This window comes from Aquarana catesbeiana, linkage group LG06, assembly GCF_042186555.1.
Source record: "Aquarana catesbeiana isolate 2022-GZ linkage group LG06, ASM4218655v1, whole genome shotgun sequence".
Taxonomy (NCBI): domain Eukaryota; kingdom Metazoa; phylum Chordata; class Amphibia; order Anura; family Ranidae; genus Aquarana; species Aquarana catesbeiana.
The window spans coordinates 94,063,698-94,121,886 of NC_133329.1; the positions used below are offsets into that span (position 1 = coordinate 94,063,698).

General features: G+C 42.3%; 2 protein-coding genes across 2 annotated transcripts; one reads left to right on the forward strand and one right to left on the reverse strand.

The window, feature by feature from the left end:
* Positions 1–499: 499 nt before the first annotated feature.
* On the reverse strand, positions 500–33,140 carry RPL3L (ribosomal protein L3 like). Its single transcript, XM_073636452.1, has 10 exons — positions 33,005–33,140; positions 23,542–23,734; positions 18,454–18,622; positions 15,261–15,396; positions 13,025–13,211; positions 12,335–12,495; positions 8,931–9,032; positions 6,226–6,321; positions 4,751–4,870; positions 500–622 (listed from the first exon to the last, which is right to left on the reverse strand). The coding sequence occupies exons 1-10, from the start codon at positions 33,005–33,007 to the stop codon at positions 566–568; spliced, it is 1,224 nt and encodes a 407-aa protein (XP_073492553.1). The 5' UTR covers positions 33,008–33,140; the 3' UTR covers positions 500–565.
* Positions 33,141–45,055: 11,915 nt separating this feature from the next.
* Positions 45,056–57,698, forward strand: NDUFB10 (NADH:ubiquinone oxidoreductase subunit B10). Its single transcript, XM_073636453.1, has 4 exons — positions 45,056–45,280; positions 47,528–47,666; positions 53,084–53,223; positions 57,496–57,698. Exons 1-4 carry the CDS (start codon positions 45,139–45,141, stop codon positions 57,594–57,596), a joined length of 522 nt encoding a protein of 173 aa, XP_073492554.1. The 5' UTR covers positions 45,056–45,138; the 3' UTR covers positions 57,597–57,698.
* The last annotated feature ends 491 nt before the right edge of the window (positions 57,699–58,189 follow it).

Below are 58,189 nucleotides of genomic sequence, written 5' to 3' on the forward strand. Positions count from 1 at the left end.
GGGGGGCATGCCTTTGAGGACAACTTGTACAGAAAGGTACTTTAGGGACAGCTAGATTGGCCTGGAGAGACATGTACATGGGCTGTGCAAAGCCAGGCAAGAGCTGGACAAATTCAAGCCATGGAGAATCTCCTGTATGATGTAGCAATAATAACTTGACACATTATAACCCTTACCTTTTATATCCAAAACTAAAAAAAATGGCTATACCGTTACTTTAAGTGGATAGCAGTTAGAGACCATTATCTTGTGTTATAGATGAAAATACACATGTGACAGTGATGGGTGACCCATGGCTATAGTGAGTATGGACACTAAGGCACCAAGCCTGCCACTCTTATAACTATCCACCAGTAAAGCCATTTACAGAAAATGATTCTGCTAATGAACAATCTCTCATATAAAAGAGCATAGTTCAGTCATTGCACTTCACAATGGTAAAACATTTGTCATATAGGTTAATAAAATCAGGCAAAATAATATTACAATAAAGACATAATTCTAATGAGCATTTTTCATTTTATTGTCATATTTTAAATCATAAACCCATGACTAGCCATAATATTTAAAGATCTTCAGTAACCTCCGATGTGCCTTTTATGAGATGTTTCTTCTGAGGTCCCTGTAAGAAAGGAGGAATATATTATATGTTTCTTCAAAAACCTTATGGAACAGTAACCCCAGAACAATCCAGATTCACTATATCAGGGGATGTCCTTGTTATCCACTAGTCCCATATTAGAGGGAGGTGTCTGCATTGGGCGCTGTGTGTCATACATTAGGGCTGAAGTCCAAAAGCGTTGTATAAAATCAAGGACATGAACACACCTAAATATGTTATAGGAGTAGACAAATTGTGAGAAAGTGTAGATAAAAACAGTTTAGGGCATTTTAAAGAAAACCCCCTTTTGGCAAATAAAGCAAATTCAACACTTGAATCCTTGATGAATAAGGTTTTTATTAAGTGACGGGTGTGCCTTAAAGGAGGACAGTCAGGAATAGGCATTTTTAAAAAACCAAATCCTCTAAAATTTATGTAGCAATACACGTTATCCTCAAAGTGTATAAATATCCTTAAAATGAGGTTCAGCCCCCCCATGAAAAATTAAAAGTCAGCAGCTACAATTACTGCAGCTGCTGACTTTTAATATACGGACACTTAACTGTCCAGGGAGCCCGCAATGTCAGCACCCCAGCCGATCCTCGGATTGGCTGTCGGGTGCAGCTGCTGCCATTCCTGGCAAGGAAACCTGGCAGTGTAGCCTTTAGTCTTAACAGTCAGTTCCCTAATGCGCATGCGCGCTGCACTTTCTAATTGGTCCATCGGCGGAGGATGGAGGAGGGGGCCGAACTTCCGGGAGACTGGGCCGTCAAAAAATTTTTAGCTTTGGATAGAGTATGAGCAGGTTATTTTTTGCTGTGTACCATTTCCCTTCACTTTGTTGCTTTGCAGCCTGAAATAGACAGACACATTTTTTTGTTTTATCCAACTGTATTTACTCAGTGCAACTTATAAGATCCAAGTGAAAGATATAACACCAACATGTAAAAAAAAAAAAAAACATTCACAGAATCACTGAGTTGGAAACAAAACCCCCCCCTTGTGTCAATATTTTGTTGAACCACCTTTTCCTTTAATTCCTGCCTTTAGTGTGTTGGGATATGTCTCTACTAACTTTGCACATTTAGATTTTGCAATGTTTGCCCACTCTTTCAGTTACATTTGATGGTGACCATTTGCGAACTGCAGTCTTCAAGTCATTCCACAGATTTTCAATGGGGTTTAAGTCTGGGCTCTGACTAGGCCATGCAAGGACATTCTCCCTTTTCTCCTTCAACCACTGTGTGGTCATTGTTGCTGTGTGCTTTGGGTCATTGTCATGTTGGAAGGAAAACCTTCTTCCCATTGACAACTTCCTGGCAGAGGGCAGCAGATTTTTCTCAAGAATTTGATGGTATTTTGCCCCATCCATTTTTCCTTCTATCCTGACAAGTGTTCCAGTCCCTGCTGCAGAGAAACACCCCCCATAACAGTATATTACTACCTCCATACTTTACTGTAGGAATGGTGTTATTTTTATGGAGAGCTGTATTGAATTTCCACCAGACATATAGTTTGGTGTTGAGGCCAAATAATCCAAATTTTAGACTCATCTGACCATAACACCTTTTTCTATGTGGCCTCAGAATTTTCATAGTGCATCTTGGCAAAGCTCAGTCATAACTGCATGTGGCCTTTCTTGGAGTGGCTTTTTTCTTGCAATCCTCCCATACAAGCCACATTTGTGGAGAATTTGTGATATTGTTGTCACGTGTGCACAATGGCCACTCTGTCATAAATTCCCAACTGCTTCAGGGTTGCTGCAGTTCTCTTGGTAGCCTCTCTGACCAGTTTCCTCCTGGCTCTTTCATTCAGTTTGGAGCGATGTCCTGACCCAGGGAGGGTCTGTGTTGTATCAAGTACCTTCCACTTCTTAATAATAGACTTCTCTGTGCTTCTAGACATTGATAAAGCCTTTGAATTTTTTTTATATCCATCTCCTGACTTGTGCCTGTCCACAACTTTATCCCGGAGATCCTGGTGACAGTGCCTTGCCACCCATAGTTGATTGTTTGCTTCAGTTGCCCTACCAGGTAATGAAATGCTCCAGGAAAGCTCTTTTCATGCTGAGCTAATCAAAATGACCACAGCTGGTCAGTTGAAAGTCAAATGGCTTTGTGTGCCTTTGAGAAGGCGATTAGCTACACCTGATTGAGTTTACAAGCCATTTAGGAGAGGGGTGATCCTTTTTCCAATAACGCCAACAAATTCTGACATGTTGGTGTTATATCTTTCATTTGGAGGTTATAAGTTGAGTTGCCGTACTTAACTGAGTAAATACAGCTGGATAGAACAAAAACTGTGTCTGTCTTCATTTCAGGCTGCAAAGCAACAAAATTGGATTCTTTTCTATACCCACTGTATATACTGTAAGTTTGGCAACTCTAAATTTTAAAAAAATCTTACGTTGATTGGAAAAAGATTGCGTGGCTAGGTTGTAATGTGTAAATATGAGCTTTAGATTGTGGTATTGTGCAGAAGTGCCTCCCAGGGATAGCTGTGTGTTCTACTTTATACTTGTATTTTCTCCCTATGAGTGCAGAAATATCAACTCATAGGCAGGCTGTTTCTATAGGATAACCTGACCCCTAAGTGAATTTATGACTGATACCAGACACTGACTGGCTGCTGAAGGGGGCAAACTGTCAAATAACAAACCCTCTATCTATCTTGAAATCCTAAAAGCCCTTAGCTCAGGCAGAAGATAGGATGGCTTTAAAATCTGATAGTCTAACATTGGCTCTAACAGGGAGAGAATACAAGTTAAAAATAAAAACTCATATTATTTATAAAGAGTTATGGTTGGACAATTTTAGGAAAAAATTCAAATGTGGAAATTAAGGTTATTACAGAAGCCCAATGATGACTGTTTCTTTTTAACATTCTGAGGACAAAGAAAAAAAAAAAAACACAGAAAATTCCCAATCAGCACCAATGTGGCTGCCCTGGCATCTTCCTCTGCATAGTATAAATTAGATATTACAAACAGTTCCCTGAGGATAAGCAATATGGCAACTGTTTTCTGCTTTTCAATGGAATAGTAAAGTTTTTATCAGCTTATTTACCTTTGGTTTAAAGTGGATCTTCATCCATAAATTGAAAGTGCCTCCTTCCCACCCCTCCTCCGCTCGGCTACCTGTATAGCAGCTTTTTTTAAACATTTTTTTTTTTTAGTAAAGGGTTTGGTCCCACCTCCAATACATGTCATTCACCTATGTACTGTGCCCACTGTGCCTCCTGGGATTTGTATGTGACATATCCCAGGAGGCCTTACGGTTTCATTTACGGGAGGGTGGATCTAGTGGCACATCATCAGGAGGCCCGCCCAAAACTGTAAGAGCCGGCAGGCCTTTCGATGACATCAGAAACAACATGGCAGGACAGAGCAGTGACCAGGCATGAGAGGATCTCAACAGGACAATGCTGGATCCACTGGATGGGTGAGAATCTGAAAGTGCAGGTCCCACCTCCTGGTAAACAGTGGTAAAAGAAATGGGATGGGGGGGAGGGGTGTGGTCAGGTGGAGAAATGCTTTACGTTTGCATATACAGTAAATAAACTGTTAGGCCTAGTTCAGACCTATGTGTGCTAGTTTGCATGTACACATAGCCTGTAGGGTAGCTAATTAATTTCAATGGGCTGCCCTACCAGAAATGCATGGAAGTCACTGATCCTTTTTTTTTTATTATTGCGCCACATGGATCCACATGGTGCTGAGGCGCCATGCAGTTTGGTGCACTCGAAAACTTGCACCAATGCATGGGGGCGCCAAGAATTATTGGCACCCCTGTGCGTCTGCTAAAGATTAGTGTGTTTCTGTGTGGGTCGGGAAAGCGTGTGATTTTGCGTTAATTCCCAACCCGCACTAGTGTGAACCTGGCCTTATAGTTAGATGTTTATCATCAATATTTTACAAATAAACATTTATGACAGGGGGCCTTTAAAGCACTTTTAAGAGCAAGCTAGGCTTTCTAAAAGGAAGCCCAGCACTACACATAGACCTGCTAACTGCGTCTGTAGCATGAAAATGAAGGCACCACATCTGTGCTCAGGGATCTAAAATAGATCTTAGTATTTGGAAAAATTCATAGATCCCAGGGACATTTAGGACTGGTGTTTGTATATCTGCTACAACAGCACTAAACATACCATGAAAGCTCTCTTCTCCTGGTCTGTCTGGAAGCATCCATGGCCAAACTTCGATGTAGTATCAATGAATTTCAGCTCAATAGGCTCCAGGTCACGACGGCTGGTATGAACCAATAGAGACTATCGCAGAGAAAGAGAGAGAGTTATAGACATGAGAAGGCTTCTATGGATTCCTAATTGTTGAACAAAAAGTTATTTCCTTTAGCTTTCCCTAAATTCATTCAAATTCCAATGATAAGGACACATGCCAACATTACCAAACCAAATTATTATTTTAGGCAAAAAGTACCTCTTTATTTCCAAAAATAAATATTCAATGCTCCTTAGCTAGCCCAAGTAAGCCAAGGCAACTAAATTACATGGTCTCTGGTTACCAGGAGCATTGTGGATTCCTTACATCAGAGACTGCAGAGCAGCTATTATTTTCAGTCTGATACCCATTCACATAGAATTGCAGTACAATAATAAAATCAGCCAGGCACCATCGGGAGGCAGAGCTAGCAATTGCAATGGGAAACTATGACTACCTCCATGAATAGTACCTGCAACTAAGCTGAAATACGTTTTGGGAGACATCAATACACATGCTCATGAGTAGGTATTTACCATATGGTTAAAAATGTATGGGTACCTGTCCATCCCAACTATTTGAGTATGTTGGACTTCCCATTCCAAAACCAAGACCATTTGGCTTCCTCTCTTCATCTAGATCAGTTTCCACTCTTCTGGGAAGGCTTTATACTGGATTTTGGAGTGTGTTTGTGGGAATTTGTGCCCATTCAGCCAAAAAAGCATTTGTGAGGTCAGGTAATGATGTTGGATGGGAAGACTTGGCTCGCAATTGACGTTCCAATTCATCCCAAGGGTTCAGTAGGGTTGAAGTCAGGGTTTTGTGCAGGCCACTCAAGTTCCTTCAACTCTATTTCATTAAACCATGTATTTTTAGAGCTGGCTTTAGACATAGGGGCACAGTCATGTTGGAACAGAAATGGGCCTTCCCCAAACTGTTGCCAGAAGGCTGAAGATGTACAATTGTCTAACGTTTCCTTACATACTGTAGAATTAACAATGTCCTTCACTAGAAACACCTGAACGTAATAATATGAGGAGGAGGCTACATGCCTTCGTCCATGTATCGGCTATCTTTTTCATACATACATCATTTCTTTTATATATACAGTATATATATATATATATATATATATATATATATATAGTGAGAGAGAGAGAGAAGAGAGAGAGAGAGATCTATATCTATAGATCTATATATATAGATCTATATATATAGATATATATACCATATATATCTATATATGTATATATATATATATATATATATATATATATATATATATATATATATATATATATATATATATATATATGTGTGTGTGTGTGTGTGTGTGGTATATATGTGTGTGGTATGTATTTAGTATACAATGCACAATCACAGAGGCATATTGAGATCAACTCACCTTTCTAAGAGTGAGCACTCTCTTCTTGCTCCCCACCACACATCCTTTAAGCATTAAAAAGTCATTATTGACTTGGCCGTAATGTGGGAAACCTCCCTGGGGAAAAAAGTGAGACATGTTAGAAGTGCCTATATTACCCACATAAAGTGTAGTCAACCATTTTATCCTATCGGTTGACTCTGAAAGTGTGATAATGCAACTTAAAAACCACAAAGCACTTTTTGGACAACTTTTACTGAGCAAATACCATTTTAAAGGCCATTAAATGGACAAGCCAATTGCTAAATTCACTCAAGTGGATTGTTCATATGTTTTTTTAAACCGGTTTTAAAAGGAACTTGTTGGGCAGGAATATGAGAGCTGCCATTACTGATATATTTACAAAGGTGTGAATTTCAGGGCCACCATCCTCACTCTGGTTTTATCATTTAGTGAGTCACTGGCCCTGTTCTTGTTATAGCACGAACCAAGAAAAGAAATAAATGCCCAAAATCTTTGCAAAATATCTTTTTTTTTTTCCTCAGTTTAGGCCGATATGTATTCTTTTACATATTTTTGGTAAACAAAATCGCAATATGCATTTATTGATTGGTTTGTGCAAAAGTTATACGTCTACAAAATAGGGGATAGTTTTATGGTATTTTTATTATAAATTTTTTTATACTAGTAATGGCGGCGATCTGAGATTTTTATCGGGACTTCGACATTATGGCGGACAAATCTGACAATTTTGACACATATTTGGGACCATTGGCATTTATACAGCGATCAATACTATAAAAATGCATTGATTACTGTAAAAATGTCACTGGCAGTGAAGGGATTAACTGTGTTCCCTGCTACGTGTTCTAACTGAAGGGGGGGTGGGACTTGTTAGGGGAGATGACAGATCGCTGTTCATACTTTGTATGAACGCACGATCAGTCTCTTCTCCCCTCAGAGACCAGGATCTCTATATTTACACACACAGATCCCGGTTCTCAGTGTGTCACGAGTGATCGCGGGAGCCCAGCGGTCATCGCGACTGCCAGGCACTCGCATCGGTTCCGGGGGCGAGCAGCGGTCGCGCGTGTGCCCCTAGTGGTCACAGGGAGAAGCGACGTAAGGTAACGTCATTTCGCCCAGCCGTGCCATTCTGCCACAGTACAATTGCGGCGGCTGGTCGGCAAGTGATTAATGTAATTTCTGTGAAAAAAAAAAAGAAGAAAAAAAAAGCACCGGGAATGCATTTGGAAATGCATCAAAAATGCACCGGAACGCATCAAAAACGCACTAAACGCGCACGGATCTGGAGTGCGTTTTTGTGGTGTGAACTGGCTCTTAGGGGGTGGAATAGTGCCCTATCACTGGTATCATTAGAAGGAATAGTGCCCCATTGTTGGTTTCAGTTGGCACAATATTGTCTTGTTTCAGTGTGAGGAATAGTGCCCTAAGGGACAAATAAAGACCAGCAAAGGGCCGCATCCGGCCCCCGGCCGAAGTTTGGAGACAACTGCTTTAGGTCAACAAATCCTTTCCAAAAAGGATCATTTTTTAGAGGGTGAAACTTCCCAGCCAAAAAGCTCCTCTCCCAATCATCAAACCCCTTCTCCAAATGTGATTCTCAAACCATACCCATGTTTCTATGAAACCACACCCACTTGGGCTAGACCACACCCCTATGGAGAATTGTGATTCTCCTGGATAAACTGACACAGGTGAACATTCTACATATTTAACCACTTACCGACTGCATAACTTAGATATACGGTGGCAAAGTGGCAAAGCCACGCCCGATCACATACCAAGTACGTGATCTGAAACTTTTGGGCCTGGGGTGCATGCGCGCGATGTCCACCGGCACTCGCCGATTGTTCAGTACACATGTAAACAAGGCAGATCGCCGTTCTGTCAGTAGGGAAGGCATGGATCCTGTGTGCCTGCAAAGCAGGTACACGGATCTATGCCTTCCCTTAGTAAAAGCATCTCCCACACAGTACATAAGCACTCCCTAGGAACACATTTAACCCTTTGATTGCCCCTGAGGTTAACTCCTTCCCAGCCAGTGTCATTCGTACAGTGACAGTGCATATTTTTTAGCACTGATCACTGTATTAGTGTCACTGCTCCCCAAAAAGCCTCATAAGTGTCTGAATTGTCCGCTGCAATATCGCAGTCCCGCCATAAGTCGCTGATTGATCGCTGCCATTACTAGTAAAAAAATTAAAATAAAATAAAATTATACCCATAGTTTGTAAACGCTATAACTTTTGCACAAACCAATCGGTATTTACACTTATTGGGATTTTATTTATCAAAACTATGTAGCAGAATACATATTGGCCTAAACTAATGAAGAAATTCGTTTTTTTGCAGTTTTTTATTGGATATGTATTATAGCAGAAAGTTAAAAAAATATTGTTTTTTTGTTTTTCAGAATTGTTTATAGAGCAAAAAATAAAAACTGCACAGGTGATCAAATACCACCAAAAGAAAGCTCTATTTGTGGGAAGAAATAGACATAAATTGTATTTGGGTACAACGTCGCACGGCTGTGCAATTGTCAGTTAAAATAATGTAGCGCCGTATCGCAAAAAATGGTCATGAAGGGGGGTAAATTGGTTAAAGCAACATTTAAATAAATAAGTGCAAATAAAGCTAAAAAGAACAGATGAATCCAGGCTTGTCATGTGACCGACCACTTGGCTGGGGTGTACAGTTCATACCAATGGTGTAATGGACTTGTCTGTGATGTCATACTGCGTTGCTGCATTGTTCTTCACGAGTTTTCCATCCTGCAGATGTATTCCCTGGCCAATGCGATAAATCTATGGGGGGGAACAGCAAGTATTGTTACAATGGATGGGGCACAACTTGTTGTTGTCTGCGCTGGTCTCCAGAGAGCTGAGACTGACCTCTAGTGACTGCGTGAGGTACTTGGCATGCATTATTGCAATGTGATACTGAATATCGGTGTTTCTTAAATATTTTTAGTCAAGGCGCCCTTTAAATTTATGGACAATCTCGAGGCACCCTCCAAAATGATGGACAGTCTTGAGGTGCCCCATTCTAAATTGTAAAAAGTATTCTAATAGTTTTACATAATGCAGGAACATCAATACACATATGACATCCAATGTTAGAGGTGATTTATTCTAGACATGTGCACTGACAAAAAATTTGTTTGCTTTCGTTTCATTCGTTTTTTTGCTTTTTTCGGAAATTCGAAAATTTGAATTTTAAAATTTCCGAATTTCCGAATTTCCGAATTTCCGAATTTCCGAATTTCTGAATTTCCGAATTTTCAAATTTCCGAATATTCAAATTTCCAAATTTTCGATTTCCAAATTTCCGAATTTTCACATTTCCGAATTTCTGAATCTTCAAATTTCTGAATTTCCAAATTCCGAATTTTCAGGTTTTCAGAATTAGAAAATTCGGAAATTCAGAAATTCGAAAATCCGAAATTTCGAAAATCTGAAAAAAAGAAAATCAGTAAAATTCGAAATAATAACTAACTAAATAATAACAAACTATTAAATTATAGGTATTGGAATTTCCTTTCAAATTTGGCTGTTTGTGAACGTAACGAATACAAATTTAGCTGAAGTTACGAATTATCGAAAATAACGAATGCTGCATATAAACAAATGGAATGGAACAAATTAATAATAAATAATAATAATAAAAAGGTTTTATTATTATTATTGTTATTTATTATTATTAGACCGTTACGTTCCATTCGTTTAGATACGGCATTCGTTATTTCAGATAATTCGTTCAAATACGTTTACTAACAGCCAAATTTGAAAGGAAATTCCAATACCTATAATTTAATATTTATTATCAGTTAGTTATTATTTCAGATTTTTGTGTTTTTGAATTTTCAGATTTTCATTCTTTTGAATGTTCAGATTTTCATTCTTATTTTTGGATTTTCAAATTTTTGAATTTTCGAATTTTTGAATTTCCGAATTTCCAATTTTCGAATTTCCGAATTTCCAAAATTCGGAAATTTAAAATTTTCAAAAATTCGGAAATTTGAAAATTCCGAAATTCGAAATTCGGAAATTTGGAAATTCGAAATTTCGGAAATTGAAAAATTTGGAAATTCGAAAATTAACGAATTTGTCAAAATTTGTTAATAAACGAATTTGTAACTAAACAAATTGCGCGTCTAATTTATTCTTCTAAAGCAAATACACTTTTGCACACAAGTGCCGACTAGTATTCCAATGTTTCTGTTCTCCTTCAGTTTTTCTCCATCACTTAGCTAATGAGACCCCAAAGCCCCTTTCAACCGTTTTCATCCGCTTCCATCAACATCCGTTTTTTTTGCATGGATGAAATCCCTATTTTTTTTGCAGAGACCCTAGAAAATAATTGTTTCAATATTTTATGACACACGGTATTTGCGCAGTGGCCTTTCAAAAACATTTTTTGGGGGAAAAAATACACTTCCATTAATTAAAAAAAAATGAAACAGTAAAGTTAGCCTAATTTTTTGTATAATGTGAAAGATGAAAAAAAAAATTGTGATTGTCATTTTATCCAGAATCGTGCAGCTCTAATGTAAACCAAAAATGTGGTTAAATGGATGTAAAGAACTGATGTAAAAACTGATAAAAAACTGATGAAAAACAAACTGAAAGCATGTGTGAAAGGGGCCCAAAGCTGATGGAGAGAGGCGAGGGAGGGTCAAACAAGGATGATATGCAGGCATCTGACATCCTCCTTATCAACTGATGATGCCATTATAATGCCTACATAAGGATGTCGCCCTATGTAATGTCATTTTATATAAAAAGATCATTTGGAAATGATGCTAGGTAATCTTTTCTACTTGCCATTATACTGATACATTAAATAATGTTGATTCTAGCCATTCTACTTATCAGTGAGATGATTTAGCTGATTTATGACCTTTTTTTTACAAATACTTTATTTAGTGATATGCAACTAAACCCAGTAACATGACGTCATGGTCGAGAACAAATGCATCGGCAGCAACAGACAGTATAGGTGCAAGCAATTTATGAAAAAAAAAGGATAAAAAAGGAAAGTGGAGAATTGTGGCGAGGAGAGATGAGAGAAGAAAAAGAGGAGAGGAGATGAGAGGACATGTGAGAAGAACAGAGTAATGGGAAGGAGAATAGAAAGTAGTGGAAGTGAGAAAAGAAAGGGGATGGGGGAGAAGAAAGAAGAGGATACAGGAGAAAGAATAAAACAGAGAAGATGAGATAAGTGGAGAGGAAGAGAGAAAAGGGAGAAAGGAAGATGGGGGGCATGGAGAAAAGAGAAGGAGAGGGGAGAAGAAAATAGAGGTGAGAAATAAGAGAAGCAGACAGCAAAAGAAAGGAGAAGAAAGAACAAAAGTGTGTAAAGTTAACAGGATAGGTGAGAAGAAAAGTGTGAAGAGAAGAGGATAAAGGAGGAGAGCATAAGAGAGGTGAACAGAGGAGAGAAAAGAGAAGAGAAAAAGAGAAACAAGAGGAGAGGATAGGAGATGAGGGAAATGGAAGTGGAAGGAAATGAGAAAAGAGGTGAGAGAAGAAAAGTATAGTGTAGAGAGGAGAATGGGGAAAGTAAAAAAAAGTGTGGAGAGAAGAGGAGAAGGAAGAAGAAAAGAAAAAATGCTAAGAGGGGAGAGATGAGAGAAGAAAAAAAGGAGGGGAGAGGAGATGAGAGAAGAACAGAGTAAAGGCAAAGGGAGTAAAAAGTACTGGAAAGGAGAACGGAATGAGAATGACAGAAGAGAATACAAGAGGGGAGAGGAGAGAATAAAACAGGGAAGATGAGATACTCAAGGAAGGGAGAAAAGAAAAGATGAGGAGAGAAGAGCTGAGAAGAAAAGAGCGAGAGAGAGGAAATGAGAAATGAGAGAAGAAGAGAAAAGATGGTAAGTAAAGCAGAGAAAAGGCAAAAGAATAAAAATTAAAGAAAGCACAGGGAAGAAAAAAAGGAGAAGGGAGTAAGACAGGGATAGCAGAGGGAGAGCAATGGAATAAAAAAATAGAATGATAGAGATAGATAGATAGATAGATAGATAGATAGATAGATAGATAGATAGATGACAAAGAGAGTAGATAGAGGGGAAGGAATAGAGAGGGAAGAAGCAGAGATCTGTTACCTTCTTGTTGATCTCTGTACGGTGGTTATAGCCCTTTTGCCCAGCCCGGGCTATAGTATATGCCACTCTAGCCGGGTGCCAGGCTCCAATACAAGCCACCTTGCGAAGCCCCTTGTGAGTTTTACGGGGTAACTTCTTAGTGCGCCAGCGTGATGTAACACCTGTCACAAGATGAGTATAGAAACACTTTACTGCCTGTTCTCTGAAAGAATGTTACCAATTAGGCCCAAATTAGACTCCTCAAATCCTATAATCCCCCAATCACACCGGCGTGACTTGTCATGCAATCTGACAGGTCTAAATCGCATGACAAGTCGCACCCTATTGTAGGCAATAGAACTGTTCAAGTTGGTCCAACTTTGCAGTGCCGCACCAAAAAAGGTTCCCGCACTATTTATGGCGATTTCAGGTGCGACTTGCATAGACATCTATGCATGAAGTCGCACAGATGTCAGTCAAGTCGCACCGGCCTTCATGTGAAGTCGCACAATTTCAAAGTCAGATTCAGTGTGAACAGGGGCTAAATCAGATTCCTTCTGCCCATCACCTCCCCTCTATCAGGTTTCACTCAAAACCATTTATTTCCAAACAAAGCAATCATTATAAAGCTACAGTATAGTAAGTACCCCTTAACAAAGCAGCTTAAGGCGGATGCTAACTCTGGCATTGCACTGTTTACAACACTATCACCTTTCATTCCTTTTCCCTTGGTGACTCCAATAACATCAATCATTTCATCCTGAGCGAAGACGGTGTTCACTGGGACCTGCTTCTCCAGCTTCTCATGTGCCCAGTCCACCTTCTCCGCCACAGTGCCTCCATTAAGCTGGATCTCCATCAAATGGGCCTTTTTTTGTCGCATTGGGAGGAGCTTCATCTGCATGGAAGGAACAGAGACATCACAGAATTGGCAGAATTACAGAGCATTTTCTGGCAACACTTCAAACCAATCAGTGAACAGCTTCTACTAGTCAGAACACTCTGCAGCTGTGCTGAAGTCATAAAATCCAGACAGTTTATCATCCAAGTTTACAGAACCCATTGCAGCCAGATCCAGCAAACTCTCACATGGGCTTCTAGGAGGCTCTTTTATGATTCTGTACTATGCTACAACAATCAGCCTACAATGAGCTGAGTCTGGGATGCCTGGGCTAAACAGTAACAGGTTTCGGTACTGGTGTTCACAGAATGCCAGGTTACAAGCCACAAAGTGAACATAACAAGATGACCATGGCTGGACCACTAGGTTGTGTCCCCTGTGTGTATTCTAAAGGGACGCTTTAATAGCTGGGCAGCCAGGTTAGAGGCTCTCTACTTTCAGAACTAGGGTGCAGGCATCCAGGTGAGAGGCTCTCTACTTTCAGAACCAGGGTGCAGGCAGCCAGGTGAGAGGCTCTCTACTTTCAGAACCAGGGTGAAGGCAGCCAGGTGAGAGGCTCTCTACTTTCAGAACCAGGGTGAAGACAGCCAGGTGAGAGGCTCTATACTTTCAGAACCAGGCTGCAGGCAGACAGGTGAGAAGCTCTCTACTTTCAGAACCAGGGTGCAGGCAGCCAGGTTAGAAGCTCTCTACTTTCAGAACTAGGGTGAAGACAGCCAGGTGAGAGGCTCTCTACTTTCAGAACCAGGGTGAAGACAGCCAGGTGAAAGGCTCTCTACTTTCAGAACCAGGGTGCAGGCATCCAGGTGAGAGGCTCTCTACTTTCAGAACCATGGTGCAGGCAGCCAGGTGAGAGGCTCTCTACTTTCAGAACCAGGGTGCAGGCATCCAGGTGAGAGGCTCTCTACTTTCAGAACCATGGTGCAGGCAGCCAGGTGAGAGGCTCTCTACTTTCAGAACCAGGGTGAAGACAGCCAGGTGAGAGGCTCTATACTTTCAGAACCAGGCTGCAGGCAGCCAGGTGAGAAACTCTCTACTTTCAGAACCAGGGTGAAGGCAGCCAGGTGAGAGGCTCTCTACTTTCAGAACCAGGGTGAAGACAGCCAGGTGAGAGGCTCTATACTTTCAGAACCAGGCTGCAGGCAGCCAGGTGAGAAGCTCTCTACTTTCAGAACCAGGGTGCAGGCAGCCAGGTGAGAAGCTGTCTACTTTCAGAACTAGGGTGCAGGCATCCAGGTGAGAGGCTCTCTACTTTCAGAACCAGGGTGAAGACAGCCAGGTGAAAGGCTCTCTACTTTCAGAACCAGGGTGCAGGCATCCAGGTGAGAGGCTCTCTACTTTCAGAACCATGGTGCAGGCAGCCAGGTGAAAGGCTCTCTACTTTCAGAACCAGGGTGCAGGCAGCCAGGTGAGAGGCTCTCTACTTTCAGAACCAGGGTGAAGACAGCCAGGTGAGAGGCTCTATACTTTCAGAACCAGGCTGTAGGCAGCCAGGTGAGAAGCTCTCTACTTTCAGAACCAGGGTGAAGGCAGCCAGGTGAGAGGCTCTCTACTTTCAGAACCAGGGTGAAGACAGCCAGGTGAGAGGCTCTATACTTTCAGAACCAGGCTGCAGGCAGCCAGGTGAGAAGCTCTCTACTTTCAGAACCAGGGTGCAGGCAGTCTGGTGAGAAGCTCTCTACTTTCAGAACTAGGGTGCAGGCATCCAGGTGAGAGGCTCTCTACTTTCAGAACCAGGGTGCAGGCAGCCAGGTGAGAGGCTCTCTACTTTCAGAACCAGGGTGCAGGCAGCCAGGCCAAAGCTAATAGCATGCAGCTTCTAAAAAAGAAACAGCTAATGTGTGTACGATTGCTTTCCAAGTATTAAAGTTCCAGTGAGGTCCCCCCCCCCTCCTGTGTCCTAGGGTCTGGGATCCCTCCAGCTGCGTTACCAAAGCTACCCTGGACTTTAGTAAAAGAGATGCTGTTTATGAGGATAAGTACACATGGCTGTGTTCTGTACTGTTTTACGGACACTCCAATCTTGTGTCTTTAGTGTCCTCTCACCTGGGTGTGAACGATGACTCGGATAACCTTGCAATATTTCTTCATGGCTGCAAAGTCTTTATCCAGCTGCTTTTTGCCCTCCGCGTCCTGCCATTTCTTGCAGTACTTGGTAAAGGCCTTCTTTTTACTTTTATACCTGCAGGAGAAAGACAGTTGAATGTAGACATTTGCACTACAAACCAGGAGATTTTTTAGCTTAATGACTTCTTGGAGCATATCTACATCAGAAAAAGAGGCATCTATATCTCTGACTTTCACTGTTCAGTAACAGGCTGACGGCAGGTCCAGGACAAGTGGGTTGAATGATGCTGGTCATCAGTCTGAGAACATCTAACATCACAAAAAAGTACTGCGTGGAAAATCTCCAGAACAAAAGTGAATACTGCAGCAAAAGCTGGTTCTGTTATTTTATCATTTAATCGGCTATTCATTTGTCTCTTATTATTGGTTTGCACAAAAGTTATAGCGTCTACAAAATAGGGGATAGATTTATGGGATTTTTATTCCAAATTTTTTTTTTCGCTAGTAATGGCGGCGATCTGCGTTTTTTAGCGGGACTGCTAAAATCGGACAGATCGGACACTTTTAAAACTTTCTTGGTACCAGTGACATTTATACAGTGATCAGAGCTAAAAAATAGCCACTGATTACTGTATAAATGTCACCGGCAGGGAAGAGGTTAACACTAGGGGGCGATCAAGGGGTTAAGTGTTCCCTAGGGAGGTGTTTCTAACTGTGGGGGGGAGTGTACTGACTAGAGGAGGAGAGAGATCGCTGTTCCTGGTCACTAGGAACAGCAGATCTCTCTCTACTCCCCTGTCAGAGCGGGGATCTGTCTGTTTACATTGACAGATCCCCGTTCTGGCTCTCTGAAGAGAGACATCTCTCGGACATCGCGGCTGCCAGCCACGCCTGGTATGGACTGGGGGGAAACCACGCCATTTTTTTAACTGATTTTTAATCTATATTGCCACGAGCCGGCAATACATTACAGCCGCGAGCAGGTTTAACCACTTGCCGACCGCCGCACAAACATTTACGTTGGCAGAATGGCATGGACAGGCAAATGGGCGTACAGGTATGTCCCTTTAAATTTGCCGTCGTGTGGTCGCCTGTGTCCGCTGAGCTCCATGAGTGTTATTGCGGGTCCCGGGGGATACCTGCGATCGTCTCACGGAGAGGAAGAACGGGGGAATGCTGATGTAAACAAGCATTTCCCCGTTCTGCCTAGTGACACTGACACCGATCACAGCTCCCTGTGAGCGAGAGCGGTGATCAGTGTCGTGTCACACGTAGCCCCTCCCCCCACAGTTAGAATCACTCCCTAGGACATACTTAACCCCTGCAGCGCTTGCTGGTTAACCCCTTCACCGCCAGTCACATTTACACAGTAATCAATACATTTTTAATCGCATTGATCGCTGTATAAATGTGAATGGTCCCAAAATAGTGCCAAAAGCGTCCGATCTGTCCGCCATAATGTTGCAGTCATGATAAAAATCGCTGATCGCTGCCATTACTAGTAAAAAAAAATTATTAATAAAAATGCCATAAAACTATCCCCTATTTTGTAGACACTATAACTTTTGTGCAAACCAATCAATAAACGCTTATTGCGATTTTTTTTACCAAAAATATATAGAAGAATACATATCGGCCTAAACTGAGGAAAAAAAATGTTTTTTTATATATTTTTTGGGGATATTTATTATAGCAAAAAGTAAAAAATATTGCTTTTTTTTCAAAATTGTCACTCTTTTTTTGTTTATAGCGCAGAAAATAAAAACCGCAGAGGTGATCAAATACCACCAAAAGAAACCTCTATTTGTGGGGAAAAAAGGGTGTCAATTTTGTTTTGGAGCCACGTCGCGCGGCCGCGCAATTGTCAAGTAAAGCGACGCAGTGCCGAAACTCCCCCGCTAGCGGCCGAGAAAGGGTTAAAGACCACCACCACACGCCTCTGCAGAGGCGCTTTGCCAGCGGTATAGCCGCGCTGTCCCATTGATTTCAATGGGCAGGAGAGGGGAAGGAGCGGTGTATACACCGCTCCTTCCCCGCTCCGAAGATACTGCTAGCAGGACTTTTTTTCCCGTCCTGCTAGCGCACCGCTCCAGTGTGAAAGCCCTCGGGGCTTTCACACTGGAGACACAGCAGCGGCACTTTCGGATCGGTTTGCAGGCGCTATTGCTAGCGCAATAGCGCCTGCAAACCGCCCCAGTGTAAAAGGGGCCTTAGAAATGTCATTATTGCTGTGGCACTGTTCTACACATGGCACAGATGCACCACTTTACATGCAGACTAAGGGGATCCCTCAGGCACAATATTTAAAAGAATATTTTATTTTTATTGTTTCGCTTTAAGCATTATTAAAATCACTGTTCCTGAAAAAAACTATAGTTTTTTTTTTTCCATTGATACATGTCTGCTAGGGCAGTACCTGGGTCCCCATACACCTTTTTTTGCAATAACTTGCATATAAGCCTTTAAAATGAGGACTTTTGATTTTTTCATGTTTGTGTCCCATAGACTTTAATAGGGTTTACATGTTCGCTATAACTTTTTGCCTGTTCGAGGTGTTCTGGTGCGAACCGGAGGTGTTCGGCGCATCCCTACTCCTGATATCCATCCAATGGGGATACTGGGATTAAGTGCAGCCAGACCTCCATCTTGGGGTCAGAGTAGTTGGTAAGCGGCTTGAAGGTTGGGTGTGCACTTTTGGGTGTGAAGATTTTGCTATCCAAACTGAAATATTGATTTTTGTTGATACACAAGTATAAATTAACTTTTTGCACAAGAGCACTTCTCTTCTGATGGACTTTACTGAATTATTTAGGAATGTGTTTTAACACATTCTTATTTACAGTTTTTGATACATATGAATTTCTTACTTGATTGAATTTATGCACTTTATATTGATAGTGAAAGCTGCGCAACATGTTTTTCATTAATATTTTCCTGAAACACCTCAATCAGGAAATGATCGCTTTTTGTTCACTAGATGAAGCTAACATCATATATTACGAGGATTTTTTTGTGACAGCTGTTCTTTTATAAATACACCATAAGGTGGTACTCCATTTCCTCTTCATTGTGGTTGCTGTGCACTGCAGTGTGGTAGTGTGTGAGTGAATCACAGTACTTGCTAAATGGTAAAATAATAAAATAGAACATATTCTACCCATAACGGTCTCACCAGTTCCTATAGAAGCGTCTTTTGCATTCATCACTGATGTGCTCGGCAAATATGGTCTTCAGACTTCGCAAGCCTTGAGGGGTCTCCACGTATCCCACAATGCCAACCACAACCAGTGGGGGCGTCTCAATGATGGTTACCGCTTCCACTTCTTCCCGCTTGGAAATCTCTGATTCAAATATAAAAAGGGGCTTTTTGAATTGAGTATTCTTTCAAACAGTCATTCTGATGGATCCAAAAGTAGGAAATTCTTTCTCATCCTCCTGAACATATCTAAACGCAACCTGACCCCTGTGAGTTGTCTAAATGCCACCCCCCATCCCCACCACACTAAAAATGACAGCTACATACACAACTTGAATATGATTAGCTTAGTGTCAATAAGCCTATCAATAAATGTTAAAAAACATAATAGTCAGTGACATGCATTATTTAATTAAATTTAAAATATTTACATAGCATGGACTAATTACACAGTGCTCTACATACTGTATATACCAAAGATACAGTGCCTTGAAAAAGTATTCATACCCCTTGAAATTTTCAACATTTTTTCATGTTACAACCAAAAACATAAATATATTTTATTGGGTTTTTATGTGATAGACCAACACAAAGTGAAAATATATTACTAAATATAAACTTGCGCTGATAGGACCAACTAGATGATAATAAAAATGCAGCTGCTGTAGACAAGGTGCTAATCACTTGAAAAAATGTGGATAAAAAATACAGCGCTCGCAACATACGATATAAGTGAAATCAACAAAAAAAGTCCAAAAAGAAATCCAAATAAATATAACTGAAGTGTAAGTCCACAATAAAGTAGATGCAAAAAATGCTTCACAAACTTGCAGGAGTACAGTGACACCCCCTTTTGCATCCCCACTCACCAGAACAGGACGACCCCCAGCTTTGCAGTCCAGGGGTCACTTAAGGCTTGTAAATGGTATCCCACACACGTGGATTGGTGGCAAAACATCAGATGATAGATCAGTGTAGATTTCCACTCAGAGGCTCTCAACAGGATATGCAGGCACCCAGAAATGAAAAGAGAATGGACTAATAGTGAAGTACTGTTATAAAAGTTGATCTATTGCGCATAGGGACCGTTACTTACAAAAAGGCGATTAAAAACAGGCATGGATATAGAGCTGTGAATACAGGAAGCAGCCGTTCACGGACCGGACGTGACGTCAATCGAAACAGGAAATGATGTCATATTTCCTTTTTCCTTCTCTAAAAGCTTTGTACATCTAGAGAGTGACATTTTTTCCCATTCTTCCTTGCGAAATAGCTCAAGTTCTGTCAGATTGGATGGAGAGCGTCTGTGAAGAGCAATTTTCAAGTCTTGCCACAGATTCTCAATTGGATTGAGGTCTGGAAAATTTTATTTGGCCTTTCTAACACATGAATATGCTTTTATCTAAACCATTCCATTGTAGCTCTGGCTGTATGTTTAGGGTCATTGTCCTGCTGGAAGGTGAACCTCCGCCCCAGTCTCAAGTATTTTGCAGACTCTAGGAGGTTTTTTTTCTAAGATTGCCCTGTATTTGGCTCCACCCATCTTCCAATCAACTTTGACCAGCTTTCCTGTCCCCGCTGAAGAAAAGCATCCCCACAACATAATGCTGCCACCACCATGTTTCACGGCGGGGATGGTGTGTTCAGGGTGATGTGCAGTGTTAGTTTTCTGCCACACATAGAGTTTTGCTTTTAAGCCAAAATGTTCCATTTTTGGTCTCATCTGACCAGAGCACCTTCTTCCACATGTTTGCTGTGTCCCCCACATGGCTTCTCGCAAACTGCAAATGGGACTTCTTATGGCTTTCTTTCAACAATGGCTTTCTTCTTGTCACTCTTCCATAAAGGCCAGATTTGTGGAACACGCCTAATAGTTCTCCTGTGGACAGATTCTCCTACCTCACCTGTGGATCTCTGCAGCTCCTCCAGAGTTACCATGGGCCTCTTGGCTGCTTCTCTGATTAATGCTCTCCTTGCCCGGCCTGTCAGTTTAGGTGGAGGGCCATGTCTTGGTAGGTTTGCAGTTGTGCCATACTCTTTCCATTTTCAGATGATGGGTTGAACAGTGCTCCGTGTGATGTTCAAAGCTTGGGATATTTTTATAACCTAACCCTGTTTAAACTTCTCCACAACTTTATCCCTGACCTGTCTGGTGTGTTCCTTGGCCTTCATGATGCTGTTTGTTCACTATGGTTCTCTAACAAACCTCTGAGGGCTTCGCAGAACAGCTGTATTTATACTGAGTTTAAATTACACACAGGTGGACTCTATTTACTAATTAGTTCCACTAGATCTTAGATAGGGGTATCAGAGTAAAGAGGGCTGAATACAAATGCATACCACACTTTTCAGATATTTATTTGTAAAACATTTTGAAAAACATTTATCATTTTCCATCCACTTCACAATCACAATTAAATACATTTACGTTTTGGTTGTAACATGACAAAGTGTGGAAAATTTCAAGGGGTATGAATACTTTTTCAAGGCACTGTATATACACTATATTGTCAAAAGTATTGTGGAAGCTGCCTTTACATGCACATGAACATTAAAGGATATGTAAAGCTTCATTTTTTGTTTTTATTTAAAAAACAAACATGTCATATTTACCTCCTCTGTGCAGTTGGTTTTGCACAGAGTGGCCCGATCCTCCTCTTCTGGGGACCCTCAGCTGCGCTAATGGCTCCTCCTCTTCTCGAGTGCCACATTGGAGAGCTGCACTCCCTCGGGGTACTCGTGTGGGGGTGCTCCCGTGTCCTGCTGCTGCTTTCATTGACACAGACAGCAAGACTCGGCCACGCCCACCGACTCCCGCATTTGATTGACCGGAGCCAATGGCTGCGCTGCTATCAATCTGTCCAATCAGGATCCCAGACACTGACTGGAGTTGGTGTGCTCGTCCCCGTCACTGGAAAGACCGGGTTCAGGTAAGTAAAAGGGGGGCTCTGGGGGGCTGCTGCATCACAGGAGGTTTTTCACCTTAATGCATAGAATGCATTAAGGTGAAATAACTTGAGGGTTTACAACCCCTTTAATGGCATCCCAGTCTTAGTCCGTAGGGTTCAATAATGACTTGGCCTATCCTTTGTAGTTATAACAGCTTCAACTCTTCTGGGAAGGCTGTCCACAAGGTTTAGGAGTGTGTCTATGGGAATGTTTGACCATTCTTCCAGAAGCGCATTTGTGAGGTCAGGCACTGATGTTGGATGGGAAGGCCTGGCTCAAAGTCTCCACTCTAATTAATCCCAAAGATGTTCTATGGGGTTGAGGTCAGGATTATGGACCCTGCTTTGTGTACTGGTGTGCAGTTATGTTGGAACAGGAAGGGGCCTGAAATTGTCCAAAATGTCTTGGTATGCTGGCGCCCTAATGCCGCGTACACACGATTGGAATTTCTGTCAGAAAAAACTTGGATGGTTTTTCCGACAGAATTCCGCTCAAGCTTGCCTTGCATACACACGGTCAAACAAAAGTTCTCTGAACTTTCGACCATCAAGAACGCGGCGACGTACAACACTACGACGAGCCGAGCAAATTAAGTTGCTTCCGAGCATGCGTCGAATTGTTTCCGAGCATATGTTGTTTTTTGCGCGTCCGAATTGCATACAGACGATCGCATTTTCGGATAGGAACTTTTCCCGACCGAAAAATAGAGAACATGCCCTCAATCTTTTGCTGGCTGGAATTCCGCCAGCAAAAGACCGATGGAGCATACACACGGTCGCATTTTCTGACAAAAAGCTCTCATCTGAGTTTTGCTGGCGGCATTTCCGATCGTGTGTACACGGCATTAGAGTTCTCTTTACTGGAACTAAGGGGCCAAGACCAACCCCTGAAAAACCACCCCACACCAAAATCCCCCCTCCACCAAATGATTTTGACCAGTGCACAAAGCAAGGTCCATAAAGACATGGATAAGTGAGTTTGGGTTGGAGGTACTTGGCTGACCTCAACCTGATAGAACACTTTTGGAAAGAAATTAGAGCAGAGACTGCGAGACAGACCTTTTCGTCCACATCAGTGCCTGACCTCACAAATGCACTTCTGGAAGAATGGCCCAACATTCCTATAGACACACTCCTAAACCTTGTGGACAGCCTTCCTAGAAGAGTTGAAGCTGTTATAGCTGCAAAGGGAGGGCCAACTCAATATTGAACCCTACGGACTAAGACTGGGATGCCATTAAAGTTCATGTGTGTGTAAAGGCAGGGGTCCCAATACTTTTTACAATATAGTGTGTATATATATATATATATATATATATATATATATATATATATATATATATATATATATAATTTCCTTTTTTTTTTTAAGAGCCAAAGTCTAAAGCGATTCTGCCGGCTTAGAAATTATATCCAGATTATCTTTCTTGCAAGAGAAGTGATAGCATACTCATCTCTCCAGAAGCTCTTGTCTCTTACTTTCCCTCTACTTCATCTGTGTCTTTGGCACTCAATGTTTCGGATTGGAGGATACCTGTTTCCGCCATCCATATGCAATGTTTTTTTCCTCTGACCCCAATGTCACTGCTAAGCCCAGTAGTGACATAGGAGTTATAGCAAAGAACCACAGTTGGCAGGGAGGGACATAGCCAACCAACACTCCTGGAGGTGACGAAGGAAGCTGAACAAAGGGAAGGTGGGAAGTACGGGCCATCTAAGAGTTGAGTATACTACTTTGCTTGCGTAAGAATAATCTGGATACTTTGAGGGTTACTCTGTGAACCAATGGGGAGATTTTTTCCCACTTTCTCTCTCAGTGACACCAAACATGGAATGGGTAAAAAGATGTCCCCTCACTACTTGTTGTGGAAGGAAGTGAAGGAAAACCTCCCCAATAGGAACAAAAACAGTCATAAAGACCTAATAGAGGCTCCAACTCCTACCCACTTTGTCCAAGACAAAATAAAATGAGGTGCCCTTTAAAAACATATAAAGTTTGGATCATACTTTTACAGCCACAGCTTTTTGCTTTTAAAAACCGCCTTTGAATCACATGACCAGCAAAGTGATGTCCTACACATTTGAATTTTTTTTTTTTTTTTTTATTTTCACTCACTCAGTCCCGTCCTGTGGACCTCACGCAGAGTATGGGTCATTCCGGCCTTGTATCCCAGAAAAGCTGTCAGGTGAACTGGTTTAGTTGGGTCATCCTTGGGCCAGGTCTTCACTTTACCACGGTGGCGCTTGCTACGCTTGTGGGGAAGAAACCCCAGGTGGCCATGACGAGGGGCAGAGAACTTACGATGAGACTGAAATTAGAGAATGGCAATTAAGAGATAGTCAGTGTTGTAATCCAGTAGCTTCTCTCCTATAAGTGTTCTGGCAGGGTGATAGGTCCCTTGAGTAAGGATCAATTAATTTCAGAAGAAAGGGGATCTATCTCATCTCCCAAGAGCCCCGAAATATAACTCCTGGCTATGGCACAACCTCCACTTTCATCCAACTATGCAGAACTTCTAAACGACCTATCACCAAGCCCATCCACTGTCAAGTGTGATAGTGATCCACTTGAAGTGTTATCCATCCAATACTTTTTCTTAGTTTTAGATAAGGTAGGAAGGGGTTAGAACCCCTGTTGGGTTCCCCTCACTTCCTGTCTTGTAGACAACATTTTAGCAAGGAACATATGTTCCACAATAATTTATGTTACCAATATTAGTGGGTAAAAATTGAAAAACAGCGCCACAGAAAGGGTTGGGGGGTGTTAACAGGACCGGCCGCTGCCAACCTAACTTTGGTAAGTCAAATAAAGTGCTCAATATATAAATAGATGGTGCTGGTCTACCTAATAAAGTGCTAGTGCTAACACAATCAAATTATTTCATCATGCATATGATACAAAACACATACATGAAAAATAGTGCTGATGTGCATACAATGTACAAACAAGTATATATCAAAAATTACAAAATTGTGCATTTAATACTATGTTCAAAAATTGCATATATCCACCAATGAAAAAATTATTAAAAAAATTAAAAAACTTCATATTAATCAAAAAGAAAGAAAGTCCCAGAAACAGTTCAATCCTGTGCTGTGTTTGCTTCTCAAATAATTAATCCTTCTGGCACTATGCGTATCACACTAAACCGACTCACCAGAAACAATTGTTGGTCAGTAGAGCTGCACAATTCTGGAAAAAATGAGAATCACGATTTTTATGCTTAGAATAAAAATCACGATTCTCGGTGTAACATCATCTTTCACATTATCCAAAAAAATTGGGCTAACTTTATTATTTATTTATTTTTTAAATTCATTGAAGTATATTTTTTCCCCAAAAAATTGCGTTTGTAAGACTGCTGCGCAAATATAGTGTGATATAAAATATTGCAACGACTGCCATTTTATTCTCTAGGGTCTCTGTGAAAAAAAAAAAAAAATTACATATATATTTCTAGCAGAAAATACTGATTTTAACCTCATGTACAGACCGAAGTTCATCCCTTTGATCTAAAAGAACGAAATGTTACAATGTTTCTCTTTATCTCCCAGCACTGAGCAATGTTGATAAACATTTGCTGGATGGATGGTTTGTTTTTGTTTGTTTTTTTGACAGCTGTGAGTGTGCAGAGAATGGCTCTGCACTTGTTACATGAATGATTTGTGGAAATGCCAGATTAAGATCGTGAGGGGGATTAAATCGAGATTGCGATTTTTAACAATTAATCATGCAGCTCTACTGGTCAGGTTATGAACCAGTTAATGTGCAAAATGCTGATCTCCTCAATTAATGGCTCCACAGAACTTGCTTGAAGATGAACTCCACTTTCGTGGGGAAAAAAAATAGCAACTATAGAAAAAATAATATAGCACATATAATTGCAACACTAATCATATTGTAATTGAATGTTATTAAAAATTACCTTTCCTTTTCGATTTGCAGCCACTGTAATTTTCTGAGAATGCATTGCAATATGGCTACATGGAGTTGTTCTGTTCTTTACACAGAGTTTGTACTGACCACCCCTAGAAACATAATTTGCTGCTTGTGTGATTGGCTCACTAATTTTCCTAGAAGTCTGCCTAAGATGCAAGTCAGATTTCAGGCACCCCCTGCAACAATAGGAACATGAACCAGATATTTAGTCCCAAATGTCAGTCACTCACCGAATACTCCCTCAAGACATATAGGATAAATATGGGGCGCTCTAAACGTATTAAATGTCAAAAACCCGTGTCAACACAATAGTGGTGAGACCCTCTTATTGTGATATTTATAGCTCGTGACGAATAGTATTGCTATCAATCTATAAATGTCAAACAAATAATAAATATACAATGTATATGTGACATACAGGTGAAACACTATGTGCAGTCACTTCACTCCATGTTGTGACATATCAAAACATCACATCAAAGTCCATATATTCCAAATGAATCAGCCCGAAAAGGAACTGCTTGTGACAACATATGGTGCAATCTTAGATGAATACACTCGAGTGTCTCCGTGTGTCTTCCACCTCACCCCCGTGTTCAGTGAATCACACCCTTCAGAAATGCACTCACCGCTTTACATTGCCAGCACTCTCATGCAAGGCAATAAACACTTATTTTACCACACTCCAGGGTAAATGGAACAATCGATGTCCAGGGTGATAGTTATTAAATAGATCCACATGAAAGAAAAAAAAGTGCTCCAATAGTGTGAACCAGCAAACAAAATTTATTAAAACCACTGCAATCTTCACATGATGCACTCACATTGTAAAAAAGATAAAACAGCAGAAACCGTGTGCAAATCACATCAATCTTCAAACTTGTGTGGATAATGACAATAACTAATGGTCACGGCGGACCCGAGGTGTGCTAATGCTGGGCTGCAATCTCACCCCTCCCCTCGGTTATCCTCCGCTCCTCCGTGCACTCGAATTTCCTATCCTCCTGTGTGGCTGACAGCGCTATGTGTCACGTATCACAGCCACGCCCCCAACATGTTTCGTCATAGGTAGACTGGGCCAATCCCATGAATAAGTCTACCTATGACGAAACATGTCGGGGGCGTGGCTGTGATACGTGACACATAGCGCTGTCAGCCACACAGGAGGATAGGAAATTCGAGTGCACGGAGGAGCGGAGGATAACCGAGGGGAGGGGTGAGATTGCAGCCCAGCATTAGCACACCTCGGGTCCGCCGTGACCATTAGTTATTGTCATTATCCACACAAGTTTGAAGATTGATGTGATTTGCACACGGTTTCTGCTGTTTTATCTTTTTTACAATGTGAGTGCATAATGTGAAGATTGCAGTGGTTTTAATAAATTTTGTTTGCTGGTTCACACTATTGGAGCACTTTATTTTCTTTCATGTGGATCTATTTAATAACTATCACCCTGGACATCGATTGTTCCATTTACCCTGGAGTGTGGTAAATTAAGCGTTTATTGCCTTGCATGAGAGTGCTGGCAATGTAAAGCGGTGAGTGCATTTCTGGAGGGTGTGATTCACTGAACATGGGGGTGAGGTAGAAGACACACGGAGACACTCGAGTGTATTCATCTAAGATTGCACCATATGTTGTCACAAGCAGTTCCTTTTCGGGCTGTTTCATTTGGAATATATGGACTTTGATGTGATGTTTTGATATGTCACAGCATGGAGTGAAGTGACTGCACATAGTGTTTCACCTGTATGTCACATATACATTGTTTATTTATTATTTGACATTTATAGATTGATAGCAATACTATTCGTCACGAGCTATGAATATCACAATAAGAGGGTCTCACCACTATTGTGTTGACACGGGTTTTTGACATTTAATACGTTTAGAGCGCCCCATATTTATCCTATATGTCTTGAGGGAGTATTCGGTGAGTGACTGACATTTGGGACTAAATATCTGGTTCATGTATCTTATCTGATTTTTAAGGGGCAGCTCAACTTTACTAATAATTCACGTTTATTTGGTTTTCACCATTCGCACCAATTAGCAATTTTTGGGTTAATTTAGGGCCATTGACGTGGTGGAGGTGTTGTCTGTTTGAAGGGCGCCGTATCATCCAGGAGACCTATACACTACAACAATAGGAACATGTCTAAAGGGATGCAGGCCCCATCAAATGTCCTCATTAGTGCCCTGCAGCTGCACACCTGACAGTTAGTTAATTATGAAAGCACTCCCATTAGTCCCACTCAGTACAGAGGGTTATAAACCACAAAGGTTGTTTATAACCCTTGCAATGTACATAGATCACCCAGAGGGGAATGTTTTGTTCTCAACAAAAGTGGAGTTACGCTTTAAGCTCCCTTCCTCGCAGAGAAGACGTCACATGACGAAATGCCTAGAGGCAAGGATGCTGTCGTCATCAAACACGCTGGTGTCGTACTTGCCGGCTGGAACACCAGCTGGAGTCGATAGGATCACGATTAGGGCTGTCACCCTAGTATGAGGAATGACACTTTGAAAATGTGAGTTTTTTTGGATTGGTTTTAAAACAAAGCCTACATTTTAGACTTACACTATGGAAGCCTCCTTTGTTTTATCCTATTTTCATGCATGATCGTAACATGCACAAGAGTTTTCTATGAGGAATTGTGTTGTGTGGAGCCATTAATTGAGGAGATCTGCATATTAGCTGGTTTATAACCTGATCAGCCATTGTTTCTGGTGAGTCAGTTAAAGTGATTGTAAAGGCAGAAGGTTTTTTATCTTAATGCATTCTATGCATTAAAATAAAAAGCCTTCTATGTGCAGTAGTCCCCCTCAACCCCCCTAATACTTATCTAAGGTCCATCGAGATCCAGCGATGCCTGGGACTCCCCTCCTCATTGGCTGAGACAGCCATTGGCTCCCACTGCTGTCAAAGTCAGTCAGCCAATGAGGAGAGAAAGTGGACAGGGACAGGCCGCGGCTTAGGGTTGACACTTTTTCTTCAAGCCAAACCCGAACACATTAGTGGCGCACAGTAAATCTTTTTTGGTTTAGTATACACTATAGTAGGGGTCTCCAAACTTTAAGCAAAGGGCCAGTTTACTGTTCTTCAGACTTTAGGGGGGCCAGATTCTGGCCATTTGGGGTAGAAAATGCCCCGGGGCCGAGCATCAGTGAAAAAAAACACGGCCTCAGTGTTGGTGGTCAGTAGGAGGAGAAATAGTGCTCCATCATTTGTGTTAGTGGAAGAAGTAGTGCCCCATTGTTGGTGTCAGTGGGAGGAATAGTGCCTCATATCATTGGGAGCAATAGTGTCCCAAGGGCTGGCTAAAGGCTAGCAAAGGGCCACATCTGACCCTCAGTCCGCAGTTTGGAGAGCCCTCCACTATAGGATTGTAACAGACCTGAGACGCCTTTTGGGCACTCCAAAGAGAACAGTAATTCGGTGCACATAGTGCCCCCTCACCCTCCTATCAAGCCCTGTTCCAAGCTGCATTCCTGTTTGAACAATGTGTCCGGGTTTCAGGTGGACTGAAACCCGGACACTTGATTCAAAGCCCGGACTGTCCAGGTGAATCCTGGACGGGTGGCAACCCTACCGTGGCTCCGTGTCTGAATGTGGCTCAGCTCAAGTGTCCCCATAGCAAGCTGCTTGCTGTGGGGGCACACAACAGGATGGAGTGGCCAGTAGCACCGAAGAGGGAACTGAGAAGAGGAGGATCAGGGCTGCTCTGTACAAAACCACTACACTGAGCAGGTAAGTATAACATGTTTGTTAATTTTAACTAAAAAAAAAAAAAAACAAGACTTTAGTATCACTTTAAGATTAGTGGGTGCTGTAACTTGCCTCCAACAACAATATGGCAACCTCTTGATGGAGTCTGCCATTTTGTTGAAGCTCAGAGTCCTGAGCAGCATTAAATCTTTAGGCTTTTGGCCTTGACAAATTCCCACCTAAAAGTAGAAAGCAACTGAGCATGTGCAGAGCAGGGTAAGACAGTGTATTTCTGAATTTTATACAGTATAGGCACTTGGCATGGGAAAGACATGGGTATATGTCTCATCTTCATAAAGGAGACATATACAGTACATTAATAATAAACATTAGGAATCCATTTCGAAATATCCTGTAATATGTTAGGACCCTGTATAACCCCTTCTTTACACAATGATATAATTGGGAATTTGCTGCAGGTGGTGGCCTCCCTTTTCCTCCTGGGGCGTCACTAGTGTGACTGCTTGTAGGCTGTATCGGGTCGGGCCTATTCCACCCTCGAGATGCGGAGGACTATGGACCCACAGGGATCATCCAACTAATTCTGGTCAGGAGATCTCTCTTTTCACCTTTCAGTGGTAATTATACCTTGCATATATGTAATTGAATGTACGTCGTAATATCCTTTCTGATATTTGACATTTTTTGAGATAAAAAATATCTCTCTTAAACAGCAAACCAACCCCCTGAAGAAGACCATAATGGTCGAAACGCATCGGGGCATCATCACTACAGACCATGACATGATATGTGATGCTGTAATTTTGTTTTTGTGTTTGCATTTCTGCAATGTGGAATGTTTTTGTTATCCCCTAACCAGAGTCTATATATTTCTAACGGCAACATGCCATTGACCTTCATACATTTCTAAATAAAATATTTTTATATAATCAAATTTGTTTGTATTGCTGCTTTAAAGCTCCCTGGGGGGATTTTTCCCATATCACAGTATAGGCACTTTTATTTTTAGATATATCTATCCCTGCAAAAGGGCCGGCCTGAGGTGATCTAGCAGGACTTCATTTTCGGACTAAAGTTTCACTTGAAGTGTATGGAGCCTGATTCTAAATGATCTAAACTCCCAGCATAAAACATATACAGTATGTGGAGTCCAATGATAAGGGGAAATAAAGGGTTCCTCTGTACGGGGTTCCTCTGTACGGGGTTCCTCTGTACGGGGTTCCTCTATAAGGGGTTCCTCTGTACGGGGTTCCTCTGTACGGGGTTCCTCTATAAGGGGTTCCTCTGTACGGGGTTCCTCTGTACGGGGTTCCTCTATAAGGGGTTCCTCTGTACGGGGTTCCTCTGTACGGGGTTCCTCTGTACGGGGTTCCTCTATAAGGGGTTCCTCTGTACGGGGTTCCTCTGTACGGAGTTCCTCTATAAGGGGTTCCTCTGTACGGGGTTCCTCTGTACGGGGTTCCTCTATAAGGGGTTCCTCTGTACAGGGTTCCTCTGTACGGGGTTCCTCTATAAGGGGTTCCTCTGTACAGGGTTCCTCTATACGGTGTTCCTCTATACGGGGTTCCTCAGCAGGCTTTGATTGATGTTGTAGGCAACAGATGGCTGGACAACTTTCACATAAAGTGTCCACGTTCTCTCGAGCTTTCTAGTAATGACACCGAGCTCCGCACAGAGTACTAGTGAATGCGTAAACTGAACCACCTGCTTCCTTGAAGTCACCGTCCTGCAGAAATACCATCTGATATGTATACTGCCTGCACATGACCCGCCAAGGAGCACGTAAACTCTGGGCCCCTCATACCAACCAAGTGCTTTCTTTTAAGATAGAATCAATCTGTCATCTTATGTTTCCTCTGACTTTTCACACCATTTATTCAAGCCAACAATTTTTTCTGATACAAGAATCAAAGAAAATCCAAACTAAATCTAAAAACTAAACTAAAATTCTAGATTATGCTAAAGAATCACTTCATTAAATTGAATTGTATTTTTGGGGGGTTTTTTTTGCTTAGTTACAAACAAGTATGTACATTCCATACCTGGCTGATCCCTGTGAAAATAGCGAACCACTGTAATAGCCACTGCTACTATAATGATTCCTGTCCTGTCTTCCGGATCCCCGTGCCAAGCTGCTGCTCTGCTACAAAGTGAACACAGAAGGGGCCCTCTCTTGGCATGGCAGCTTTCAGAGAACACCTTGCATTTTTCTCGATGAACACAAAACATTCTCTGATTGAACGAGGTGCAGATTGTGATGTCACTACTTATTCCTCTCCTAGTCTGAGCTCTGTTGTAAAGTCCAGATTCAGTCCCTTACACTGCCTGCATTTAACCTCTTCAGGTCTGCCCCATAGCAGTCTCTGGCTCTTCCAGGTAGAGCACACGCATGCACGCCTCCGGGGGCTCGCTCCTGCTGTGATCAAACACAGCGGAAGCCCAGCGGCGGGTACCGTGGACTTGATGCCCGCCGACACCAGCCGATTGTTCAGTACACAGGCAGAACAGTGATCTGCCTATGGAAACAAAGCAGATTCCCATTCTGTCAGTAGGGGAGGCATGGATCCTGTGTTCCTGGAAAGCAGGGACATGGGTCAATGCCTTCCCCTAGTAAAAGCACCTCCCCCACCAAACACAAAATCACTAGCTAGGCACACAGTTAACTTCGATCGCCCCTGATGTTAACCCCTGTCACTAGTACAGTGACAGTGCATATTTTTTAGCACTGATCACTGTAATAATGTCACTGGTCCCCAAAAAGTGTCAGTTAGTGTCCAAATTGTCTGTCGCAATATCGCAGTCCTGCTAAAAGTCGCTGATTTCCACCATTACTAGTAAAAAAATAAAAATAAATCCCATTGTTGTAGATACTATAACTTTTACTATAAGGCAAACCAATCAATTCACGCTTATTTTATATTTTATATTTTATATATGTATATTTTTTTTTACCAAAAATATGTAGCAGAATATATATTGACCTAAATTGATGAAAAAAAAATAAAAAACACAGAGGTGATCAAATACCACCACATGAAAGCTCTATTTGTTGGAAAAAAAGGACATACATTTTATTTGGGTACAGCGTTGCACAACCACGCAATTGTTAGTTAAAGTAACTGAGTGCTATATCGCAAAAAAAAAAATTGCCTGGTCATGAAGGGAGGTAAACATTCCAGAGCTCTGAGGAAGGGACATGACCCCCGAAACGCGTCAGTTTCCAACCATTTGTTCCTAGGACAAAGTGCGTTGAGTTCCAGCTGGAGCAGATCTGTGTTGCATGTGAGTATCCATTTGTCGATGTGGAAAAAATTTAAATTATCTATGGTAATGCACAAATTGGTTGCGCCCTCCCGTATCTTTTTTTGCTGTGTTATTTGTATCTTTTTATGTCCGGCCGCAATTCAGCTTTAAATAAATTACAGGGGTGAGAACTAGCAGTAACCCTTTCATAGCCAATCACAGAAAAGAACCATGGCTACTACATTCCCCATCATATCCTTACCTGGCATACATAGAATGCATTTGTTTGCAGTTTTTAATATAAAATAAAAACCCCACATAATAAAAAAAGAAAATTGGATGGGCAATTTTCTTTTTTCAACATGACTAAATATGTAACAATGTAAAAATGCAATTTCACATGCAAGAAATGAGGAATTCTATTGAGCTTTTAGCTGTTATTAAAAGAACTTCACCTGAGTTTGCTCTGGGAAAATCGCAGACAGTTGTCAGCGGTGGGCACAGAAGGTAAACCCCTTCAAGCACAGACTAGATCAACCACTTATAAAGCAAAAGACTTCATCTGGCACAAATGTACAGCTACAAGAGGCAGACTTGGACCCACTTATCCCCTCTATGTTCTATGCTTCAGACTAAAATGAATTTCCAGAGGCAGACATACAGACCATAGGACTTGTCCCCGAGCTGGTCACTGCAGGAAAGAGGTTAGTGCCAAGAGCTGATCCAAACTTGATACTTAAGAATTTGGAGGCACAAATTTAGCCCTCCTATGCTTCTATATCCATGTTGGAGCGTGGAGGGGGTGTTGGGAAGGTGTGATATTAATCAGACCGTCCTATGACTGGGGGGGGGGGGGCAGCTGTCAGACTTGATTTACACTCCAGGGGATGGTAACCCAGAAAAGTTGGCGCCGTTCACACAGAAGCATCCATTGTACAGGATCAGTTGTCATCTTATCACCTAGTTCAATGGAGGAATCAGCTGTCTTCTCAATGATTTCTGTGTTCCAGTGCTGCAGGTTTAAAGGAAAGCTATAATTTATTTTCAGTAAGTGCATATTGTGAGATGTACATATGGCTAAATGTCATGTCTGAGGTGACTTTTACTTGCTGACTAGTTTATATTTTAATAATTGTAGTTTGCATACACTTAGGAGTAGTATTTATTTAAAAAATGCATAGCAATTTGCCCAGTGAAAGCACATGTACATTCATTCTGTGCAAATAATTCAAATAGTGAATGTTATTAGCTATTTCCTGTGCTATTTTGAATGTTTTTCATTGATTTAAAATGGAAAATACCACATCTGCACACTAGATGGCGCTATATCTTATAGGAGTTTTCATATGATATTTAGCACCATCTAGTGGCCAAATGCAGAATTGTCCATTTAAAAATCGATGAAAATATGTTTGAACAGAACAAATTTACATTCACTTTCACTGGTCCATTTGCTATGCAAATTTTTATATGAATACTCCCCCTTAAATGAATGCCCTCATTAGTGCCCAATTATATGTCAGGAAATGTGATTAGCACACACTCAAATATGCAATCAATTCTCACTAAAGTGCAAATATAGGATATGAATAATAAAGTGTGATGTAGTGCAAAACTATGCAAATAAACCCCTGAGAAGTATGATCGCCCATACACCATAAAATCTAAATCTCTATTGAACTGCAGTGCAGTATATAGTGCAAACATTAAAGTGCAAATTAAGGTGCATAAAAGTTCATATGGGAAGAAATTCATAACATCAAGAAATGTCCATAAAGTATCAAAAAGCAGTGCGTCGCTGTATAAGACGGGCAACCAAACACCAGCCACTTACCAAAAATGGTTGACCATCGAAATGAAATGGTCGAACAACGCTCTATATAGGCTCCAGCACCGCTCCATTATTCACTGTTATTAACTGATGACCTGTAGGGGTAATTAAAAATGCATAGCAATTTGCCCAGTGAAAGTGTATGTACATTCATTCTGTGCAAATGGAGCAAAAAAATGAATGTTATTAGCTATTTCCTGTGCTATTTCAAATGTTTTTCATTGATTTAAAATGGAAAATACAACGCTAGATGGCGCTATGCCTTATAGAAGTTTTCATTTGATATTTATCACCATCTAGTGGCCAAATGCAGAATTGTCCATTTAAATCAATGAAAAATATTTGAACAGCACAGGGAATAACTTTCTTTTGCACCCAATTCGCACAGAACAAATTTACATGCACTTTCACTGGGCAAAATTGCTAGGTACATTTTTTATAAATAAACCCCTTAAAATATTGCCCCCTTTAGTGCCCAAGTATATGTCAGGAAAAGTGATTAGCACACATAATTTAGCAAAACATAAAAAATTAAAAAAAAAAGAACAAATGAATGCAGCTTTTTATTCATGAATACAACATTAAATGTCATTTTTAACATACAAGTATCAGAATTTGACTTAGTATCAACTTCTTGCAGGCCCTGTACAGCAGAGCTGAGACTGGGAGAGGGAAGGGCAGCAATTTGTTTAGCTACAGTGTTCATATGCTAACAAGTGGAATGCTAATAAGTGCAGAGAGAACCTGTCACAACAAATCGGATCACATAGCGGACTTTTGGTTGCTCATGTAATAAAATATAAATTTTAATTTAAAAAAAATTGAGAGCTACCCCCACATTTATGAGGAAAGTAAACACATATGTGGAAGGGAGGGGGTCTACATCTGAAAAAGCTGACTGCACTACGCATGTTACATATCACTGTGCACATGAACAAGAGCAATCATTTTAGGCCCATTATTCATGGTTATAAAATCAAAGAATTCCACACATAGGCAATGTTATGCTTACCAGGTAAAGCAGCCAACGTGTAAATTTATTCTGCCAAATACAAACAAAAAAAAGTGTGGCGCTAAATAAAAAAAAAAAGAAAAAGAAATAATAAATTATCTAATTTCACCTCATTTATAAATATCAAAACATGCTAAATGGACCAATCCAATATCAATATCCACTCTCAATATGCAGTCTCACTAAAGTGCAAATATGGAATTTGAATAATAAAGTGTGATGTAGTGCAAGACTGTGCAAATAAAGCGCAGAGAGAAGAATAATCACCCATACACCATACAATCAAAATCTCTATCCAATTAAAGTGCAAATGAAGGTGCATATAATTCGTTCCCTAAAGTTCCCAGTGCCCATTTATCTGTATCTCTGGCAGTCAACAATAAATTAATCCACCTTTATATGCTACATCAAACATACTTGACACAGGTCAGACTGCACGCAATGCACTGTATACCTACCTCTGCCTGCACTAGGTGCACCTGCCCGCATGCGGATTTCGCACAGGTTATGTGGCTCTGTCCAGTTATAGTGAGATACTGGCAACAGGTGACGGAGATATTGCCTGTGGTCTTTTTAATTCCTGTTCCATGTACCCCACTGGTGTGTCTGCTGGGGGTCCTCGACGAGGAGCAATGGCCAAGACATATTAAGACCATGCTACTGGAGACATTATTTATGGCCCGTAAAGCTGTAGCACTAAAATATACGTTGTCAAACTTGCAGTAACGCACTGGACTGTACGGCATTAAACTTGCAGTGACTCACTGAAATATACTGCGTTAATCATGCAGTAACGCACAATGTACTGCGTTAAACGGCACTTAATGCACTGCAATGTATGGCGTTAAACTTGCAGTAACGCACTGAACTTTACAGCGTTAAACGTAAGATAACGAACTGAAATATACTGCGCTAGGCGTGCACTAACGCACAGAAATGTACTGTGTTAAACGGCACGTAACGCACTGAAATAAACAGCATTAAATTTGCAGTAATGCACTAAACTGTACTGCGTTAAACAGAAGATAACGCACTGAAATATACGGTGTTAAACTTGCAGTAATGCACTGAACTGTACTGCGTTAAACGTACTGTATCCAGCCCACACCTTCATCCATACATAAATAACTTTGGTTAGTAAATCAGGTATTACCCTATGAAAAACTAATTTTTGAACACAAGTGTTGTCAGACTAAGTATAATAAAGTGTGGGATGCTTGGTGTTCTTCTGCCCTTACTGTAACTAACATGTACCAATATCACTAAAAGTTTTGAGAAATAGCTATTAATACTTTTGTGTTTCTTTGGTGTTTTCTATAACATGTGCATCGGGATCAATATGGTGAGAAATGCAATGTACTTGTAAAGACATAGAAATGTTTGCACCGTAAGATGTACTGTACTGTTTTGTACGCTCATGTTGAGCACATTTGATAACTGGCATTGTCATGTACCTTTTTTAATAAATAGAGTTTAAAAAAAAATAGCCACTGATTACTGTATAAATGTCCCTGGCAGGTAAGGGGTTACCACTAGGGGGCAATCAAGGGGTTAAGTGTTCCCTAGGGAGGTGTTTATAACTGTGGGGGGGAAGGGACTGACTGGGAGTACAGAGAGATCGCTGTTCCTAATCACTAGGAACAGCAGATCACTTTCTACTTCCCTGACAGAACGGGGATCTGCCTGTTTACATTGACAGATCCCTGTTCTGGCTCTCTGAGGAGCGATCGCGGGTCGCCGGCAGACATCGTGGCCGCCGGCCACGCGCATCGGCTCCAGCGTTGCGCCGCAGGCGTGTCTCCTATAGCCCTTAAAGCGGCCGACATACAGCTATGGCGATTCGCCCAGGGGAGCCAAAATGCCACCGTATAACGACCACGGCTGGTCGGCAAGTAGTTAATCGGTTTGTGTGAAAGTTATAGCGTCTAAAAACTATGCTATACATACTGGAATTTACACCTGCTATGCTGCTAATACTGGTAATGGCGGTAATCAGCGATTTTTATATTGGGACTGTGACAGTGTGGCGACAATCTGGTGCTAACAGACCCTTGTTGGGAGGTACAGTACACTAACTGACACTGACATCAAATAATGACACTTATCAGTGATCAGTGCTAATACTATACACTGTCACTGTACTAATGACACTGGCTGGGAAGGGGCTAACATCTAAGGGCAATCAAGGTGTTAACTGTGTTCTAAACAAGTATAATGTGTGTAATATGTGCTGCTCTTACTAACAGATCTTGCTGTTTTTTTCTTTCTGCAAAGAAACAGCCAGATCGATGCTCTGTGTACAGAGCCCTGTGTGTTTGTACACACAGGACTCTGTGCTGTGATTGGACACAGCCAATCAGCGGGTCTCAGTCATAAATCTTTGACCGGGACCTGCTGACAAAATTGCACTTTGTCCAGCCACAGCACGGGTCAGTGAGGGGGGGGGCACGTATGCGCACCCCAAACCTGGAAGCATGCCCGCAATGCCGCAATGTTTATTTATGTTGCTGAGCCTGCAGCTGCCGCTCTGTCACAATAGATCTGCTGACCAAGCAGCAAGTGGTAAAAGCAACGCCTATTGAAATTTGTACCAAAGTTTGTTGCCTGTTCATGAATGCATGCGATTTTGAAGGCTTGGCATGTTCGGTATCTATTTACTCTTCGCAACTTCATCTTTTGTATTTTACTAAAAATATTGGGTAATGCATTTCTTTTTGTGTCCTAAAATTAGCTTTAGTGTACTTTTAGGGAAATTTTGCACTTCATTAACTGCTGCACTAATATCGTGTGACAAAAAATTTGAACTACCATTATTTTATTTTCCAGGGTGCCTGCTTTCAGAAAATATAATCAAGTTTCGGGGGTATTAAAAGGGTTGTAAACCCTCATGGTTTTTTACCTTAATGCATTCTATGTGAAAAACCTCCTGTCATGTACCAGCCCCCCCCCCCTCCCCCTTATACTTACCTGAACCCGGTCTCAGGCTGGGAACGAGCACACCAGCTCTAGCTGGTGTCTCCTGTCCTGATTGGATAGATTGATAGCAGCGCAGCCATTGGCTCTCGCTGCTGTCAATCAAGTCCAATGACGTGGGCACTGAGGGGCGGGGCCGAGTCTGGCTTTCTGTGTCTATGGATTCAAAAGCTGGACTCGGTGCATGGTCACATGGTAACCCCCAAGGAGAGCGCTTCTCCTAGGTGGTTTCCTGATGCGGGGAGGAGCGTTGTTGGAGGACCCCAGAAGACGATGATCGGGGCCATTTTGTGCAAAACGAACTGCACAGTGGAGGTAAGTATGACATGTTTGTTATTTAAAAAAAAAAAAAAACACACACACGAGGGTTTAGTAACCCTTTTAATCTTCAGCCCTAAAACACGAGTGCAAAAAAAAAAAAAAAGAACAAACAAACAAAACAGCTCGAGCAGTGAAAGAGTTGAAGCCTAAATCTAAACCCAAATCCAATAATGTAATATATTGAAGCTTATATGTCCTTAGATGTGCATTGCATTGGATTATTTTTTTCCTTTATTTTGTTTGTCTGTCCTAAGGTGACAACACTCAGTCTGGAAGGATCAGAGCAATTCTTACATTTCTGCTATGGACCAGTTAATTCTCCAATAAATTCTATCAATAGATAGATAGATAGATAGATAGATAGATAGATAGATAGATAGATAGATAGATAGATAGATAGATAGATAGATAGATAGATAGATAGATAGATAGATAGAGATATCTATCTATCTATATATAGATATATCTATATATATCTATATCTATATCTATATTGTTTTTTTAAGGATAAACAAGCATTTATTTTCCTGTTTTGTAGATAAACAGTAAAATTGTATTCCTTAATTTGGCCTTTGGCCAATCATGGCTCCCACAGCAGAGCGCGTTGTGATTGGCCAAAGCATGCAGGTCAGGTGCATACTTTGGCCAATCAGCGGCCGCCAATGCACTGCGATCTTGCAGTGCATTCACGGTCTCGCCGTTTATTATGGGGCGTTCCGCGGGCACTTAAATTTCCCACGAACGCCCCATAATGTTCTAATTTTGGCGAACACCCGATGTTCGAGTCGAACTTACGTTCCACTTGAACATCAGGCTCATCCCTAAAAATAAGTATTTGATCCCCAAGCAACACATGACTTAGTCCTTGGTGGGGAAACCCTTGTTGGCAATCACAGAGGTCAGGCGTTTCTTGTAGTTAGTGATCAGGTTTGCACACATCTCAGGAGGGATTTTCACTCTTTACAGATCTTCTCTAAATCCTTAAAGGGGAAATCATTTAAAATACACATATGATAAAAAAAAATGATAGACCCTTTATTTCTTTGTAAGTGGGAAAACTTACAAAATCTGCAGGGGATCAAATAATTATTTTCTCCACTGTATTATTAAATAGCGGGATGAAAACTTCATAGAAATCAGTCAGGAAACACATTTTATTTCTCCCGTCTTTTCGGACTACAACACCAAATGCCTTTAAAGCTGAAGTTTAATCTGCTTGTATTTTGCCTTCCTTGGCTCCTCATTTCCCTCGCCTCGTCGACATGCTAATATATATTTTTTTATAAAATGAAACCTTTCTGTTTTTATTGCACATCCTATTTTAGACCCAGTGACGTCATCACTGGGTCTCTTTGCTTCTCTAAGCAATGCAGGCAGATTGCGGTTAGTGGGAGGGGCCAGCACAGTACTGTGCATAGCTTTCTAATACATCACAGCACTCTGCCTCAGTACTCCTTTCAAGAGCTCTAAGCTTGGGCTGGAGGAGCTATGCAAATGTGAAACTACCTTAATTGGAGGGTGTCAGTTTGGTGAGGTGGGCATTGCTAGGCATGCTGTAATTACACGCAGACAGGTTACATGATTTAAAGAAAAAAATGAAATCCAGTGAATGAAGGGGTGGGGGCAGGGGGTGGGACGATGACAGTGAGGCTGGGGAGGAAAGGGCTATATGATGCTGGATGTTCTCCACCCAGGAAATCAGGTGGGCTCTGTGTGGTTTGCTGCAGCTTCCAATGCACTTGCAATTTTGATTGTGTCCCTGTTTTCTTCCAGACTAACCATATCCCCTGCCTGTTTTCCCATCTGCAGCAGTGATAGCTGGGATCTGATTGGTCGCTGTGGGTAATTCTGACAGTACTTCTTTGGGACACTTGAAACAGGCAGCCCCCCCCCCCCAATGAAAGTTTAAAACGGAAACGGGAAGCCTTCGTCGATTCCCGAGTTGTATCCAATGACGACACGGCCAGAAATAGGAGAGCCATATGAAGTGGCAACAGGTGCTGACATGAAAATAACTGCATAATAAACAGCGGAGGCTGACGGCGAATCCCAGTGCAGAGGGGACCACAGCTCAACTCCGGGCACAAAATCTTACATTGATATTTAGATATTCCGCATTAACCACAAAGGATAAAAATCTACATTGTGAGCACCAAATATCTTTGCAAACCCAGAAATAAAAGATGTAAAAGTAGCAGTGACATCATCACTGGGCTCTACATAGCGTGTGCAGGGAGCAGAGCTGTGGGAGGGGCCCAGAAGGCTCCACCCACTACAGGCTGCCTGCAGAAAACTACAGGAGGGAGCGGAGACAAGACCAGTCACCTTGCATAAGGAGAGAGAGCAGAGCTGTGGGCGGAACTTATCAGGCTCCACCCACTAAGGGTGCCTGCAGAAAACTACAGGAAGGGGCGGAGACAAGACCGTCACCCTGCACAGAAGAGAGAGCAAAGATGTGGGTGGAACTTAGCAGGCTCCACCTACTACAGGCTGCCTGCAGAAAACTACAGGAGAGCTGTGGGCGGAACTTAGCAGGCTCCACCCACTACAGGCTGCCTGCAGAAAACTACAGGAAGGGGCGGAGACAAGACCAGTCACCCTGCACAAGGAGAGAGCAGAGCTGTGGGCGGAACTTAGCAGGCTCCACCCACTACAGGGTGGCTGCAGAAAACTACAGGAAGGGGCGGAGACAAGACCAGTCACCCTGCACAAGGAGAGAGCAGAGCTGTGGGCGGAACATAGCAGACTCCACCTACTACAGGTTTACCTGCAGGAAACTACAGGAGGGGGCGGAGACAAGACTAGTTACCCTGCACAAGGAGAGAGAGCAGAGCTGTGGGCGGAACTTAGCAGGCTCCACCTACTATAGGCTGCCTGCAGAAAACTACTGGAAGGGGCGGAGACAAGACCAATTATCCTGCACAAGGAGAGAGAGCAGAGCTGTGGATGGAACTTAGCAGGGTCCACCCACTACAGGCTGCCTGCAGAAAACTGCAGGAGAGGGCGGAGACAAGACCAATCACCCTGCACAAGGACAGAGAGCAGATCTGTGGGCGGAACTTAGAAGGCTCCACCTACTACAGGCTGTCTGCAGAAAACTGCAGGAGAGGGCGGAGACAAGACCAATCACCCTGCACAAGGAGAGAGAGCAGAGCTGTGGGCGGAACTTATCAGGCTCCACCCACTACAGGGTGCCTGCAGAAAATGACAGGAGGGGGCGGAGACAAGACTAGTCATCCTGCACAAGGAGAGAGAGCAGAGCTGTGGGTGGAACTTAGCAGGCTCCGCCCACTACAGGCTGCCTGTAGAAAACTACAGGAAGGGGCGGGACAAGACCAGTCATCCTACACAAGGAGAGAGAGCAGCAGTGAGTGGTCTTTATTACAGAGGAATAGTGTCACACTGGACTAATGTATAGATCTGGAAGAAATACACAAAGCACACCTGGGGGTCTATATATAAAATAATCGCTACCCTCCAGAATAATCACCAAATTGTATATAATATATAAATAATAAATGTGCAGCGCTTAACAGGAGTAAAAAAGTATATATCCAAAGCAATAAGTTAAGGAAAAGTCCAATTAATAGTAAAGTGAATTATATACAACTGTGAAAAAAATGTCCATAATATGTGAGAAGTCCATCCAAGTATAATGGCAGGTGCCGCTCCAAACACGTAGACGCCGGGGGCGTTACGTCCGCACATAGGCCCCCGACGCGTTTCGTGCACACGCACTTTATTAAGGGATACGCCCCTTTTATGTGTATAATATTAGTATTTTCTATCATCCTCAGCCACATCTAGTGGCTACAATGTGGTATTTTTTTGATTGACGTATTTTGTGAAAATACTGCAACATGGCCACTAGATGGAACTGAAGATCTAAAAGAAGATGCAAATGAATACAGCTCTATATTTTATTTCTTTATTACAGGTACTTTTATAGGGCTGTCAATTTACACAGCGCTTTACATATATACTGTATATTGTCCATTCACATCAGTCCCCGCCCCCAAGGAGCTTACAATCTAAGGTCCCTAACTCACATTTTTCTAGCTATATTCATTAATACATCATTACATTTATTGTAGGTACCTGAATATGACTTGCTATCAGCCTTTTGTAGTGCCTGTACAGTAGAGCTCCGACTGGGAGAGAAAGATCCAATGCTAGGAGCCAGTCAGTTGTGCAAGGAGAATGCCGACAGGAGGAGAGCAGAGCGACTGAGAGAGGAACGCATCAGGAGGAGCTTATTCTCCTGTCCAATCACAGGCTGGGGGAGGGACAAGACCTGTAAGTGTTACTGAACTGCACCAGAGGCTGCTTAGGTCTCCTGCTCCAGCAGACAAGACTGTGCTGTGTGGCAGAGCTGTGTAAATCTCGGGACTGGATGGACAGAAATATAAATCATTTGGCAGGTAAAGCTGGATACACACTATACAAATTTTCTGTAGATTTTTTACTTCAGATTTACCAAAATCATTAAAATATGAGGTCAAACCTTAAGAGTTTCATTTTGTATGCAATCGAGCAGTCCCTTGCACTATATGGTTTTGGTAAATCTGAAGGAAATCAGACAACAAAGGTTGTATAGTGTGTATGGGGTCTAAGACAGCTCCCTGACTAACTGGGTTTTATGGGAGTATTTTGTTGTTTGGAGTTGATTTACTAAAACTGGAGAGTGAAAAAATCTGTTGCAGCTCTGCATATAAACCAATCAGCTTCCAGGTTTTTTTTTGTCAAAGCTTTATTGAACAAGCTGAAGTTAGAAGCTGATTGGCTACCAGGCACAGCTGAACCAGTTTTTGCACTCTCCAGTTTTAGTAAATCAACCCCAATGCGCTTATATTATAACCAAATCCCTCATTACTCCTCAAATGTCCCTCTTCCTGAGTCTGAGGACCTGTCCAAACAAATACACTATATAGGTGTATTTATATAAAAAAAAAATTGCAGAGCTATTCATCCTGCGAAGCTGTGCGTGTACATTCGTTCTATGCGAATAGGGACAAAATCAAATGTTATTAGACTATTTTCTCCCCAAGTCAAATGGTATTCATTCACAATAATTAGATTGAATAGGGAAATATCACTTTATGGCCACTAGATGGAGCTGACGGTCCTAGTAAAAAAAAAATATTTGTTTACTGTGACCATCAGCGCCATCTAGTGGCCATAATGCAATATTTTCCTGATTCTTTATGCAATGAATAACATTTGACCTGGAAAGAGAATATAGCTCTAATGACATTTGACTTTGCCCCCATTCGCACAGAATGAATGTACATGCAGTTTCGCAGGATGATTAGCTCTGTGAATTTTTTTTTTTTTTTTTATATTCACACAGAATGAATGTGCATGCAGTTTCGCAGGATGATTAGCTCTGTGAATTTTTTTTTTTTTTTATAATTTTACCCCTATGTAAATACAAAAAAGTGTCAGACTGTCCTAAACCCCTAAATACAACCCCAAATTAATGGATATGGTTATTATGGGCAATTAGATTGTAAGCTCTAATGAGCAGGGCCCTCTTGTACCAAATTGTAATGTAACCGTAAAGTCTGCCTTCATTTTGTTAAGTGCTGCGCAAACTGTATATAAATCCTGTATTATAATAATAATAATAATGTGTGGGTTTAACCAATCTTTTTTTGTGCATGCATGTGTGTCTAGGGGCGTGGCAGGGGGCGTGTCCCTTGCCAATAAACTTAAATGTGACAGTGTTCTCTTTTGGGGCTCGTTGAATGCTGGAATGCTATTGGCTGCATTCAGAAGCTGTTCCCCGGCAATGTGAACAAAGGAGCCCAGGATGCTGGTTGATGTCATTAACCAAATATGGCCATGAGTGATCCTGATGACTGATAATCAATTAAATTCATTTTAATACATTTTAATTCATATTAAATTGATAATAAATATATAATATTTCATATATAGTGTATTCCAGCATAAGAAAATGTTTCTCTTTGTCCCAGACAAGAACATGTGTACAAAACAGCACACATCCCCCCTTAATAAGATAGAAATAATAAATCAATAATATCAAATAATTATCAATACAAGTCAATTCTACCCTGGCTACAATTTTTCAAAGGCAATTCATAGGAGATAAGATAGACAGCGCCCTCTGCTGTCTGCATAGGTATACAGCTTCTTCCTGCTGTGTGCAGCCTGCACAGATCCTACGCGCCCTCTACTGTCTGCTTAGCTTCAGGACAGCGCCGCCTGATCTGAAAACGAGGCCTGAAGCGCAAACCTCCTGGCCTTCGCCTTCCTTAGCACATGTGACTAAAATAGCTGCCCTTGGCGCCTGTGTCCTTGTGTTACAATGTTATATGAATGCGGGGGAAGGCAGGAATACCCGTATATGACGATATATATATATATATATGATAAACGGAGCAGTCCGGTGCGTGAGAACTACCACTGGGGTCCGTCATTGGTCTGAAATGATTGCCTTGTGCACCTGATTGGTGTAGCGGCGACAAAGTTTTGTAAAGCAGAGGGGGATCGGGGGGGTTTATTATTAATTCGGGTGAGGTAGAAGTGAAGAAATCAGTGTTGGTTTGTGTGAGCAGGCAGTGTGAGGGTCAGCCTCTGAGGGGTCCTCGGGTGTCCGCCATACTGGAGGGTGACAGGAGGTCGGGGTGACCTGAGCGATGCCTGTAGACAGGGATGTGTACCCAGAGCCTCCTACCAAGACTCCCATCCGGGAGAACCTCTCCGGCCTCCCGAACCCCAATATCCTCATACAGAAAGTCTTCTTCTACGCGGTGGACAGGCCGGTCACCATCTTCCACGGTGAGGAGGAGAGCTATTTGTGCTGGTGGGGGGACTACAAGGCCCAGCGTGCAATGTCCGGCCACAGGACCTTACCTACAAGTCCCAGCATCACTGCTATGGCACCCCAAGGTGCCAGCCTGAAGTTGTGGCTACTCTTGGGTGGTCAATGTTTTGGGGTCATAGTTATCATGGCACGTGGCTGTCGTGGCCTCCCTGACCACATTGGTCGTGGCCCCCCCGGGTCCCAGGCCATGGAAGTTACGGGGTCCCGGGTTGCAGCAGTTGCGGTGCCTCGGGGTCCTGGCTAGTTATTGTTTCGGCATTGTGGCCCATAGCTGTCGTGGCACCCTGGGTTCCGGGACGTGGCAGCTGTGGAGCTCTCTGCCACGGCTGTCAAGGTGTCCTTGAACCCGTGCCATGGGTGTTGTGGCACCCTGGTTGGTCATTGGATAGGTTGTCCTTGCCTGTCGCTGTTGAGCCACCCCAAATCCTGGCTGATTGTTGCTGTTTTGGTGGCCCATGGCCTCCCAGGTCCAATCGTTTTGTGTTTCCATGCATTACGGCCATGTTTGTCTAAAGAGTGCCCCATTGTTGGTGTTCGTGGCAGGAATAATGAATGCCTCGAGGGCCAGATAAAGGCAAGCAAAGGGGCCGCCTCCAGCCCCAGGGCAGAAGTTTGGAGACCGCTGGTCTAAAGGTATGTCGGGATGTGTTCTTTCAAATAAGGCTCTTGATAGAAGGCAGGGGGCTGTGAATGTTTACAGACCCAGTCCCGGGATGCAGCTGTTGTGGCGCCCGAGGTCCCAGTCCACAGCTGTTGTGGTAAGGATGAGCTCCGGCGTGTTCGCGCAGCCCACGTGCAGAGCCCACCAGGAAGTCGGCGCTGCGCTAATCACAGGCAGTGAGATATTTCCCGATGTGCGGCTGCAGAGATCGGGAAATGTCTCACTGCCTGTGATTAGCGCTGTGCCGACTTCCTGGCGGGCTTTCCACGTTGGCTGTGCGAACATGCCGGAGCTCATCCTTAGTAGGTGGCTGTCCTTGAGCCTTAGGCCCATGGCTGTCATGGAACCTGAAATCCTAGCTGGTTGTTGTCTTGGGAGCCCTGGGGACCCCGAGGCCAATCATTTTGTTTCTGTGCATTACAAGCATGCTCATCCAAAGAGATGCTAGAGATGTGTTCTTTGAGCCTGATGTGTGAGCCTTGGGTTCTGGGCCGCTGCTATTGTGGCTTTCCGGGTCCTGGCTGGTCAATGTTTTGGCATCCCGACCCGTGGCTGTCGTGGACCCAGAGTCCTGGCCCATAGCCACATGCCATGGCGGTTATCATGGTGTCCTGACCTCTGCGACGTCAGCTGACAGCGGGCTTCAGCCCGCTGTCTGAAAACGTATCACAAGGGTGCAGAACAAACTGCACTCATGCGATCCACAGGAGAGGTAGAGCCACACGAGCTTTGGCTGACCTTCTCCTTTAAACTGTTGTAGGTGTCCCAAACACTAAGGGTCGGTTCACACTAGGACGACTTGGGATCCAACTTGTAAGCCCTCAAGTCGCCCCAAGAAGAGATTTGCATTACAGTGAATGAGAGTGTCTTAAATTACACTACTGAAGTCGCTCCGACTTCAGAAAAGGTTCCTGTACTACTTTGATCGGACTTCTAGGCGACTTGTACCCATTGATTTCAATGGAAGTCGCCTCCAAGTCGGATCTCTATCTATAGTAAAGCGACTTCACAGGAAGTAGTAACAAAAAATTCACCACTACACATGCTTACCCCTCCCTCCCTCCTGAGCTCTGATTGGCCACAGGCAAATTCTGGGGGCCTGGAGGTGACTTGAAGTTGTGTTATAAGTCGCTCAAAGTCGCGTTGAAGTCGCGTTGCCCCTGTGTGAATCGAGCCTAAAGGCAGAAACAACCATTCTCCAATGGTCCGAGGTCCCATGCCATCATCTTTCCCTGATTTCTTATGGGTGCTGGTTTTCGGCTGCCTCGATTGGCCAGTGAAGGATGACATCACTCTCTCATGTGTGGGGGTCATTTATCTGGCACATGTAACCGCTGCACATGTGAAACTCCATATACATTCCACAGAGGATTGCAAACAGGACGGTAAGTGCAGACGTAGCATATCTTTTCTGCAATAAAAGACCTGCCTGCCTTTATTTTGTACATTTTAGTTCCCTTTTTAAGTGTAACTCCAGTTTTTTTTATTTATTTATTTTCTATTAAATCTCCTTCAAAGTTCTGTATTTCTTCTTTTGCAGACTGGATAGAACGTCAGCGAGCAAGTAGAAAAATCTATTACTACCACCGGGTGTTCCAGCGTGTTCCCGACCTGTCCCAGTGTCTAGAAGATGACCTCTTTTGCCAATACGAAGCTGAAATGCAATGGAAGAGAGACCTGTAAGTTTTTTCTTACCCGACCCGTCAGACAGAAAGATACAAAACTGGTGCATGTGCCCCTCTTATGCTGGTTAGCAGGATTTTCTTCATTTTTGCAACTGCACTGACCAGCGGATGGACTCTGCCCACCAGGTTTGAGGCCATAATCTCTCAGAACTGATTAGTTGGGTCATGCCACGAGGCAGCCCAGCCACTGAGATCATTAGACAGTAAACTGGTCTCTGGGACGGAGGTGCTAAGTACTATAGATGGCCAAGCACAGCTTAAAGTGGCTGTAAACCTCAGGCAAGAAACCTGAACAAAGCATATCCCTCTATAGTGGGTACTTGTCTCTATCCAGAGCACTAAGTGTCATTTCTATCTGCTGCCTTGTTAATGTGCTATCAGCATTAATCGCTTCTTTTCCTGACACCAAGAGAAAAAAGGTGATGGGAGGGCACAGTCTGTGATTGATGGCCTCAGCTCTGTTTCTGTGTGAAGGGGGTGTGTCTCTTCCCTTCAATCAGCTCTCAGAGCTCTCCTCACTGGTCTAATTTCAGCTCTTCACCCCCTGCTTATCAGAGCTGAGAGATCCTGTGTAAATTCTGGACATTGGATGGATGTAGAGAAGAGAGGAATGCCAATGAATAGGTTCAACTTATGTAGGAGGATTTGTTTTATCCCTGTGTATCATCTGAGGCCAGTCACTTCACTGTGTATATGTAAGCATTTACAACCACTTTATTAATGGTGAAGGACACATGAGGGACTGTGAGAGGTTCTGCACTGGAGTCACCTGCTAGTCGGCATAGGTGGGAACCCTTTATAAGCCCCATTCCCTGGCTTGTTGGGAACACCATCTACAAACTCTGGTTTAGATCATAATTTATGGCAGTTTACCACCTCCCTTTTTTTTTTTTTTTTTTTTTCCATCCTGAACGCTGTCCCTTTTGTCTCTGCGTTTAGGTCCAAAATGGTTTCTTCTGCCCATTTATGGGCTTAGCAGCACGTAACATAGTTTTCATTTGAGTTCTACTGGCACCTACAAAAGGATTGGACACTGGCAAATAAAACCAGTAGGCCAGCCCAGGACTAACCCTCTTACTACGAGCGTGCTTTAATTTTTTGATGGTGTCCTAGGAGGAGGAGGAGGAGGATGGATGATTCTTCAGCCCCGCTGCTGTAAAGACTAATCTTCTTCTTTTTTTATTTTGATACATTCTCTTTTTTCCCTCTCTTCATTCAAGGCTTTTATCTACACCACTGCTGGATGGTCCTTCTCAACCTGGCTTTTGGTGTGCTGCATCTGGACCCTGCTGGACTGGACATTGCCTGGAAGTGACCTTCGATCAATCTGTTCCATGTGAAGCGCATTCCAGACTGTTCTTTTAAAAGTTAGTTGTGTAATGCTTTACAGGTTCAGAGCCTCTGGCATTGCCTTAGCGCTGGCAATGGCTCTAAAGACTCACCCAGTGAGCAGGCCCTTCGGACCCAGCTTTTGGGTGCTACCGCATTGTAATTGGTCACTGTGTGAAATTATTCCCCATTACCAGTGGTTTTAGCCATTGAAGGGGTTAACACTGAGGAAATGAGCACTGAAATGATCTGCTGGGTGGAGTGCTGCACACGCCTCCTTTTTTTGCTATACAGCATGAAGAATCTTCCTGCTGCTGCTCCTGATTGAATAGACCCATGGAACTTCAATTTGCAATCCATTCCTGCTATCCACTTTGGTCACCTACAGCTATCCATTTATCACCTGCTAGCAGCTGTCCATGTTTCCTGAGTACTTTAGGCCTGGCCTTACTCAACTTCTACCAAAGGCTTTGGGGCTGCTTGAAACGTGCCCATTGATGGTGCTGGCATCTGCAGCCCAGAGTCACACTGGGATTGAATTACTAAAACTGAAGTGTGCAAAATCTGGTGCAGCTCTGTGTAGAAACCAATCGGCTTCCAGGATATTTTGTCAAAGCTTAATTGAACAATGTGAAGTTAGAAGCTGATTGGCTACTATGCACAACGGCACCAGATATTGCACTCCCCAGTTTTAGTAAATCAAGCCCACTGTCCACTGCTGTTAGTCATTCTTGTTGGGGTTCTCTTTGGCTCTTATAGTTTTGTCTGGCTCCTCTTCTCTTTCGACTTAGGTCTTTACCAAGGCAATGCAAAACTTTATGACCCAAATTTCCCAGTTATTAGGAGACTCTGATCACTGAGGTCACACGTGCGTACCTGTGCCCCCCCCCCCAAGCAGATTCAAAATCTGATTTACCCATGATTTTAAAGGCTTCTGAGCCATCGGCCACAAAGACTCTGCTTAAGACTTTCGATAAAGTGCTGGACTGCAGAAAGTGTTTGGTCTGCATGGCCTTCAAGGGACAACATTCTTTTGGATCAGCTTCTGGTAACATTAATAAGGATGCTACTAGTGGTGAGAGCACCCACCTTCCTCAGAAGAAACCTAAGGAGCAGAGTGCTAAGGTGTCTCCCTCTGACTGCCAAGAATTGCCCCTTTTGTTTCTCCACTCCATATCCTCAGACAAGTCTTCAACATGAAGTTGCTCCCCCACTTTCCAGAGTGTGAGGATATATTTGCTGACTCTTGGACAGCTTGCATTCTGGTAGTGTCCTAGAGTTAAAAACCTGAGTTTCATTCCTTGCCCACTCCTCATTTCCTCAGGATCTTCCAATGTTCCTGTGTCTCCACAAAGACTGGCGGATCTTCTGGAGGAAAGTGTCATTGCCCCAGTCTCTCTGGCAGAATAGTTTCAGGGATTTTACTCCAGCCTGGGGGGTATTCACCCCATCTTGGATCTCAAGGCTTTGAATATTTACATTTTCAGTCTAAAAAATTCTGAGTGGAATTTAACCGACCTGTCATTGCCTCTTTCCACCAGGAAGATTTCCTGGCTTTTGTGTACATTAAAGATGCTTACTTGCAGGTGCCGATCATTATAATACATCAGCATTTTGGGGGGGGGGGGGCTACACTATTGGTTCATAGCCCAGCCCTTTCCTCCTCACATCAGGTTTTCAGTAAGATGCTAGCTCCAGAGTTGGCTCTGTTGTATTCTTTTGATATTCCTGTTGTGAGATGGGGCCTTCTGATGAGGGAACAGTCGATGAGGGCTCTGTAGGACAATGTATTTTTAGCTTTCCAGGCATTAGAGGTTTGGGTGGATCCAGGACCTTCAAAAAATGCATTGCCAGAACTGATTCTTGGCATGGAGTAGCTGGGCCTGGTCTTAGACACGTCCCAGACCAGCGTCTTGAATTCTTCCGTCTGCTTCTCTGCTTATGCATGAGATTCTATAAGTGCCAGGCAGGCTATGGTGTAGCACAGTTTAATATAAATAATGTAATTCTAAACAATTAAAAGCACTCATAATCTCGAATTTTTCATTTTTGCGTTTTATTGAAGGAGAGCGCTGCACTTTTTTTGTGACTAAAATGCTGAATATGAGCCTAAGAACACCATCCCTACAGTCAAGCACAGAGGTGAAAACATTATGCTTTGGGGCTGTTTCAATGCTAAAGGTACAGACCGACTTTTTGCCGCATTGAGGGGCCAGTGCACGGGGCCATGTATTATAAAATCCTGGATGAAAACCTTCTTCCCACAGCCAGAACACTGAAGAAGGGTCGTGGCTGGGTATTCCAGCATTACAATGACCCAAAACATACAGCCGTGGCAACAAAGGAGTGGCTCAAGAAGAAGCACATTAAGGTCACGGAGTGGCCTAGCCAGTCTCCAGACCTTAATCCTACAGAAAATTTATGGAGGGAGCTGAAACTTTGAGTTGCCAAGTGACAGCCAAGAAACCTTAAGGATTTAGAGAAGATCTGTAAAGAAGAGTGGACCAAAATCCTTCCCGAGTTGTGTGCAAACCTGGTAACCAACTACAAGAAACGTCTTACCTCTGTGCTTGCCAACAAGGGTTTCCCCACCAAGTACTGAGTCATGTTTTCCTTGGAGATCAAATACTTATTTTACTCACTGAACTGCAACTCAATTTTTTTAACATTTGTATTGTGTGATTTCTGGATTTTTGTTTGATATTCTGTCTCTATCATTTAAAGTGCTTGTAAACCCTTACAGACCACTTTTTGCTACAGGTATGCCTATAATAAGGCTTACCTGTAGCTACCCAGGATATCTCCTAAACCTGCATGGTTTAGGAGATATCCCCTGTATTTGCATGTGCCGACATCATCGGAACATGCGCACTGAAGCAATGGCACATATGTGGCGTTTGCTTCAGCGAGTGTGCCATTACCGGTGGCTCCTGCGCGCATGCGCTGGAGTGACGTCATCGCTGCTCCGGCAAATCATTGCTGGAGCCGCGATACCCGGAAGTAACCCCCGGGAGTGATGTCCCCGGCCGGTGCTGTGTACGGGCACCGCACCGAGGGCTTCGATCTCAGGTGAGTATTACATAATGAGCTAGTATACTATGCGTACTAGCTCATTATGCCTTTGTCTTGCAGGTGTTAGTTTTTTTTTTTTTTTCAAAGTGGGTTTACAACCACTTTATAAATACACCTATGATAAAAATTGTAGACCCTTCATCTCTTTGTAAGTGGGCAAATTTACAAAGTCTGCATGGAATCAAATCCTTTCCCCACTGTATGTTTGGAATGTATGTTTTGTGTTTTATAAGATCTAATATACAAGGGTAGTACTGTATAAAAAATTTTTTCCTGTAAGTCCTTTCCTTTCGTTCTGCCTATTTGAAAAGGTTCTTGTAACAGACGCCACCCTGTCCGGGTGGGGAGTTGGGCAACTTGTCGATGCGGAGGACTTGGTCCCCAGAGGAGACTCTCCTTGTTATAAACTATAAACATCCAGGAACATGGGGTGTACTAGCGAGGGTTGGAAAGGGTTATGCAGGGTTGGCCTACAGTGGTTTTTGTTTTGTTTTTTTTTGTTTGCATGTTCCCATTCCTAGTCCCCCTTCCCTTTTTTTTTTTTTTTTTGTTTTTTTTTTTTTTTGTTTTTTGTTTTTTTTTTGTTTTTTGTGGGTGGCAATACAACCTAAAGGTTTTAGACTTCGGTGTCCATCAATAGACTCCAAGAAAAGTATTTTACAATACATACAAAAATCCAATTTCAGTGCTTCTTGGTACTGACAGGAAATCCATTGTTCCATTTTCTGTAAGCTGCAGGTATAATAAAGTCCCAGTCTCATCTGCTAAATGGTCAGAGCAGCTTTCAATCAATCAGCAGGGAGGAGGGAGACAACTATTCTGCAGCTCTGGGAGCTCGTGGTCACCTTATTAAAGATGGCCTCCGAGGGAGTAGAAACCGGTAAAATGCTCTTTTATTAAAATACTTGTTATAAAAGTGTTCAATAAAAACGTGTGACCTGGGCCTGAATGCTTAAAAGTTAAAGTTGTTTTTAACGATGTTGTTTGTTTTTTGTTTTTTCTTATTAAAGAAAAGTCGATAGTGAAATATTGAAAATAATGCGAGAACGGTATACAGCGTGCATCAAGAGAGAGGGTTACAGCTCCGCCCAGAACTGTGCCGAGCTGAAGGAGGAGTACGCCCAAGCCAGCAGAGGATATAAAGCCAGATGTAAGTTCTCTGTTCTTGTCTTGCCCCTTAAACACCAACCAGGCCTCCTAAATGTACAACTGAAACACATTGGGCTTAATCTACTAAAACTGGAGTGTGCAAAATATGGTGCAGCTGTGCATGGTAGCCAATCGGCTTCTAACGTGTTCAATTAACCACTTCAAATCCAGGCCTATTTCTGACATTTGTTGTTTACAAGCTAAAATCAGTATGTGTATGTGTGTGTATATATATATATATATATATATATTATAATTATTTTTTTTTTTTTTTAACGGAGGCCCTAGAGAATAAAATGACGGTCATACCAATATTTAATGTCACACTGTATTAGGGCAGTAGTCTTTCAAATGCAATTTTCTTTTGGAAAAATACAGTTCAATTAATAATTAAAAAAAAAAAAAAAAAAAATAGTAAAGTTGGCCCAAATATTTTTTTTTTTTTTTTTTTTATAATGTGAAAGCTGATGGCACACTGAATAAATAGATACCTAACATGTCACTCTTTAACGTTGCACACACTGGAATGGCGACAAACTACGGTACTTAAAAATCTCCATAGGCGACGTTTTAAAAAAAATTAACAGGTACCTGTTTAGCATTGGAGGAGGTCTTGCACTAGAATTATTGCTCTCGCTCTAAAGATCGCAGCAATGCCTCACATGTGTGATTAGAACACTGTTTACATTTTGTGGGCACGCTTTACGTATGCGTTTTCTTTGGCGCATGATTGTGGAGGGGTGGGGAGCTTTAAAATATATTTTTTTTACACTGTCTTTTTTTAATTTCTGTCACAAGGAATGTAAACATCCCTTGTGACAGTAATAGGCTGTGACGGGTACTCTTAGATCTGGGGTCTAAAAGACTTCAAACCCCCTCCTCTGCACTTGAAAGTATTCAAAAATGCCAAGATCGACACTTTTGAATACTTTTTTTTTTTTTTAAACTGGCACCGTTGGCTGCCGAGTAAACCGTGACATCAAAGACCCGTTCAAAGCTGATTCTGGCTTTGATCGCGTCCCCGTGCTGGCTGGGAGATCCGGGCAGAGCGGCGGCGGGGGGACATCTGCTCCTGCTCCTTTTATTAACAGCCGAGCGGTTACTTAGCCGCATTGATTGGTATTACAAGAAAGCCAACCGCCGTCTATAAAGAAAAAAGGAAAAGAAAAAAACTATACTGGGGTGATGCCTGCAGCTGCTTTGCCAAAAAAAAAAACTGGAAACTGATTGCACCAGAACTGCACTCTACTATATTTTTGGTTAGAGGTATTGTCCTAGATTATTTCAGTCTTTCTCAGATCTTCCTAACTTACATTGAAAAAGCAGCAGTATAGTAAAAAAAAAAACCTGAAAAAATGGCTGCATATTTTTAAAGCAAAGCAAGTGCATTACAGATATGCTCTACAGAGTCCTGAAGGTGACAAAGCACAGTAAAACGAAGTGCAAAAGTGAACCCAAAAAAGCCTATCAAAGTCACATGACTGGATCTCCTCCAATTACTACAGCATATTTATGAATGGGATGGCGTGCATAGTACAGCAATGCATAACAGAGAGTGGATAAAGATCTGTTCTTCATTATATATGAGCCCCCCAGTGTCTGTCCACCAGGGACACTGAGTGGAAACTGAGGATTAAGCTCCCTGTTTATGATGTATGGGGGGGGGGGGCTTCTTTTATTTAATTCATGTGCAAATGGCCTGGTAGTGGCCAGAGGTCTGCACCAACTCCAAATGAAAAGGAGGCAATTTTATATTTACATTAATTTAACAACCTATCTGTAATTTAATTTATTTTCAGCCACACTTCTGGTTTATATATTGCTGATTCACTTTATAGCCAGGAGAATGAGGCTATGCTTGCAGCTTCATCACCTCATGGTAGCTAATTGGGTAATGAATCCCTATGCTCTCCTACTCCTGTTAGCTGACTAAGCTCATCCATCAGCCCAAAGTGCCTGACCCATGTTAGGATACCATCATTACTTGCTCACAGCTCTTAATCTACTCGCTCATCTATTTGTGGTAGGCAATTCATTTTTGGAAGTTATCTAAACCCAAGGAGATAAATTAAATATGTTGGAGCTTATCTGTTATTAGATGTGGTGGATGCATTCATTTATTTGTTGTCAGGCTTTTTTTTTTTTTTTTTCAACCTGGTGATCCCAACCTTAACATATTTCCTGTTCTAGGGTGACAACACTTAGTGTACTGTATCTGAGCAGAAGCAGCGTTGTCACCCTAAGACAGGAAGTGTATTATGATTATACAACCCTCAATACCTTAGCCCTGCCCAGTTTTAACTGATGGCAGTGCAACAGAGTGTACAGCCATGGTCAAAAGTTTTGAGAATTACACAAACATTAATTTTCACAAAGTCTGCTGCTCAGTTTGTATGATGGCAATTTGCATATACTCCAGAATGTTATGAAAGGCGATCAGATGAATTGCAATTAAAGTCCCTCTTTGCCATGAAAATGAAATTAATCCCATAAAAAAACATTTCCACTGTATTTGTGAAGAAGGCTCCAGGGTGCCCAAGAAAGTCCAGCAAGCGCCAGGACCGTCTCCTACAGAGGATTCAGCTGCGGGATCGGGGCACCACCAGTGCAGAGCTTGCTCAGGAATGGCAGCAGACAGGTGTGAGGGCATCTGTACATACAGTGAGGAGAAGACTTTTGGAGGATGGGCTGGTGTCAAGAAGGGCAGCAAAGAAGCCACTTCTCTCCAGGAAAAACATCAGGGACAGACTGATATTCTGCAAAAAGTACAGGGATGGGACTGCTGAGGACTGGGGTAAGTCATTGCGATTGTTTGGGGAAAAAAAAACTTTTTCAGAGAAGAAAATGTGAGCGCTACCATCAGTCTTGTGTTATGCCAACAGTAAGATATCCTGAGACCATTCATGTGTGGGGTCACTTCTCAGCCAAGGGAATTGGCTCACTCACAAAGTCTTAAGAACACAGCCATGAATAAAGAATGGTACAAAAACATCCCCCGAGATCAACCCAACCATCCAAGAACAGTTTGACGAACAATGTCTTTTCCAGCATGATGGAGCTCCTTGCTATAAGGCAAAGTGATAACTAAGTGACTTGTGGAACAAAACATCAACATTTTTGGTCCATGGCCAATCCTCAAGAGGCGGGTAAACAAAAAAAGCCCACTAATTCTGACACGCCAAGCATTGATTATGCAAGAATGGGTTGCCATCAGTCAGGATGTGGCCCAGAAGTTGATGGACAGCATGCCAGGGAGAATTGCAGACGTCTAGAAAAAGAAGGGTCAACACTGCAAATACTGACTCTTTTCATTAAACTTAATATCATTGTCAATAAAAGCCTTTGACACTTATGAAATGCTTGTAATTATACTTCAGTATACAATAGTAACATCTGACAAAAAGATCTAACACCCAGGCAACAGACTTTGTGAAAATTAATGTTTTGTGTCATTCTCAACTTTTGGCCATGGCTGTATAAGATGTTATGGCAGGCACAACAAGTGGATTTTTTGCACTTAAAGTGGAAGTTTAGGAAACAAACAAACTGACTAATCCTACTCTATGCCACTTTCTAAGACTAATCAATCTAGTCCTATAGAGCAAAAATTGCTATACTTAGCTGTTCTGCAACCACACTGGTCCGGTCCCATGCTGAGCTGTCAGTGGCGGCTTCTCTGTGTAGGGGTGTGCAGAAGAGGAGGCAACCGACAACAAAAGCCCCATAAGTCTGGGTGATGTCACTTCCCAGCCATTGTCGGTTCTCTCCTGGGCACAGCGCCTGCAGGTGGAAACTGGACCAGAGCGGCTGCAGGACAGGTAAGGTGTGTGGTGTGGTTTGTGTGTGTGTTTTTTTAGCTTTATAGGGCTAGACAGATTAGGCTTAGAATGTCTAGGATTAGATTTACTTTTTTGCCTAAACTTTCACCGTTAACAGTTATAGCAAAACCCTTTCAGTAATATATTCATCAGATCAAAAGGGAGCAAATAAGAGAAATTCACTGTTTAGGTTTACATGCACTTTAAGTGGCTAACTGTTGGGGAAAACCTGGGGAGGCAGCAAACAAGGCCTGATCAGGGGCCTGCAAAACTATATCTACATTTGTTTTGTAGCGGGTGTAGAAATGACCACAAGGTTCGGTTTGGCATTTTTGGTCAGCTTGTCCTATATGTGAAACTAAAACACTTTTATAATGATATGCAGAGAGTTTATTGATATGATTCCACCAGCTGCTGGCTTCCTGTAATAATAATAATTTTATATTGGTTTACAGATGAGTACCTTGGAGCAAATGGCAATGCTAGGAAATGCCTAATGAAGCAGAAGGAGAGGATGATTGAAGAGCGGAAAGCTGCCAAAGCAGCTCAGGCCTAAACAAAAGGAATCCCGTCCTATAAAACAGTCTTGTCATATGTCTTGTGTTTCAGAATGGAACATTTAACCCTGTAATAAAATATCTGTAGATTGCTACATTGACACTTGACTTCTTTATTATTCAATATAGCACCTTGAATTTTGGTTCATGTTTAGGGTTGCACCGATACCGAGTATGTTCATGAGTACTTGTGTTCAAATCGCATGCGATTCTTTGCAGTGGGATTTGAGCCCATTCATTTTGTATGGGCTCAAATTGCATGCAAAGGTATCGGCGAATTCTTGACCGAAAGTAGCGGTACTCTCTGGCAAAATAGCGGTCTCGGTGCAACCTAAGGCCGGCCATACACTGTTCCAAATCTCAACCTGTTCAGCAGCAACAGGCTGGGATTTGAACTGTTAATGGGCAGGCTGAATGTACCAAGTTGATCGCTTGGTACAACCAGCATGTCAGATTCTCTTCCGATTATCGCTAGCGGCTGCTATAGCCGCTAGCAATTACAGTCTTCTTCCAGCGGGGACAGCTTTCCCCGCTGGAAAGCTGTCCCCGCTAAGGGCTCAATTACAAATGCAGCAAGCACTGCTGCTCCTCT

What these genes read in the sequence shown, in the direction of transcription:
- NDUFB10 (XM_073636453.1), top strand. Translation starts at nt 45,139, where the DNA reads ATGCCTGTAGACAGGGATGTGTACCCAGAGCCTCCTACCAAGACTCCC. An exon ending in GCCGGTCACCATCTTCCACG is followed by an intron (nt 45,281 to 47,527) that starts GTGAGGAGGAGA and finishes CTTCTTTTGCAG; the next exon opens with ACTGGATAGAACGTCAGCGA. An exon ending in ATGCAATGGAAGAGAGACCT is followed by an intron (nt 47,667 to 53,083) that starts GTAAGTTTTTTC and finishes TTCTTATTAAAG; the next exon opens with AAAAGTCGATAGTGAAATAT.
- RPL3L (XM_073636452.1), bottom strand. An exon ending in GTACAGAGATCAACAAGAAG is followed by an intron (nt 9,033 to 12,334) that starts GTAACAGATCTC and finishes TCCCCCCCATAG; the next exon opens with ATTTATCGCATTGGCCAGGG. An exon ending in GAGTGCTCACTCTTAGAAAG is followed by an intron (nt 4,871 to 6,225) that starts GTGAGTTGATCT and finishes TCTCTGCGATAG; the next exon opens with TCTCTATTGGTTCATACCAG.